At 43.7% G+C, this 56,115-nt stretch overlaps 1 long non-coding RNA gene and 1 pseudogene across 1 annotated transcript; one reads left to right on the forward strand and one right to left on the reverse strand.

Annotated features, from left to right (window-relative positions):
* The first annotated feature begins 10,190 nt into the window (after positions 1 to 10,190).
* Positions 10,191 to 12,653, forward strand: LOC136794181 (uncharacterized). The gene is made up of 2 exons (XR_010840564.1): positions 10,191 to 10,440; positions 12,129 to 12,653. It is a non-coding gene; the product is annotated as an uncharacterized lncRNA (long non-coding RNA).
* Positions 12,654 to 27,481: 14,828 nt separating this feature from the next.
* Positions 27,482 to 54,937, reverse strand: LOC136794137 (centrosomal protein of 78 kDa-like; annotated as a pseudogene).
* Between the last annotated feature and the right edge of the window lie 1,178 nt (positions 54,938 to 56,115).

The raw sequence follows: 56,115 nt of genomic DNA on the forward strand, positions 1-56,115 counted from the left end.
TGCCATTTAACTGCAATTTCTGACCTGTGAACTTCGAACCAGGAGGAATCTTTTAGCCTGACGTTGGTTTGTCACTATGAATTTGCCACGTGCAGGCCCAGCCCTGAGCATCTGTCACACATGGACTCTTGAGTTATCCTTCCTCTGTGATGACCCTGTGGTTCACACTGCAGTACTGAACTGATTATGGGTTCAGTCGAGTGACATTACACCTCCAGTTCTGATGCGTAGATTTGACAGCCGTATGCCGCCATAGCCATTTTCACTGCCTCCTGCTACGGACCTGCATAGACCAAAGGCAGCTGCCTTTAAGAGAACCTTGCTTTCTCCAACATAACTGACAAATCCAGTGTCAGCTTGGGTCCACATGTAAAGGGAGTCACTTGAGCCTACGGTAGACCATATGTGTCAATGCCGACAAGTTCTAGAAAACGTTTTCCTTACAATTGAGTCTTTGTCTCAGTCAAGCCTGCTTGGGAAAAACTGTACCTGAAGAGTAAGGCAAGGTGGACGGCTGCCTGAGACTTTCCTACCCTGTGAACTCCTGCACACTCTCAAGTCAAGTGCCAGGTAAAGGCTCTGTATACTAAAGACCCTCCAGGTGCCTTATTCATTCCGCTCCACGTATCGCTTGGTCACCTGCAACTCCCTAACGTCCTTTTCTGTCAGACCTTTACTTAAGTGGCTCGAAAGAAACAGCCACTCTCCCACGCCATAAGCTGCAGCCATCAGCCAAAATCAAAGTATCGTATGGCTGGTGTAGTGGGTTGGATGGTGGCCCCCCAAAGAATATATCCATGTCCTAATCCTTGACTGTTACCTCATTTGAAAATAAAGGTTTTGCAAATGTTATTAAGGACCTTGAGATGGGATTTCCATCCTATATTATCTGGATGGGTCCCAAACAGACTGACAATTGTCCTCATTATACAAGCAGGGCAGAGGGACACGTGAGACAGACAGAAGAGAACATACAGACACAGAACGGGGGATGTGAGGACAGAGACAAACACTGAGTGAGGCAGCCTCAAGCCGAGGAAGCTGGCAACCACCAGAAGCCGAGAGAGGCACGCGACAGAATCTCCCCTAGAGCATCTGTAGGGAGAGCAGCCTTGCTGACACCTTGATATCACACATCTGGCCTCTACAACTGTGAGATAGCAAATTTCTATTGTGTTAAGCCTCCAAGTTTATTAGTCTCCCAGCAAGCACGGGACACTTATACAGCAGGCATTAAACCTTTTCTAGGCTTCAGCAGTTTACTGCACAACCCTAAATATTTTCAAATAGTCAGAGGTCTCAACATCCCACCATACATTAAAGACCAGGGCACTAGACTACCTTCCTTAGCAGTACCAAAATATTTTCCACATGGACACTTTCCTCTCCAAAATGTCTGCTCCTTTCTTTTTATTTCTCAGTGCTCCCAGGTAATGCACCAAATGTTAGGGTCTTCTAATGACCTTCCAGCAAGTACAATGCCTTAATTCCATTTGGTTTGGAATAAATTAAGAAATAAGAGAAAAGAGAAAAGAGGGAGGGCCGGATATTCCTGTTACTGCTGATAACCCTGGCTTGAGAATCCAGTTTGAATGAAACGATCACATAACTGAACCCCAGAATTGGGCAGACTTACTAACTAGTAACACACAGAATGAGAGAAACAGAAGACACTCACTCACACTCTCAAGGGAGACGACAGAATTAGTCAAGGCAAGCATTCTCACTGAATTCTTTTCAAGCTTTCTATATAAGTCACTTGATCATCCTGGGGCAGAGTCAGAAGCAGGGCTGAGATGACCCTAGTAGCTCTCTTGACAGGACTGAAACATCAGGAGCAGGAAAGGAACATTCCCTCACTCCCCACCACCACCACCGCCAGCAGTAAAAAGTGATCATCCACATGGATAATGTAAAAGAAATCAGAAACTACGCTAACTCTGATTCACTCTTCGTATGCCCACAGCTAATCAGAGCCTTGTGCAAAAGCATCTTGAGTAGTTGCTAATAAAACTCTTTAGAAGCAGACCCCTCCGCATGCCTCAAAGGGAAGATGCAGACCTGTATGCTTCAGGATTTTCTCACCAAAACCCCACACAATTTCTGTACTACTCCAGCCACGTATGGCCTAGCCCTACCCTCATACCTGTTTTTCTTGGTTTATTAATAAAGAAACACAGGTGGAAATAAAGAAGAGATATCAGGTAGAAAGCTATAATAGTGGGTAAATAATATAAGTGAAGTCAAATACCACCACCATTTACTAGTAGTGAACTTTCAGCACCAACATTAATATTTTTTCCTGTTCTCTCTGTAAATAATAACTAATATGTATATAACAATTTTCAATTTAATCAAATCTCATTTTTATAACTAACTACTTCCTAACAAGTAACACGCTAAGGCAACATCAATAGATGAAAAAAGGTAGTCCCTGGCCCCAAGGAACGTTGCCCAGGGGAAAACAGAGTTATGTAAAAATACAAATACAATACAGTGTAGCGAGTGCAACAATCAGGCATGCAGGAGTGCAAGGGTAGCAAAAAGGAGCGTGTGGTCACAACACTAAAAAGAAGACTGCACAGAAGACATAATACGTACATTGAGTTTTGAAAAATGAAGTGCGTTTCCCAGGTGCCCCATAGGGAGAAAGGAATTCTTGGAGGAGGGAAAAGGATAAATGAAGGCACTGAATTGTTCATAGAATCGAGAAGTGAAGTAGGCAATGGCAGGAGAAATGATTGGACACAGGCATCATGAATACTAGTGTGTCTGCATTTTAGCAAGTCCATTCTAAAGGAAACCTTGAGGATCAACTCGGGGGTGGGGGGTCGTGGGGGGACAGAACTAGTCACTCCTGCCAGAAACACTGGAACCACTTTCTACCAAGCCACCAAATAAAACGACTTCAAAGGCAACATGGTATCCCAGGAAGGGCTTGATTTTTTGTTTGTTTGTTTTTAGTTCATTAGGCCTCACTTAAAATTCTGATTCCACAATGCACTTGCTTTGGGATCTTGAACAACACTCATAACCTCTGCAAGTTTCAGTACTGTAAGTTTATGTGATTACCTTCATCTGTAATATCCCTGCGCTACAATCTTAATGGAAATTCAAGTTCAGGTCAAAGACAAGTTTCTCTGTGACTTCTCCTCTGAATTGATTCAAAAGCCGTTCTCTCCTGTCCTCATTTGGCTTCTCTAATGGAATCTCATAAGAACTTCTATGACCTCTTTGGTTTTTTGTTGTTGTGGTTGTCTGTTGGTTGTTTTTTAATTGAAGTATGGTTGATTTACAACGTTGGGTTACTTTCAGGTGTACAGCACAGTGATTCCCTTTACACATTCTTTTCCCTTCTAAGTTATTACCAAATATTGAGTAGAGTTCGCTGTGCCATAGAGGAGATCCTTGCTGTATCTATTCTATGCCTTCTTTGAATGACATAGTACTTGTTGTCTGTATCATTTGTATGTCTGTGGTTGCTTTGTGACTGAAAATGAAATTTTTCTATTTGTTCATGTCCTGGCCCTTCCTTAAAAATATGTTCAATTATCTATTTCATATTCATTGACTGCATCTTAGACACGGTGTTAACTTCTGCTTCTAGATGTTAGTAAAATATACACCTTCCTGCTCAAAAGGTCACAGTATTTGTGGGAAAACAAAAAAATGCACAACCTATGTCTCAAAGAGCTTTGTACTTCCCAAAGACAACACACCTAGTAGGTACAATAAATACACGTATCATACGTAAATGTATAAATAGTTAATGGGATTAAAAACTAGAGATAACTGCTTTTCGATTCTGAGGAAATGATGATTATATTTCACCAGGAGCTCAATACCACTCTGAGAATGAGGGCTTAACCCCCGTCCTGACTCAATGCATCGCTTTCCTATATAAAAATACACAAGTCTGTACATACGCTCTAGCAAAAGGCTTATCTGGCATGAATTTCAGATAGCAAGAAGAAAAATTCAAGAGGTTCAGAGAAGCATCCAGAAGCTCACATGATTACCTGGCACTAATGCAACTTGCTTGACAGGAAAATAGAGCTGGAAATCTCACAAAATTAGATGATCTTTGAAGAATTTCAAAACCTCTTGCTATTCACTGGAAATCCTAGAAGAACAGCTTCTTTTAAATGTACTGATAATATGCTTTACAGCTTAATATTCACCAGCCTATATTTTGGCTAAGTCAGCTTCAGGAAAGAAGGAAACTTGTCGTTTAGCTCCATTTACTTTGGAACCTCTGGTTCCAAACATCTACTTCTGTGCTCAGTCATCATCTGTAAAATGGAAGCAACTCTAAAAAAACATAGTTACAGAGATGTTGCACAGTTTCATGTGTCATTGTCTTCATTTGTTTCACAATACCAATAACATCTAAGCTACTACTGAAAGAGTGCTATGTTATTTGGGGTCATCTAGTGCAGCTCTGTCAAAGTAAAGCAAAGGAAAGGGGTCTAGAATAACTATAATTTTCCCAAGGGGACACAATTATTTTACGGTAAATCTGGGACAAGAACCCTGATCTCTTTGATCCCATTCCATTGTTCTTTCATTGGGTTCTGAACAAGCCAGAGAAATCAAGAGAAATAAAACTCCTATGGGCTATGTCACTGGGACAGGACTTGGCAAGATTGGAATTGGAGCACTACATATTAAGAGGTATCTGGGAAATTCTTCCAACTAATTGAGATATACAGACCAGGTACATAGAAAACAGTACATTTTCTGAAGATGATTCTGTGGCATGAACAGAACTGGTAACCGAAGGGGTGTGTGTGCTGGAGTTCCAAACAGGATGGGTGAATTCTTGTTTTCTGGCACCTTGAAGACTCCACCCCAATATGCACATTAAAATAAAATTAACATTTGAACTGTATCATATTTAATCCTGCATGCTCGTGTAAGTCAACAAAATATTCTATATATCACTTAAGTTGTCACTTACTTTTTAACTAGATTTTTAACTTCTAAAAGTCTTTTCAAACACAAAACAGAGGTTGCAAAATGGTATATGGGAAGCTGCAGAGATGAAATAAACGTATTTCATTCAGCATAAAGATGAATATCCAAACAACTTCTTCAGAGCCGAAAGTATCCAAATCCACTGTCTTCAGTTTGTAGTCAAGGCTTCCGAAAAAATATGCGAATGGATTCCTAATTACCCAAATGCCCCGTATCTGTTTCACTAAGTATCATTATATATCATGGAAAGTTTTCTCAGTGACAGAGAAAGACATCCTGGCTGAACATCCCCCTGCCCGTGACTCAGAGATGATGGTCTTCAAGCTACCTTGAAGGCGTTGGAGCCCACTTTATCCATTACTAATAGTAATGGAGGAAAACACTTAATATTCTGTTTGCTCTGTAGTTGTTAAATCACTTCTTCCCTTCATTAAAATGGATGGCCCATGGGCTTCCCTGGTGGCGCAGTGGTTGCGAGTCCGCCTGCCGATGCAGGGGACGCAGGTTCGTGCCCCGGTCCGGGAGGATCCCACATGCCGCGGAGAGGCTGGGCCCGTGGGCTGTGGCCGCTGAATCTGCGCGTCCGGAGCCTGTGCTCCGCAAAGGGAGAGGCCACAACAGTGAGAGGCCCAAGGATGGCCCATAATTGAGTCAGTTTCCATAATTGGAAACTGAACAAATTTTGTTGGTTTTATTAATGTCATAGGTTTCTAGGGAGGGTCTACTCAATAACTAAGTCTAGTTTCAGTTACAAATAAATTATAATGTAACTTTGAATAAATTAAGCTCATCATAAAGGAAGGATACTGATAGTTGCTACTACCCCTTCACTGAGGGGCTCTTGTAAAACACTAAATAAAGTAACAGAGGTGTATATGCGTGCATATATTTTCAATGATATTTGTACACATTTTAAAAGACCTCTACAGAATGCATTCTAAAACTCTTGAAGCTGTGTGTCCCTAGTTCCCAGGTCTCTCATTAAAACTACTTACATGAACAAAATCGTATCTATTAGGAGAGCTATCAGAGTGCTCCAAATACTACTTCTTGCACTACCTGTCCCAACCCGTTGCCTTCCTCTTCACATTAGTCCTCAATTTAGAAACCCCGGAAATGTGTTCATTAATTTATGAACATATTTCTTCATTCAGCCAAGAAAACTGATTGATCCCTTCCCAAATTGCAGGCACTATTCTTCAGTATGTTTCATAGGCATGTTCAGGAAACACAGCAGTGATGAACACAGATGAATAAACCCTCTCGAGCTGAGGGGGGAGACAAAAGTCAAGAAGCCAATATAAAATCATAAGTATACATATGTAAATAGAAATGAAATAAATGGATAGAATAACTAGTATATCAGGGAAGTGCTGGAGAAAAACAGCAAGCAGGGAAGGGAGATGGAGATTGTTAGCTGGTAGGAGGAGGCTGCGATCTGAAACGAAGTGATCCATGAGGGCTTTCTGGGGAAGATAAAATGTAAGCGGGAACTTCAGTTTGTGAGAGGGGGCAAGGAGCGCATGCACCTGGGAAGTGAAGAGTCCAAGCAGAGGGAACAGGCAGACGGAAAGGCAATGAGGAAAGGGTGGGCTTGGAGGATCCAAGCAGCAGAAAGGATGTCAGAGTGTGGAAAACACAGCGAGCAAAGTGGAGAGGAGAAGGAAATAGTCAGAGAGCAAACAGAGGTCCAGATTTCTAGGGCTGTGGAGGCACTTTGAGGACTTTGCTTTTTCTGTGAAGAAGCCATTGAAGAGATGTGAGTGACATGAACTGACTTATGTTTTAACAGGATCTCTCTGGATGCCATGTTGATTAGAGACTGTAGGAGAATAAGGACCAGCCCCAGAAGACCAATAGTTGGATCAAAGAAGTGATTACTCAAAAATGCGCTTCCTCCTCAGTGAGGATGCAGAGCAGGGATCTGCACATAATGGCCACAAATCACATCAGGCGCTCAGCCTGGATCTGTGGGACTGTGAGCTAATAATGGTTCTCACGCTTAGAAAGGTTGTTGAAGAAGAAAGAGGACGAGAAGTTACAGAAACTGTATATGGCTCACAAAGCCTAAGATATTTAAAATCCAGAAAATGCTTTCCAACACCTGATGTAAAGCATGTGGCTGGTAGGAGGCGCTCAACAAAATTCGGAAGAGGAATACATGAGTCAATTAGTGCCTGAAAACATTGTAAAGTGATAGGTGTCAAGAAACATTTATGCCTTCAACATTAACCTTCACAAATGATGCCATTTCCATTGAGCTTTTGAAAAATATATTCTGGCTTTCAAAACAATAAACCAGAAGGCATTTCCTCACATAAGCAAGGTCATAAACAATTGTCACGTAAAGTTGAAATAGCAACAAATCAAATAATAAGAAAAATATTTTTATACATTTTTAAACCTTACAAAGGTTTATTTCATGTTCATTATCTAATTTAATCCTCAAATCAACGCCATGAGATAGTTATTACTTTCCCATTAGAAACAACCACATAGTAAATCCTTAGTGATTGCTCAAGAAAAGCTGAAATCTGGAGTGTTACATCTATTAATGCCCAGGTTGGGTTTTTCCCATGGGAACATTGGATTCTAAAATCAACAGGGATTTTCAGATCCAGATGGCAGGCTAGGAAACATCTTTACTTTCTGTTCCTCCTGAAACCATATTGAAATAAAACTGTAGAAATACCAAAATTAATCAACCAATAAAAGCCAAGACACTTTGGAAGTCATCAACCACAGAAAGATGTCAACACACTTCGAGAAGGCAAACAGTGAAATGGAGGAGCCATGAATAAAATAATGAAGAAAAGACTACCCTAAGTAAGGTCTGCACAAAGCCAGTCAGCTTTTGCTGAGCTCTGGTTATAGTAAAGGGCAGAGGAAAGAAGAGGGGCTGAAAACAAGGAGAAAAAAGTCATTTTAGGAAAAAAAGTTCATTTAATGAGCTCCAGGCAACACTCAGCCTGCTGCCATACTAACTCGTGAATTACAATGCATTGTTGGTAAGCAAGACAAGAAAACAGGGAACAAACAAAACAAACAAAAATCAAGACACTGTTTCTTACTGAACTCTTCCCAAATGAGATCAAGGAATGATGGTTCAATGCCACAGCTGTAAATCATTTCTGCTCTTGGGGAGCTTAGAAAGGGCTTAGAATATTTACCCTTTCTTTTCAGACAGAATTTAGGTCTGAGCAAAAGCTTTTGTGGCCTCCAACCCCACAGTTTATTGGGGATGGAAGTCCAAATTTGCTGTGACATACCATAAAAAGAATCTCATCAACAGAGGGTCACACTAATTTTGGAATATATGAATTATGCCCAGTGTTACTTTAAATAGATTTTAAACAAAAATATATAAATACATTTTTGCTCATCTATATGATTCTGGGTTCTGAAACTTCTACATGTCACATGTGTGATATATAACACACAATGTCAGCCCCAGGAGGCAGAAAACACTCCAGTGAAGCAAGGCAAAGAAATGAGTTTTAAACAAGGTAAAGTGCTGTGTAGACCAGGATTGTTCAATTCTTTCCTGTCATGCTGAAGCTTCCAGCTCCTGAATAACAACACATGTTTCCCTTGTCCTAGACACCCAAGAGTACGTCTCCTCTCTTGGGCATAAGAATTTCTAGAGTTACATATGTGTAGTCAAGGGTGGACCCAGCTGGCAGACTCACAATGACCAAATTGTGTTGATCATACTTTAAACTTTCATAGCTCGACGCTCAAGTTGCAATAAATGATATATTTGCTTTCTAGACATGAATGAGATGCCTTACTGGATATACTCCAGGAAGGCCAGAGAAACTGGTTTCTAATCCAAACGGAAAAATTCACTGGTGAATTTCTTTCAGGATAGCCCATGATTTATCTAGAATATAATCTTTACATATCTGGATCCTTCAAACTAGACAAAGGGAAAATCCTAGCTTCAATCCTCACTTAGAAATGTGGAATGGTGCTATGCTCACAACTGGTGGTCCCTGACCTGTATCTTCTGAGATTAGAACCCAGTGTGATGGATAACCAAGTCATGCATTGAACAAAAGAAGACCTCCTACAGGGCAGTGTAGCTGTTCCTTACAGGTATGGCACTTAGGGCTAAGTACCATAAGGACTACAAGAAAAAAAGGAAAACAAGTAACACATGAAGCATATATGATAAGGAGGCACCACAGTCCAGAGCACGAGCTCTGGAATCACACAGGCTTGGTTCGAATCCCGGCTAAGCCACTACCATCTGTATACCCTGAAGAACAGTCGAAGGTTTAAATGTTGTTTTACCAAATGTCAAAAAAGAAGTGAAGAAAGAACCTATCTGCCAGGAAGGGACATCGTGGGGTGCAGCATGCAGTCAGGTCAGGCTCTGCATCCCCTGCTCAGAAACCTTCACCGCCTGGCTCATGGTGATGCTGCCAGCTGAGCAGCCCTGGAGGAGGTGCTCCAGTCTCCAGGCCTCATAGAGCAGCTGGGGAGGTCCCCGGAGGAGGCTAGCCACACCCTGGCAACTCTGGGTGCCTCCTGCCCTCAGCTCTGAGCAGGCTCTACTCTCTGGCCCCGTGGTGGGGAACGGCTGGCCGATACATACGCAGGGCTGAGGGGCCTGCAGATCTGGTGCCCAGGCAGGGTGAGCTCTGGACGAGAAGGCTTCCACAGTCCCGAACAATCTCCGCACGGTGGCCCGTCCGGTGCTAAACACCTGCCACCCACAGCGAGAAGTCCCAGACGCTAGAAAGTCCAGAAGGGGACCCTCCCTTTGCCCTTGGGCCGGGGTTTCTCCAGGGGCTGGGTTTGCATGTGCTCCCCCACCCCTGCCTCACCCCCTGCCCCGCCCACCCTTTCTCTGTGATGCGTACAATGGACATGTCACAGAGCCAGGCTGAGCCTTCCAGTGTCCAGTGCGTGCTGGATCTTGAGAAGAGTTAGAAGCTAGGGAGAAGCTCTTCCACTTTTACTCTCTGCTCTCAGATCAGGCAGGCAGCAGCTCTGATATGGAAGCGATGGACACCACACCTCCTTCCCAGGCTATTATTTTCCATTCCGCTCCTGTTTTCCCCAGCACCCCATTTACGGCTTTGGCGGGCACCGATGCCTCAGCAGGCAGCACCTCTGACCCCGAACCTATGGACACCACACCTCCTTCCCAGGCTTTCATTTTCCATTCCACTCCTGTTTTCCCCAGCACCCCATTTACGGCTTAGGCCGGCACCGGTGCCTCAGCAGGCAGCACCTCTGACAGCAAAGCTATGGGCACCACACCTCCTTCCCAGGCTGTCATTTGCCAGTCTGCCCCGTCTCCAAGGAGAACCACTACCCATTTCACACCGCTGTTCCAAGATATGAGAACACACCACCCAGTGGTAGCAATGCCTCAGCCCATGCCTCGACTCATTTACCTGCAACACCGGACAACAGATAGACCAACACTTCAAAGTTATGACAGAAAGTTGAGTAAGTTATACACTTGCAACTTCATTGATTATTATTAACGAGCACAACTGTAGTGCTTAGACTGTAACAAGTACTATTCTAAGTGCTTAGCAAATATTAACTCACTTGCCTCATAATGGCAACCTTATAGGTAGGTACTATTCATAATGTTCACCTTTTTGGGGGGAAACTGAGGCCCAGAGAGGTTGAATAGCTTGCTTAATGCCACACAGTAAGTTGGTGGCAAAAACCCAGGATTAAAACCAGACCGTCTAGACTTTCATCACTTTGCGGTGTCCCCTTCTTTTAAGTTGTGGTTAGGGAAGGGACTAAATTGACAAGACTCTGAACTAAAAGGAGAAGGGAGAAATGAGAAAGTGAGTGATCCTAGAAACTAGAGAAGATTTAGCCTCAACGGTATTTAGTTCAATGGTATTATTCAGTCTACTACAAGGGAGATACTATTATCTTTCTCAGATGCAGGAAATGAAGTTTAAGGCAGAATTTATCTTAGGTCTACAACTGCCAGAGTAGAGATTTAAATTCTGCCAGTGAGACTTTAGGACACACTCTAAACAACTTTAATCTGTGTCCTTAACTACTGCATAATCCTTGGTTAAGAGTCACACTTAGGTATCAAGACCCAATTGAATACAACACTATGTACTGTCTCCTCTTTCACTTTATTTGCCTGGTGTGTTCATGAATCTTGCCAGGAGCAGAAGAGTTCAGAAAATGGTTATGCACGTTTGCTAACAGAAAGCATTTACTGTTTGATGTGCACGGAGTAACAGAAGGCTTTTTAAAATTAAATATGCCACCAAGTAGTCAAGTGTCACAACAGAGCTAGCCCCGTGGGAGTCATGAGGAGACTAAAATTATCTCCAGTTGTGCAGGTAAGAAAAGTTTAACTAAAGGCAGGTGTAGTTGAGCCAAGCCCTACAGCACAGAAGTAGGAATTTGGATATGCACGAATGGGACAAAAGACATTTGAGGCATGGGAAACAGTTTAATGCAGAATGGATGAGAAATATGCATTAGACCTATTCTACATCAACTGGCTTATTAACTCAGTAAATCAGATTTAGTCAGTCAAAGTAGCTTGAGCTGATTACTTATCCAGGGGATAGCTGTTCAGAGTAATTTTTGTCATAGAACAGGAAATAAAATTGTTGAACTACAGCTTTAGGCTTGCTAAGTGAAATAGATTGCTCTAGATGATTTTCAAGTGACTTACTTGGTACTATTCACAAAATTGGGGGTTAACAATTGCTTAAGAAAACAAAGAGAATTGATTTGAAATAGTACTTGAAGGAGTTACTGTGTAAAGTATCTGTTCAGTAGCTCATGGTAAATGGATGTTTATAATCTCCATTGGACAACCAACTACCTTTTTGCAAGTGGTAATGTGAATTGCTGTTGCATACACTATAGTAATGACCACCTATCTAATTTGCTGTCCAAACCAGAAATCTTCTAACAATACTGGTCTCCTAATAAAAATAAGCACGGAGGTAACACACACTGGGTGTCTCCCATGTGCCTGTGCATGCATCTATATCTCACTGAACAGACCCCAAGAGAGGGACTCCGAGTGTCCCCGTGCTGCTGGTGGAGAAACAGGCACAGGAAGGTTCAATAGTCTATCTAGCTGAGATCACACAGAGGGTGGGAGAGCCCGTTTTTAAACCATCTGCCTCCAATTCCAGGTGCCAGGAGCCAGACTCAGCCTACAGCTCTCTTCTGCTCGTCTGGAGGTGAAACCATGTGTCATGATTAGTCAAATCCTGTCTTCACTCATCAAAGGAGCTTGAACACTTGCACGTCCTCCAAGTAGCATGTAGCATAAGCAATAAGATGTTTGCCCCAGTATTGTCCAGGAACTTGGAATCAGCTCTGCCTAGTTAGGCTGAGCCTGTTAAGACTGGAGAGGACCACCGATCTTCCCCCTGGGCAAGTGCCTTTTGACCTCCTGCCATCAGAGGGCCGAAAACTCCAGCCAGAGAATGTGCTGAGCCCTGTTGCCTAGTTACGCCAGCTCAGAACGATGATGAGCACACCTTTTTCCAATCACCTTTCCTCATGCTCCCCATGCCTCATGCTGCCCTGCCTCTTTATTCTTTGTCCCATAGATACCCCAAGCCCCTTGCCTTTGGGGAGGCGGATTTGAGACCTATTCTCACGTCACTTCCTCACTTGGCTGCCTCGTGAATAAAGCTCCTCTTTGCTGCAAACCTCAGCATCTCAGTATTTTGGCTTGCTGTGCCTCAGACAAAATGGTTGGGAGCAGTGGTAAAGGTCCCTTGCCTGCGAAGGAAACTGGTTACTAGTGGTCACGTTGCCGATGTTTTCTCCTCCCGGGGGGGCAGACGTCCTGCTATTCCGGAAAGGGGGGAAGGCAGGAGCTGGACCCTTGCTCTCAGTGTCACCTTCACGTAGGAGCTCGTTAGAAGCACAGAATCCAGGCCCCACCCAGAACTACTGAATAACAGCCTGTATTTAACAAAATCCGCGAGAGGCATACCCATATTCAAGTTGGAGAGGCTCCAAAGCTGGAGTCCAAGGAGCTCACCCCTAGGGTCATCCCCTCCTCTGCAGCCAATGAAAACCAAGCAGAGATTCATCCCGAGTGTACTCTGCCTCAGTCACTTGGATATCACGTGAGCTCATTTAATCCTCCCCAGAACCTGCAAATGAGACTGAGGGTCAGAGTGGTCAAGCACCCAAGGTTCCATAAAAGAACATGACCAAGGCTCACTGGAGCCCAGACCTACAAAGAAGAAGGCCCTTGGGCACAGCATGGCACCACAGCAGCCCAAACCGTGGGCCTGGAGGGTAGGCCATGGTCCCCATGCACAGTTCACACCATTCGACAGATGCCCACAGCAGACCACAAGGCAATATGAGAAGTAAGTTCTGATTGTGGAATGTCTGAATTTTGAGATTTAAAGAAAATCTCTGTTTTGGGGGGCTGGTTAAAACAGTTCTACAAAGGAGTAAAGAGAAGGAATCTCAAGGCCCCTTCTGGACTTAGAATTTAATGCCTATTTATTGAGAACCTCTCCGTGCATTTGCTCAGTCCTATGTCAAGACGAACGTCTCTGAGCCCTAGAAGCTTAGGTTCTAAAAAGGCCACAGAAATGGGTGAGACCTAAAAAAATGCGAGAACAATGCAATGGCCTTAATCAGACTGTCTTTGCTTTGCTTTGCTTATAAGTCACTGACTTTAAACTGAATATGGTGTCATGTCTTTATTTTTCTTGAAGTGTTTTTTTAAAGATTTTCTTCCATGGTAAGACTTTTATATTGTATTTTTCTTAAAGTGGAGTGTGGTACATTTACCCTCCAACAGATGATTGCTTATAACTCACCTCGCTTTATTAAGTATACCGCTAGAAGCTTCTATGCCCCTACTAAGAAAAATGCATTTTCAGGCCCATTCAAACCAATGAAAATCCAAGTTTTCAGAGCACAAGGTAATGAAAATTCTCTCCATCGGCATCTTTTACTACTTTTAATCTGTTGACAGACCCTAAGTGTCTCAGAGGAAAGGTACTGTAGCGGGAATTGTCATCGTTAAGAGCATTGCATACAGGTAACTCTTGATTGTTCCAATTTCCCCCAAATTTGGACACATTTACTCCCTCTATAACATCTCTAGGGTGTGCAAAAGAAAAAAAAGAGGCCTGTACAATTTATGTCTCAAAATATACACATAAATATTTTGCACATACAAACAGGGAAACCTTATAAATAATGGATGGGGAGCAATGTAATGTCGATAACGGAACTACTCATTTCGAAAGAGAACACTGTCACCAAGTGTCCCCTCACCAAAACTGACTGGGAATTTTTAGGGGCCGCCAAAGCAGAGGTGGAGATTTATAGGAACCTGGGATGTTTGAAAAATGGTTTTGTACGACCTCCTTGAGTAAGGCACCAAGCACCATCCAAAATTGCAAAAATGGCTCCAGGTTGACTCCTTGTGTCCTCACTCTTTGCAATGTGACATTCCAACTTCTCCCATCAAGAGGCAGAGTTGATTTCCCCACCCTTGAAGTTAGGTGATGTGCCATGGCCAATAGAAAGCAGCAGAAACAATGGTGGACCAGTTCAGAGCCAGGTCCCTCTGGGCTTCTACTCTCCCTCTCGGAGCCCTGCTGCCCCCGTGAGTACAAGCCCCAGTTACTAGCTGGGGCCTAAGAGGCATGTGGCCCAGTCAGGCCCCAGCTGCCTCCACAGATGTGGCAGCAATTCCAGCCATGATAAGCAGGGTTATGAAGAAGAATTAAGACCATAAGCCTATGCTATCATCTATAAACCACTCTGTCAACCTACGACATTATTTTTCAAAAGCATTTTCGTTATTTTGAATCCCTGCCTGGACATATTGAAAACAGCACTTCAATGACTGTTGGAGAGCAAAGGATGCAACCTGAAATTGAGAGTCAAAGATATTAGTTTATCCAGATTCACAAATTTGTATAAATTAGTAGAAAATCATCTGAAGAAAAATAGACACGAATGAAAAAAACAGTCCAAAGAACACGGGTGAAGAAACATGTGCATTTAACACCAACTAGTACATCAAAGATGTAATGGAAAGTATATGTTTGGTTCTCTGTATAATGCTGTATAATTTTCATCACAAAAGCATTACTTGATTTGTACATACTTGGAAGCAAACAAAGCATTAAGATTATCTGCTGGGGTGCAAACTGGCCCCTATACACAGAGGACAACGAGAGACTGAAGAAAGAGGTAGCCCACTCCAGACTAGTCAGTGGCAGTTTCAAAAAGCAAGGGAACCTGCTTACAAAGCTTGCCTTGGTCAGCTGAAAGGCAAACAGCTCTCAGCACCCACGCGCCAGAATCTTGAGTTTACACAGAGACCTTAACAGGGTTCAGTCACATATACTGTCCACATGGTCTCAAGAACACGTTCCGCTTTCAAGGCTGAGTTTTTGAAAAGGGTTCCCACTGTAGGAACGGTGGGCAGAATGCATATTCCAAGGTCGGGGGAGGGGGTGAGGAGTCTCTGCCCGGGTCCAGCTCTCGGGTCAACCGGCGGTTATGCCCTCTCAGTGGCGTCCTCTGACATTTCAGCAAGGAAGGACGCCAGAAAAAGAGAGGCTAGGGCAGAAACCACTCAACTTCTTGTCACGAATGCCAGGGCAACCCAAGCAAGTGGATATACAAGCCTACGTAGGGCCTGGAAGTAGGAAGCATTGGGGGACTACACCTGGGCCGGTACTGACCTCCCTCCCCAAAGGGACAAGGAGAGCAGAAACCTGGATGGAGTCAAGAGAGAGAACCAAGAAAGGCAAGGCTGGATATGGAGCAACATGTGGATTCAGGAGCATGTGTCTCACAACTGCCGGGGCTCTGCAGACCAGCTGCATCCCCGTTCTCCTTGACCCTCATTGGTATAGTTAACTCAGGGTGGGCTCATTCCGGCTGCCAAGTCACTTCCACCTGTCCATGGAGTTGACAGTTACTTGCTCACAGTGAACCAACCTCCCTGGACCTAACAGCTACCGCAGGAGGCGGTAGTGGAGAGCAAGGTGACGACAACGACCAGATGTGAAGGAGGAAGAGACGCTCAGTGGACCGACTGGGGGGGTTGATGGTGTGGGGTTACGTCTGCAGAGCTAAAGGGGCCAGATGTAGAAAAGGGAAGGGGAATTGTGAGGATATAGTCAAGCCCCATCGTATGGATATTTCATCCATATGTTGTATACAAATTCCATTAAATTTGCTCTGAATGAAAAAGAGAGAAGAAAGTTATCCTTTCAACCGTGTCAGTGACTTCATTTACCATCTCATTGGATGAGCTCAGAGCCCAGGGTCAGAGGGAAATGGGAGCTGTGAGTCTGCCATCTCTCAGGAAGTCTCAGGCCTCAGAGCCAAACTACCTCACCTTTCGCACTTTGCAAGCAACGTTACTCCTAAGTGCGAGTCACCCTCTTCATCGGGTTCTCCAAGAAACAGCAATCTCTCCCAATGAGAGAGGAAAAATGGGCTACTTTGGCTTTTTGAGGCACAATATGTAGTTCTCCAAAATGGTACCTGCCTGGGGGGGTTTTCAAGAAAATTAACCGTCAGTAGTGATTTGTTTGTCTTCACATAACGTATGACCCAGATGTGCTGAAAAAGAAGAAAGGACGAACGAATCAAGGGCAGCTGATCCAAGGAGGCAAGGGGCAACTTCCACAGCCTACGTGGAAAGCTAGAGAAAGGGAACGTCCAGCTGGTGGGAGCTGAAGACAGAGGCCAGTCCTCCTTGGGCTCGGGATGTCACCCTCTCTTCCTACATCTTCACGCTCTCCTTCTCTGTTGGCCCCTCCCAGCCAGAGTTAAAGAGCCACAAGGAAATGCCCTCCTCCACTCTATTCTCCTGTCCTTCTATCCACCCCTCCCTTCTTTCCCTTTGTCATCAATTTCTTGACTTGCCCCCCATTGCTCCCCTCCCATCTACACTGCGATCTGGTTTCTGCCCCACTACTCTCATGAAACGGATCTCCTTGAAGCCCCCAATGATTTCTCCATTGACAAGTCCAGGGGACTACTTCTCAATCCTTATCTATGTGACCGCCAAGCCGAGTTATATCTTTATTTTATTCTATTCTATTTTATTTTATTTTTTTGCGGTACGCGGGCCCCTCACTGCTGCGCCCTCTCCCGTTGTGGAGCACAGGCTCCGGACGCGCAGGCTCAGCAGCCATGGCTCCCGGGTCCAGTCCCTCTGCGGCATGTGGGATCTTCCCGGACCGGGGCACGAACCCGTGTCCCCTGCATCGGCAGGCGGACTCTCAACCACTGCGCTGCCAGGGAAGCCCCCGACTTATATGTTAAACAACGTCTCTGTCTTGAAAATCTCTTCCCTTGGCTTCTGCGCCATCCAACCCTCCTGACCGTTTTCTGTCTCTTGGCACCCTCCCAGTCTCTTGTTGAGCTGATCTTCCTTGGGGTATTTCTCAGGGCTCTGTATTAGGCTCTCTGCTCTTCATCCTCTATGCCATCTCCCTCAAGGACCTCATCCTCTCCCCTAGTTTCCATCACCAGCTAAGTCTGTCTCCATCCAAGACCACTCTCTGCACCTTTCAATCTATATATGACTTCCTGTTAAACGTCTCCATTTAAATGTCTCATAAGGCACCTCAAATCCAACACGTCCATATTACTGAATGTCCACTCAGAAAAACAGCCCGTGACAGGTAGTTCAATACGACAAATTTCACATGGTGATGAAAAAGCTAAAAGGCCAAATGGGGGCTTCCCTGGTAGTGCAGTGGTTGAGAGTCCGCCTGCCAGTGCAGGGCACACGGGTTCGTGCCCCGGTTCGGGAGGATCCCACATGCCGCGGATCAGCTGGGCCCGTGAGCCTGCGCGTCCGGAGCCTGTGCTCCGCCACGGGAGAAGCCACGATAGTGAGGCCCACCTACGGCAAGAAAAATAAAAAAAATAAATAAATAAAAGGCCAGATGGGATGGTGAGACATCCCAGAGTCACAGCAGAGGAAACCACGCCCACCCCACTGCTGGGCTGGGGGGCAAAGAAGGAAGTGGTGTTGCCACAGCTGCCAGGCAGGAGCTGGCAGCCCAGAGGGAGGGGCTGCCTGGTGGGGCAGCCACTCAGAGCACAGCGGCCACCAGCCCTGCTGCGGCTGCCCCAACAGAGAGCGGAGGGCGGAGGGCGAGGGAAAATACGTTGGCTTCTCCCATTGCCCTGCCCTCCAACCTCCGGCCAATGCTCTCCATTGGCTGAACCTACTTGGAAAAGAGCTGGTGAGGAAATCTGGGCGATGGGGTTTGCAGGATCAGCCCTGTGACACGGAGCAGAGCAGTGGACAGGCAGGGAGCCGGCCTGAGGCAAACAGGTAAAGGGCAGCGCAGTGCCCACTTCTCCTACGTCTCCTGTCCCACTGAGGGAAACCACCTTCATACGCGACCTTTCTCTTCCCTCATCTCCCGCATCTACCCATCCCTCCTCTAAGTAGCGCATCCATTCCTCTCTCTCCCTCACAGCCACGGCCATCACTCACTCTCGTTACTGCAGCAGGGCACCGCTCTGCCTTCTCCTGTCTCCAGCCCCCCTCTTCGAATCAGTCACTACACTCCAGCCACAAGGAGTTTTCTCCAATGCGTATCTGACGTCACTGCCGCTTCAAGTCCTACAATGGCTGGCCCCTTGTGCTTAGGATCCAGTCCACATTCCATGGCAGGACTTCATCGCGTCTCCAGTCTCCCCTCCCCTGACATACTCCTCCACCCTCCATATTCCCACATCCTGAACCTCAGGCCCCTGAATTTCCTGGGGCACCTATCAAGTCAGGGCCTTCACACGTGCTATTCTGTCTTCACAGAGCCCTCCCCTATCCTCCACCTCTGCTGGCTTAACCCCTCTCGTGTTGGCCTCAATGGCAGTGCTTCTACGAAGACTTCCCTGGTCCTCCTCACCTGTGTTCCCTTGCACCCAACACTTTCCCCGGTGCTAGGGTTATCAGATTTAACAAATACACCGTGCAAGTTTAACCGGGTGTCCTGTATTTTATCTGCAACCCTACCTGATAGGCACTTGTCCCAGAGTATGACAACTGCATGTTGGCATTTTAATTTCCCTACTAGGCTCCAAATCGCTTAAGGACAATGATCTTGCCAATACGATTCCCCATTTCGCTAACTAACTAGGTAAGGTTGGATGAATGGATCAGTGACTTGCGGATGGGAGTTTTTACTTGAAATCTTATACAACTAGACTTCAGCCCTAAACAGGAGAGATGCTTAAGAGACTAAAAGGAGGCTAACGACAATGACTCACCCAAGTGGCGGCTCCTCGGTTAGTTCTGGGCCAGCCTCTCAGGGTGTAAGAGAAGAACCTGGAGGTGGAAACGGTATACTAAAGGGAAATGACCAGAAGGTATGACTGGAAATGCTTACTTAAAGCTTTCAGCCTGCACAAAGCTAACAGACTAACTTCAGCTGGTTTGGGGATGGCTCTAGCTCAGTTCTGAGTCCTTCACACAGCTGGAAAGTTTATGCTCCTGCTGCTGGGGTTAAAACAGTGGAGAAGGCCAGAAGCATGGTTTCCAGGATCATCGTCCTCGTTTTACCTTGCAATGGTTTTCCAATAGAAAGCTCAAATCTCGCTATTTTCAGAACCGGGACCCAAGGGCAAGTAAGGAACAAATATGAAAACGGTGAGAAAGGTGGAAGAAAAGCAAATTAGAGCACACCATCTAAAGAGGCGGCCTCTACTGGCTGCAGACAAACCTCCATGCTGAAATGCAGGCCCACATTTTCTCCCCCTTCAAGAAAAGACAGGAATCAAGATGTTAACGCTTCACCTCATGATTTTTGTTTTAACGTGCCCATTAAGTCAATAAGTATTACATGGTTCAAAAAGAGCACAACTATATGTTTATTACTCCGTGTGGGCTTCCAACACTGTACCGTGGAATCAACATGTGTCTCCAGGCTGAGATTCCCCTCAACCTGCAAACCTCAGGCAGATACTGATTCAAATCCCAGAAGCCTCGAGTTGAAAATCACCATCTGAGATGCTCTGCGGAATCTAGGGAAGCATTTGCTAATTTGCTCTGGGGCGAAATCTTCTATCAATATCAATCAGGCATGAATGCAGATAATTTTCCCATGCTATCAATATAGCCATCTATATGTTTAGTCAACATTTATTGAATATCGCATAGGGACGGTTTGGTGGTCAGTAAGTAGTGGAAAGAGGCCTGGAAAAAAAGGGGGTACACTCAGACTTGAAATCCAGCAGGTACATGCCTCTGCTGCCATACCAGTTATTGATATACTTATCTACGACTTCCATCCTAGTTGGTTAACAGTCTCTGCCCCAGCCCTAACCCTGTGGGCCTCAGACCCCAGCAGTGGGCCACTCATCTGTGGCCACCTACAGCGAGCTGCTGCTTTCCTGCAGTCATCCTCTTTTGGCCACTTGTAATTTTGCCCTCTTTAGGGGACCATACTAGTTGTTCAATATTTTGAGCATCACACACCAACTCTCCTAAGAGAGAGTAAAGTGATAAATGTTCCCCCAAATGCTCACGTGGCCTTTGTCTCTCCCTAACCTCTTTTCTTGATTAACTCCTGCTCAACCATTCAGATCTCAACTCAAATGTCACTTCCCATTCCGCTGTCTGGACTGTGTCTCCCTGACATTTACTCTCACAGCTCTGTTCTTTCACTTCGTATCTTGTATCCATTTGCTTATTTGTTTGTCTGCCTCCCTGATGAAGCTGTAAGCTCCATAAAGGCAACAAAAAGCAGAACTTATTTGGCAAGCTGCACAGGCTCCTATATGGTTTAGGTGGGACTGGCCAGCTACCCAGCTCCAAGGATGGGTCCTGTTGTATTCCAGCCAGTTAGCATGTCCCTTCCTCCGGGTCCTACTCATGGGCACAGGGACGAGCACCTGACCTAAGGCAGCCCAAGCAGACTGAGGCTGGACACTCTGGTGAGGAAAGCAGAGCTACAGACCTGTTCTGAAGAGGCAATGTCACCAATGTGGTTATCCTGAAGCATGACACGAAGGAGGACAAAGACGCCGAGTCCTAGAAAGGAGGCTCCAAAGAATACACACCATGGGCCTCTGGAGTAAACCAGATCTGGGCTGGCCCTTGTCTTTGGACTGTTCAGTTACATCAACCAATAATTTTTGTTTGTTTGTTTGTTCACTTTAGCCAGTTGGGACCAAGGTTTCTATCTATTGTGACCAACAAACTCCTAACTGATATGTCTTGCCCCTGTATGCACAAGAACCTTGCTCATGGAAGACACCATATCTTGAACAATATGACATTGGGAGAACTGGAGATGGCTTAATGGGGGAGGCGACTGGGTAACATCAGCTGGAGCCTTAATTTGAACATAGTTCTTTAGAAAATATGTTAGACTGCCTAGATTTAAATCCATTCGAAATTCAGAAGTATTTTCCCCAGTGTGTTTTACAGCAGAATTGCTCCTATCCGAGGTTATTAACCTGTTCACCTGTCATTTCCTAAGAACTCCTAAAGATTTCTGCTTCAACCCCTGGACTTTCAACCTAAAGAACCTATGGTTTTAAACTGGAGGAAGGGAACAGGAAAGAATGAGTCAGCCTCTAGCTGCTTTTTATTCTGCTGGATAAGATCATTATTTTTTTTTCCCCCAGAATGACTTGTAACTTCCTACATTTCTTACGTCTCAACTTCAAGTTTCATTTCTTGGGATGCCTACAGCTTTTCACCTGGCTAGATGGAAGCCAAGATTTTACTTTTCTCTTGGGGCCTATTCTGCTGGGCTAGAGTCATTAGAAGCAACTTTCACTTTAGATTGTTATAGATATATATCACATCTTTTAAAGCATCATCAGGCTATGTGGTTCACGATCTGGTTATTAGATTAAAGGTCTGTGTGGCCAAAGGGCTGTCCTTCTACAACTCTTGAGAAATCAACAACCTTGACTAGACAGGGAAGGAAAAGTCTGCAAGTTGGTCCCTATATCCCGATCAGGGGATTCTTTTCCTCCTTCCCTGATTCACCAAAAAGCACACTTGCCCCTACTGTTCACATTCTCAAAATATGTTTGTTACTCTCAGAGCTCCTGGAATATATGTCCTCCAACAGTTGCCTTTTGTCAATGAACTGTGCTGCACACCTCTGCTGCTTATATTTTAGGATTTTTTTTTCCTTCGGGAGAAAGAAGAGTGGCTTGTTAAAACTACTAGTGGGAAGTAAGCATTAAGAATCACTTCACCTTCTTCATCAAATAAATCCACCTGAATTACTGGTTCTATGAACCAGACATGTAAGTCAAAAGTTTGATGAAGAACAGAATACTTTGAGTCTCAAACTATCTCTCCATAAATTACTTATTAACTACAAAGGGACAAATAATAACTTGACAGTGGAGAAAGTTCGTGGGCACCACCTTAACCAAGATGCTAATGAGACAGAGGGCCATCAGGTGGCTCCTGTAAGGATGCACAGAGAGACACACTGTCACCTCTGTGGACCCCCATCCAAAGCACATCACATGAAACATCCATGAGGAAACAGTGGACAAACCCAGACCAAGGATCATTCTACACAACAACCAGCCTATACTCGTCACAAACTCTCAATAATAGGAAGAACAAAGAGGCTGAAGAATTACTTCATACTTAGACCAAAGTGACATGAGAACTAAGTGCAGCGCATGATTGTAGACTGGTTCCTGGCCTGAAAAAATTAGCCATTAAGGGTGTTACTGGAATAAGTGGCAAAATTTGAATATGGACGGTACATCAGTCAACAGTATTAATGTTAAATTTCTGACTTAGACCACTGTGCTGTGGTTTGGTAAGAAAATTTTGTTTCATTTAGGAAGTAATCACTATTTCCAGGGAAAAGGGCACAATGTCTCCTTACCCTTAAGGGGTTCAGGAGAAAAAAAAAACATGTATATATGGAGAGACAGTGAATGCCAAAGCAAATAAAGCTAAATAGTAATAATTGGTGAATCTAGGTAAAGCACATACAACAGTTCTTTGTACTAATCTTGCAACTTTTCTTTAAGTTTGAAAATATATCTATAAGTATATATCTACATCTATATAGATACATAAAATCAACACACACCATTCAAAATAAAATGCGTCAACCTAAAATCCAGCCTATTCTTCAGGGATTGTTGGCAATCGGAAGAGAAACAAAGGCTAGGATACCAAAAGGGATTGGGTCAGTAGATTCATTCATTAGGAGGACCCTGAGTACATTTCTACTAACTTAAATTATGCTTTCATTTGAATAAAACATTTTGGACTGCCTTCAACTTAGTGCCAATTACTTACACATTTAAACACTCAAAGTGTGAACTCCATACTTTTCCCCAGTGAGGCGCAAGGCTGTCAGTATTCTCGTGTGCTAACAATTAAGCAAGGCCAATTTCTATAACCTAACTATAGGACTTCTGGGTACGTAAACTTTTCTCAGATGCCCAGTTCCCTATTTTCTTAGAAAATCCAATTTGCTCGGGGATTTCAAACACCACAGGCTCTTGTTTTTGTCACAACAAATGAACTATTTTATTCTTTAGATTCTTAAAAAGAAATGCAATGAATCTTTGCTCACTGCTAGTTTTTCTAGCTCTCTCCCAATATCTCTTTGATCAAGCTTTTCCACCCACTGGAATAATCCAGGGGTAATTAGAACTTCTTACCTCCTTTAGCCCAAAAGGAGCCAATTCATCACAAACTGTCATGGATTCTGATTCTAAGTTACCAAGAGCACAATTTCTAACAGAGGCAGGGAATCTTCTTTGCAATTAAAGTGATTGATTTCTTTGCAGACACAGTAGCATTTCACTTTTTAGTTCTGTTCATTCGGATCAAATGTGAGAAAATTCTTCCTCATTTTATTTTCCTTCCAAAGAACACGATACAACAAACATTAATCCCAGAGTGATACAAGGCCAGACCTGCAAGGGACTTAGGCAGAGCTGGACAACTATCAATGGGTCTTGTCCATTTTACGGGGTCTCAGTGGCTCCTTAAGCTCTAAAGGGGAAAAAAGGGACTAATTATTTGTTACATCACATAGTTCACCTAAGGGCTTGCCAAACCTTCCAGCATCTGCTAAGTTGTGACGAGACAGCATTAGATGTTTAGGTAAACATAGACTAGCACGGAACAGAACAATTTTGTTTCTTGTGCAGGCAAAGAACAGAGCCACAGTGCTGGGGATGAAGCGGTGTGTGGAGGTAAACATAAGCAACGTGGGAACAAATCTGTTCTTTCTCACTTTAGGTGGTAGGAAAATGATTATGTGCTGTCACATTGTGAAAGACAAAAATAGTCAAAAGCAGTTTGGGAGAAGGAGGAGGACACTGCGGAGGCTCTAAAGGAACGTGAGGCCACCAAGGCATACACAGATCTCCCAAGGCCGGAAAGACCCCTGTCTGTCCACTTTGCTTTTACTCTTAAAGACTGGCCAGGGCTTCCCTGGTGGCGCAGTGGTTGAGAATCCGCCTGCCGATGTAGGGGACACGGGTTCGTGCCCCGGTCCGGGAAGATCCCACATGCCGCGGAGTGGCTGGGCCCGTGAGCCATGGCCGCTGAGCCTGCGCGTCCGGAGCCTCTGCTCCGCAACGAAAGAAGCCACAACAGTGAGATGCCCGCGTACCACACACACACACACACACACACACACACACACAAAAAAAAGATTGGCCAGTTGTGGCTCCCGTAGCCTGTTGACCTGGGGCCTGCATCCTTATCTCCCCTTCCCCTCTCTCCACGTGGTCAGCAGACTGGCGTCCGTTCACTCACTTGAGACATACAAAGGTCAAGGTTTTCGCTCCATGAGTACCTCCCAGCTATCCGTGCTCCAGACAACAGTGACTATCCTTTGTCCTGGTGTGAATGCAGTGGCTCACCGTTTTCCAAACACTTTCGCACATATGTAAAGAAGAGTCTGGGAGCCCTCCAAGATTTCAAATTTTAGTAAAACATGAAATTACATAGTAAGTTTTTGAAAAATTAAAACATCCACGTATGTGAGATTGTACCTCTGCCTTTACTGCAGGCTGTTTGTGAAATTCAGGAAGCCCTGCCTTTCCATTCATTAAACAGACAGTAGTTGAGCACCTTCTAAGGGCAAGGCAGGGTGCCAGGTGATAGAGGTGGAGAAACAGGGCTTAGTCCTTGCTCTGATGGGGAAGGCACGTAAGCAGACACCCTCGGCACAGGAAAACACAGAAAAAAGGTGCTGTGATGAGATAAACGGGTCACGCTTATAAGAACAAAGGAAAAGAGCATCCTTCCAATGCAGGAGACACAAACAAGGTCAGGAGGTTGGCAGGTGTCTTGAAGGAACGTCAGTCTTGCTGAGTCGGGGCAGGAACTCCAGGCTTACCCGACGTAGCATGGGCATATATGCACGCCACATTCCAAGAACCAGAAACACAAGAAAGAAGAAGCCAGACCAGACACCACAAAGCTGTGACTGTTAGGCTCAGAAGTCTGGGGTTTTTTACGCACCAAGGAGGAGCACGAAGGGGAAGTGACCGTCCAACGGGCTGTGCTGGTCGGGGCAGGGAGGGCCAGAGGAGGCTGCTGACATGATCCGCGGAGCGCTGACAGAGCTGGCTGTGGCAACGGGAATGGAAATAAGCGGAGATTCAAGAGACTTGGGGCCGGTACAAACCACAGGGACTTGTGACCATCAGATGAATGGATGAGGAAGGAGGCAAAATAGACTCTGAGCACTATTATATGTGAACACTTGGATGGCGTCCATGGACTGTCCGGCTTTTGCTGTTGAAACATTTACTGTGTTTAAACAGTCACATCCTGCACTGAGCCCTTGTTTTCAGCTTTCAAACATCCCCGAGATAAGTCAGGGAGTTATTTCAATCCTCCTTTTTAGAGATGAGAGAACCAAGACTGGCAAGGTTGAGCCCTAAGCAGGAAACCCAACTAACCCAACCAATTGGTGCAGAGCTCGGACGAAAGATCAGTATAGTCCTCATTACACAATACAACGAAACACGAAGACAGCTCAAAACTGTCCTAGCGGCATGTTTCCAGCCTAAGTGGGACAAAGTTCATACAACTTTATACTGTGAGCTGTGTTGTAAGGTGGTTTGTAGACAATGTCCATTCCAAAAGACAATGGAAAGCTACCAACCAGTATGCTAAATCTTTAAAAACATGGATATACAGGATTCAAGTCTTACACCTTTCTGAACAAAATACCCTTCACAGACGCTATTTTTAGACTCAAGTTTTCCCAACCTAAAGTTCGTAAGAGAACAATCTGTCTAAAAAGCATGTAAAGAAATTCATTCAAAAAGGTTTAGATGTTTTAGGACTTTAATGTCCTTCACAGGGTCAACATAAAACACTGACAATGGATGAACAATAGGGGAAAAGACTCTTCAGCAAAGATCTTCCCGAACTCAGGGCATCACTGGTCAAACACAAGAAAGAGAACAGTCACATAAACAAACAGTAAGGGAGTTTAACAGAGATTTTTAGTTTAACAGCATAGCTGAAAAATGAAGAACCAACCAACCAACCAACCAACCGTTCTTCTACCCACTGAAAGGAAAGTAAAGGCGAATCAGGGAGCTTCCAAATCTGGTGAAGCAGGTTAAAACGCGAGAGGGGAGGGGGAAGGGGAGGCACACGACTGTTGAGAACATAACACTCTAATGCACAAGGTCAAGGATCCTGACAAATTCTCAAAGTCTCAACATATACCAACAATAACCGTATTATTAGAAATATAAAGGCACAGAGATATAAATGCATAGAGATATAAACTACATGGTATGAAAAACAGACCTTGCTATATAAACATATAGTAAGTCACTTTTATCGCTCTATGAGCATAACCATATAAGGAAAGAAACCAGAAGACCCCACTGCTGTCATCTTGCAAAGGATCAGAATTCAGCACCTAGAAGGCCCAACCCACCCTCCATGCTGTGTGTCTGTATGTCTCTATAAACAATAACCTGCAATTTGCATATAATTAAACCCACAGGCGGCTATGAATATGAGACCTACGCAGAAAAAGTAGAAGCAAAGACAACAGGAGCTAGAATTTGGTAGAAAAGCAAGAAAAGATTTTTTTTTTTTTTTTTTTTTTGCGATACGTGGCCCTCTCACTGTTGTGGCCTCTCCCACTGCGGAGCACCGGCCCCGACGTGCAGGCTCAGCGGCCATGGCCCACAGGCCTAGCCGCTCCGTGACATATGGGATCCCCGGACCGGGGCACGAACCCGTGCCCCCTGAATCGGCAGGCAGACTCCCAACCGCTGCGCCACCAGGGAAGCCCCAAGAGAAGTTTTTTTAAAAGCTTCCAGTTCAAGTCATAATTAAGGTTAAGTTTCAACAGCTTGGCATAGCTGTGGATGTTTTGCTGTTCTCTGAAAAACGAAGAAAATCTATCATAAGCATGTTCATTCGAGAAAAATACTGTGTGTGTTTAGGTTTTTTAGCCATGCCCAAGTGACTTTCAATTTTGTACACTGTTCAAGGGCAGAGTGTATATTGGTTAGCATGTGCTCATAGCTGGTGCATCTCCAAAAAATGCTTCACAAAGGCTGCCAGCTTCTGGACATCTTCGATGGTGACAGCGTTATGCAGAGAGGCCCGAATGCCTCCCACGGACCCAGAAGAACCACCGATGCAGCCGTTAAGAGCAGGAGCACCGGGTTGAGCATCACGACGACCCTCCTTCCCGTCAACAGCTCCTGCGAGGGTCGCAGCACCTGACACCACCGTGTCCAACCTCCCACCTGAAAGCCAACGCAGGTGGCCAGGAGCATCACACATCTCAGTCATTAGAAAATTCCTTCCTAACGCTCACAGGTAACCTAGGTTAGCTCAAGCCTTCGATGAGCCTGCCGTGCAGGGGGCAGGGAGCGGGCAGCTATTCTCATGCGTGAGAACATACATCTTCCATGGAGCTTACAGAATTAACTACTCTCTCTGATGTTCAGGGGAGCAACAGTGTCTATTCTTACACTGAACAGGCTTGTGCCAGCTGCACCAGAGATGGGATGGCACCCTTTGTGCTGTCAGAGCAGAGATTTTCAAAGGTAATTCTGACCAAAGCTCCTAGAAAGTGTGGCCCCCCCATGCTCTCGGCCATGGAACTGTATTAAGGGGTCTGTAAGCAGCAGCAGGAGAACCCCCGTAACAAATGGTCTTTCCCAACGAGTTACAGTACCTGCTACTCCAGGATGGGAAGCCTCCTACATGTGTTTCCTTCAGCGTCTGAAAACTAAACCAGTTCTCTGACAAGCTTCTGGATGGGAGGTGTACTCACCAACTATGCCCTTTCAGGGAGATCATATTGAGTTCAAGAGCTTTGTCGAGAAATCTTTTTTCTAAAGAATCATCTCGTTTGGTGTTGCCAATGCGGAATGGAATATTCATCTTGCTTCTATTCTGGGGCACCACTGGACATCTGGAAAACATGTTTTTTGTTCCAGCTTTTTTTCTGTAATGTGCAACTGCCATTAACAAAGCGACAGAAAAGTTTAAAAAACCATTTTTCAGATGCAAACAAGAGATTAAAAAACAGATCTGTGCCAAGACATTTATAATTTACATAGGGAGACCATTCTTGCATATGGAACAGTGAGCTAACAGTCTCTTATTCGACTCATACTTAATTTCCAAGAGCCTCAGTTTCCTCATCTGAATATTGGGAATAATAATAATATCTCCATTTCATACTAGTTATGACAATTCAATGCTACAACATATATGAAGCTTCCAACCCATGGCAGTCACACAGCAATGTGAATGACCCTTTCTCTACAAGGCTGCAGAGAAAAACAATAAGTTGGTCCGCATAGTGGCTGTAAAATTTAAAAATAATGAGCAGCAGCTTTCAAAGCACTTAAAACACTGTAATGTCCCGAGCTGTGTGACCTTGAACAGGTGACTCAATCTCTCTGTTGTGCCTCTCTGATGTGAGGACTAAATGGCCACAAATTCTCTGCAGCCCTCCCAGCAAGAGGTGGGGCCTAGTGCTCCACACCTTTTGAATCTGGGCTGGCCTTGCAGACTTGCCTTGACCAAGAGACTGCAACAGGAGTGATGCTGTGCAACTTCCAAGCTGAGGCCTCAAGGGGCGTGCAGCTCCTCTACCTGCCCTCTGAAAATATCACTGCCATGTAAGCAAGCCCGAGCTAGCCTGCTGGAAGTAACAGGCCCAGCCCACAGCCAGCACCAGCTGCCAGACAGATGACGGGGGGTGGGGGGCATTTAGACTCTAGGTGGATCACCAGATGACTTTGGTTGAATAAGTGATCTCAGATGAGACCAGCAGCAGAAACCACCCCACTAAGCCCAGCCCCACCTGCTGACTGAAAACAATCCTGAGCACAAGAAATGGCTGTGGTTTTCAGTCACTGTCTTGAAGTGTTCTGTGATGCAAAAGTAGATAACTGATAGAATTTAGAACAGTGTCTGGAACACATTCAATGCTATGTATGTATCTATTGAAGCCAATAAATCTGTCTCTTTATTCTCCACACCTTGGAAAGGCTTCATACAGACTCTCAAAAATGAATGGGTCACGTTTCACCTAGGGTATGTTTGTATTGGACTTCAGATTCTCATTTGGAAAGTCAGCAAGCCAAAATTATCTTCCACTGACAACCAAAGGAGACAAACAGAAGAAGAGCTGGCATGCTATTCTGGATTACAGGGAAAATATGTAATAACTCTCTCCATTTTCTCAAACACATCCTGTCATTCTTCCACTTCTACAGGGTGGATTCATTAAAAATAAACAAGACAGAAAAGCAGTGTGAGGAAGCCCCCATTCAAAGCTATGCTCACCCCTCACGGCACACACATAATTCCTGTGAAAGTTAATAAGAGTCAAGTGCACGGCGACAGACAGAAGATACGCAAGCAGGGAAACCAACTATCTGCTAATAGGCTTTGAGCCGGAATTCTGGGCCCCCCGTTGCACAGCTAGTAGGTATCCGGGTTGACATTTACATTAAAAATGTAGGTCCACCCTCTTTGATATTCTGCTGCCTCAGGCTCCCCAGGTGACAGTCCAATGATAGAGCTGGAGCAGCTAAAACGACACGTGATTTAAGGGGAAAACATATTACAAGGGGGAAGAATTAGGAACCTGCATTTACAAAGAATCTGTTTTTACAGTCATTCCCCACACATTTACCCATCCTACTGTGAACGTAGGTGGTACCATGACAGCAACAATGTCATAACAACTAGAAATTGAAGATTAAATTTGCACGGTGCCCGAGAGCATCCCTGGTGTGGGGCTGAGGGAAGAAAACGATGAGGGGAATCAGCTGCTTGCAACCTGGCAAAACGGCTGTGGAGGGAATTCAAAGGCCACACGACAAGCGCTGTGGAAGCACAGAGCTGAGCAAGTAACTCTGCCAGACAGAAGGCTGAAGGTTTCAGAGGAAGGGAGGTGGGAGGGGCAGGACAGGGGGAGACGAAGGAAGGGCATCTGGCAGAGAGCTGTCTCTGCCAAGGCACTGGGGACCCCAGCAAGTTCTCTGCAGCACCTGGGGTGCTGGGTGCCTGGCTGGGGGCAGGACTGCAGACCGCAGAGGGCCCTGCAGACACGCTCTCCTGGGAACTGGATCGATCGGATCAACGAGGAGCATGCAGGTCTGCACAACAAGGAGCTCTGTGTTTTCGAAAAAGCACTATGCCCGACATAGGGGCTGGAGGTGGGGACCCTGGGGGAGAGGCCTGCTAGAAAGCTCCCACAAAGAACTTCTAGGTCCACAGAATCAGGGCTCCTGACCAAGACAGGGACGCTGGGGAGTTTCAAGCATGGGCAGTAAATGCAAATGTCAATAGGGACCCAAGGTTCATAGAAATGAGTATAACAGGCCCAACACGACAGACTCAGCACAAACTCCCTATGTTACCTGTTAACTGTGAGGGCCCTTTCTTTACTCCCACAGAGAAACAGAGTCTCCCTTTTACTTAAAACATATGGCCCTCCCAGTGTGTTTTTCCCACTTTCAGAGACACGGGGATTATGAAATAAGACACCTGCAGTTAAGTCATCATCCCATTTTCCACTAAGGGGTCCAATTGTGTGTATTAAACCCTGTGAGCCACACGGAGCACTGCCGTGGGCTGTGCTGGGCCACCGATCCTAGGTGTTATCACCAAATCCCAGAGCGGGGGCAGGGCCTGCGGCCTGAATGAGTTGGGGGCAGGGAGAAGGTGCCAGGCTGACAGAGCGCCAGCACGGGGCCGGGTGGGCATGGAAGCAGCGGGTAATCCTGGGACTATAAAGCTTCCAGGACAGAGTCTGAGCAGCGCTGCCCAGGGAGTCTATGATGGAAGCTGATGAGGATGGTTGTGACCGAAAAAGCAGTACCACAGTCAGTCTCAGAAATTTAGAAAATCCTGAATTAACAGGCCTACAAGGGTTTCTTGACTCAACTTCCTAGAGCGTCTCAAGAGCTCTGGTGAATCGTGAACTCTCAAGAGGATAATTCATATAGGAACACAGTTTTCCCCAAATGCATGTGGCTGAAAAACCCACTGCATCTCTGGGATGAGTATTCTAGAATGCCCACTGAGAAACCCCGGGACTTCCCAAGGTACCAGAGGGGTGTGTGTGAGGGGAAAGGCTTCACCTCAGCAGGAAACAGCAGCTCACAAAGGTGGTGAGGGTTTAGAGGGCGCAAGAAAACCGCAGGCGGTTGGCAAGGGATGACAAGACGCTCCTTTCAGTGGTGTCTGCTGCAAAAGACAAACCAGAAACAAGAAAGGGTGTGAAGAGTGCATCCTGAGGTGAGAGAAGCCCACAAAAGAGTCACCAGGCCTCTCCTGACTGCCTAATTTTTTAAATAAAAAATTAAGTCTAAATTTGCACACGAGTAGGAAAACTAGACTAAAAATACAAAGATCTATTCCCTTCCATTGAGGTGGTTGCCATTAACAGTCTTTTGTGCATTTTCAGGATCAGATACACAAATGTGTACACATGTATATATGCGTGTTTCAATATGTACATATATACATATATAGTATTTACAAATACAAACACTGTGGGTTTCTAAGTGGAATAATAGACATGTCCTTTTCTACACCTGCTCTTTTCCCTTTGGACCTGATGACGTATCAGGCCATCTTCCCAGTCTGCTCACAGGCCTTCCCCGAGCTCCACACACACGTTCCTCCCTACCACGGATGGATCCTCATTTCCTTCATCAGACCCCTCCCGAAGGACATCCAGGTTGTCGCTAGAGTTTCCCCATTACGTAAGTCTCCCACATCGGACTTGCGGGTGCCTGTTTGATGCACGCTCTGTGCAAGGCAGAGTACTGGCAGAGGGCAGGTTCCTAGAAGTAAAAGTCTTTGGTCAAAGAGCAAGAGAGTTTTGAACTTTGATGGATGCTGCAAGCCTCGCTCCAAATTTGAACACATTTGTTATACTTAACATACTCAAAGTGTGTTTGGTCCCTTGTCTACACCAGATGTTATCAGTCTTTAGAATTTCTGCCCATCAGAGGGGAAGAAAATCCCATGGTTTTAACCTGCATTTCCTAAAGAAGTTGGCCCCTCTTCATCTGTCTAGTAGCCAGCTGTGTTTCTTCTGAGTTGTTTGCTCATACAGTTAGAAACCACCCACTGCCTTTATAAAATTTGGTTATCCTTTTTCATTTATTGGTGGGTTCTTCTCTGTATCAACAGTCACCTTTATATGTTAATACACTACCAAACTTTTGTGTCTGTCATTTTGTTTTTTTTATGTCTTGAACTGTAGAAAAGTTTTAAATTTTCATGTAATTAAATATCTTTCAGTTTATGGCCTCTGAGTTTTATGGCTTCCTTAGGAAGGCTTCTGTACTCCCTACAGTTACACAGAAATTCTCTCCTGTATTGTGTATTTGCTTCTTGCATTTAGCTGCATTTGCATCTTTTCGACTGACTAGAATTTGTGTATGCTGTGATGCCAATATCTAATTTCTGTTTAAATGAATTAGCAATGCTTCATTCAGTCAATTAGACAAAAAGTCAAGTTAGACTTTAAAATTGTCTAAGTTAAAATACAATTCTCAAGTAAACAGGGACCAGTTTCTGGACTTTTCCACCGATCTGTCTTTCCCTCTGCCAGTGCCAGTGGCTTTATATGTTGATGGATCATATGTTAACATTATATTTTATTAATGTTAACATGTATGTTTAAAATATTTCATCTATCCTTTTGCACTGACTTTTTCAGGTGAACACTGAACTGACTTCTAGATATTTACTAATTTTTGTGACTATTATGAATCGGATCTTTCCTTGTTTTCTATTGTTATTTCTGGCTTACGGGAAAGTAACTGACTTTTACATATTTAGACACAACTGATCACAATTCTGAACATGATCATTTCTAGTTTTTCCACTGATTCGTATATTTGGAAAAAAAAAACCATCATTATCATCTGTGATTTTTGTTGTTTCTTTAGTAAATAAAGCCTCTGGAACCAGCCCCCGCCAACTCTCCGCATGTTCTTATCCTGCCTGATCCACTTCCCCGCTGTACCTGACCCTAATCTGCCTGTGCTGCTGTACAACACTGTCTGTTCACAGGGCTCTGATGACAAGAAAAGCTATTCATATCTGTAAAGCGCCAAGGGCTCTGCCTGCTTTATTTTATTTTGGGGTTGTCACTAGGCACATCACATGCTTCCCTCTCTTTCCCAAGGCCTGCACCCCACGTGAAAGGGAGAAAAGGTGACCTCATATCTGGATATGGATTTTGTCACTTCACGAGCTTTATCATAGTAAAATTAATATCTAATACATATTAAACACTATGTGTCAGGAACCTCCTAGGTCCATTCCATAAGAACCACAAATAATACTGACAGCTAACCATTCAGGAAATAATTAAACGTTGAGGCATAACAATTAAGGCTGTTTTAATTTTAGCCCACCGGACATATAAGGGGTATAAGTTCTAGTAGCATTAAAAAAAAAGAAAGAGTTGCCAATTCTAAGAGTAGCTTTTCCTTTTCGACCACTTCCCAAAATTATAGTTCTCTTTTTCTGTCTAGCAGCTTTGGATGGTTCCTTCACCGATGGAGAACTTATCCACTGGTACTGAGAGAGAAATGATAAATATGCCATTTAAGTTACAGGTAATTGAGGAGGGTTTGATCTTCACTGCAAATTAAGATATTTTAAGTTAATAAAAGGTCTTCAATCTGCATTTCTGGGAAGCTAAATTAAAGCATCACACACCATTTTCAAAAACAGAAAAGCCATTTCATTTGAATAAAAACTTAGTTTTAAGATGGCAGATCCACCAGCCGTGGTGCACTAAAGACCACCTAGAGGGGTGGGAGGGAGGGTGACACAAGAGGGAAGAGATATGGGAACATATGTATATGTATAACTGATTCACTTTGTTGTAAAGGAGAAACGAACACACTATTGTAAAACAGTTATACTCAAATAAAGATGTTATTAAAAATAAAAAAAAATAAAAACATAAGATGGCAGAAAGTACCTTGATAATTTTCTTTTAAGAAGGAAAGAAAAACAAGCCATTAAAGAGAAATTCTTGGGCTCCCCTGGTGGCACAGTGGTTGAGAGTCCGCCTGCCAATGCACGGGACACGGGCTCGTGCCCCGGTCCAGGAAGATCCCACATGCCACGGAGCAGCTAGGCCCATGGCCCATGGCCACTGAGCCTGTGCGTCCAGAGCCGGTGCTCTGCAATGGGAGATGCCACAACAGTGAGAGGCCAGCGTATCGCAAAAAATAAAATAAAATAAAATAAAACCAACAAAGAGAAATTCTTCTGAGAGAATTAAAACATGTTATATAGCTCTGACTTGGCACTCCTTCCATTCTGCAGACCTTTTTTCATAACTGCTTTCATCACAGAATGATTTAAAGTCAAATAAATTGAAATTAGAGTAATTATTTCCCAATGAGTGGCTATTTCCATTTAAAACCAAAAGCCAACTAATTATTGCTTTTCCCATAAAATTAAATATGAAATCTACATTATGCACTTGTACACTTATTTCCTCCTTTGTGTATGCTAGTTTCTTCCTCAGAAACCTAAGATGACATACTGCAGACTGCCCACAGTGGGTAAGATTTTGGCAGCAGCAAAGGTCAACTTTAAACATTTTGCATCTAAAGTGGCTTTGGATACCTTTGGATAGAAAGTAGAGTCTGAGCACTGTCCAGACACTTAGATACCTAAAGGGCATCTAAGAGAGCAAACCAAAGTTCTGATATTCCCGCAAAAGCTGCTCCTCCCATCGGCCCCCTTCTTCTAAGTGATACCACCCAGTTGCACACATAATCATCAATGACTTGTCTCCGTGTTACTATTTCCTTCATACCCCACATCCAATCTATCGGCAAGCCTTGTTAGCTATACCCTCAAAACACAACCTGAATTCAAGCGCTTTTCACTTGCTCCAAACTTTCAACCGAAGCTAAGCCAGAAACATCTCTTATTTGGACCACTGTGATAGTCTCCCAACTGGTCTCCCTGTTTCTCTTCTTTATCCCCCCAAGTCCATTCTCTCTACCAGCTCACCTTATTCAGATACTATTTGGATCATGCCTTTTTCCAGTTCAATACCCACTACTCATTTAGAATAATCCAAATCTGTACTCTGGCCTTCGAGACGTTATAAGATCAGACCCCTGGCTAGCACCCTGACCTCATGTCATACCACACTCTACTTCACTCAGTCCTCTGGCCATGTCGGCCTCCTTGCTTCTCCTGAAATACTCCACCCACCTACATGTCTGCACACTCACGGCCTCCTTGTCCTGGAATGTGCTTACACCGGATCTTCCGTGGCTTGCTCCTCTCTTCATTCAGGTCTCCATGCAAATGCCACTTGTACAGTGACGCTGTCCCCTAACAAACCTATCCAATGGAGTCCTACCCGCCCCCCCTCACTCTCCTTACATTAAGATATTTCTGCACTTCCTACTATCTCAAATTATGTTACTTATCTGTTTATTCATTGCCATCTGAGCTCCTTCACTAGGATGTAAGCTCCATGAGGGCAAGACTTTTGTCTGTCTGGTTCACTGCTTTAGCCCTAGTGCCTAAACCTGTATCTGGCACACAGAAGATATTAAAAAAAATTACCTGTGAATCTGACAAATGAATAAAGTACTCCTTGCAAGAATTCAGAGGTTGCACAGGAAAGAAATAATGCTCTTGGTGGAAGCAGGCTTAGTATCTAGGGTCACTTCTATTCAGAGTAGAGATAAGAATTTACAAGTATAATTCACTTTAATTACAACATCATCTGCTAAAAACATAAGGGAAGTGCAACACTAGAAAAGTACAGTTGAAACTTGAACAACATGGGTTTGTACCTCGCGGGTCCATTGACACATGGATGTTTTTTTCAATAAATATGTACTATCGTCCTTCACGATCCAAGGTTGGTTGAATCCACAGATGCGGAACCACTGACTATAAACTTCTACCCAGATTTTCAACTGCGTAGGGGTCGGCACCCCTAACCCCATGTTGTTCAAGGGCCAACTGTATATGATGAGGAAAGTTGAACACAGTAAGTTTTAAAAACTGTCAATACGTGAACAAATTCTTTTTGTTTTGCTATGTGTTAATCAATTTTAAAAAGTGACCACATACCAACCGGTGGATCTTTTCTTATTACCAGAACGAGCAGAGTTCTGTTGGTTTCAAGGGCCTTTAGTAAAGCCTTTGCTCCTTCACTGGTGAGGCCACAGTGCTGCAGGTCAAGTGCTTTTGATGAAAGACAAAAGGTCACTGGCTAACTCTACAGATTTAACATATAGACAACTCTCAGTTTCTCACGTGTGGAAGAGTCCTGCACAACACAAGTCATGGCAGGCTTGTAATTTGGGGTATGGAAAAACAACAGAAACCTATACGCACACACATAATGCATAATCCAATTTAAAAACCTCTTCTTGGATGTGCAATGATAACCCTGGCTTTAGTACCAATAAATCACCCAACATAGTTTACAATTACAGAACTGTATAACTGTATACAGAAGAAGAACTGTATATAACCTATGAGCAAAAAGCATCACAAAATGAATCTCAGTTCATAATTAGCAAGGGCGGCAGTGGCATGTAAACCTCACGAGCAAAAACTGGTGGAGGTCAGAGATGCACGGCATTCTTTGGATCATGATCTTCAGCTCTAAATCACACTTGAAACTACTTAAAAGGAGAAAACAAAATAGAAGAAATGTAATAAGTGTTAGTTTTAGAGCAAAAAAGACAAGTCTAAGAGGATACAAATAATAACAAATTCAAACAATGTGTGAACAGACAATACATACCAAAAACCTATCATGAAAGCATGATGGTCAAGAACTCTCTCCATAAAAAGTCAGACAAAACCGAGATAAACTGATCATGAATTCCAGTCGTTCTGGGGCTGAACAAACTACTCATTTAAACCAAAGGTATCATCACCAAAGCACAGGTATTTAAAACTATTCCATGAAAGGAAACTATGGTGAGTCTTTTTTTAAGTGTTGTGCGGACCATCACGTTAAAGTAACTGGAGTCTTTCAACACCCCCATGACACACAGAAATAGCAAGTCAGACATACGGATCTGACAGGATATGATACAAGCCTTACAAGCTCTCACTACAGAAGAATGGACACACGCTCTAATTAACCAAATAGCCAGATTAATACAAACAGCCAGTAAACCTCACCAGTAAATCAAATGAATACAAAATAAAACAAAATGTGGTTATTCTCCTATCAGATTAAGCCAAGATTCTGTAGGAAGAGCCTTTAAATCATGTCTATACCCTTTTGATCCAACAGCTCTCTTTCTACGAATTTAACCAAAAGAAATAGTCAGAGATATAGGTAAGGATATATATCAGAGTACTATTTGTAAGTGAGAAACTCGACAAAGCTTATATACAAGAATGGATAAGCTATGTGCACTGTGGCATACTCACATAATGGAATACTGAACAATCACAAAAAACGATGCAGGAGATGCAAATTTACTGACTTGCCAAAATGCTCATACTAAATTAACTGAAAAAAGTTATAAAATTGGGAGTAATCCTACTGGCACAGAAAATGGAGAGGTACTCACTTTTGTAGTTTTACATTTTTTTACAAGTGCTACAAGCCAGTGTTTGTGAGAGGCAGGCTTCACGTCCACTGTTGGGGTGGACTACAAACTGGCATAGCATTTCTGGATGGTAACTCGGCGATGTGTATCAAAAGTCTTACAAGTATGTCACACTCAGGTCATTCCACTTCTAGTTCCTTACTCTACAGAAGTAATCCCAATGGACACAGAGACGTATATACAACGTATTCACAATGTTTCTGACAGGGAAAAGCAAACTGTCTAAATCTAATGGCAAAGAACTGATTAAACTATTGGACATCAATAAGATGGAATACTACATGATACATCATTAAATGAAAAAAGCAGGAATATGAAATAGCAAGTATATTACAATTTTATTTTTGTTATCCCCAAGTGGACAAAATATATTCATAGAAAAAAAAAGACTGAAAGTATACACACGAAGATGAACAGTGATTATGTCTGCGTATTAAGATTATAGGTAATTGTTCTCTTGTAACTCTGCATTTTCTATAAAGAATATATGCAGGGCTTCCCTGGTGGCGCAGTGGTTGAGAATCCGCCTGCCGATTCAGGGGACACGGGTTCGTTCCCCGGTCCGGGAAGATCCCACGTGCCGCGGAGCAGCTGGGCGCATGAGCCATGGCCTCTGAGCCTGCGCGTCCGGAGCCTGTGCTCCGCAACGGGAGAGGCCACAACAGTGAGAGGCCCGCGTACCACAAAAAAAAGAAAAAAAAAGAATATATGCAACTCGTAGAGAAAGTTTACGAGCAAAATAAAACCTATCAGAAAAATAAGGCTTTAAAAAAATCCTATCACAACAGTATCATGCCAAAAGCTAAGCATATATCATATTAAAAATTCAATAGTTTCAATTTTAGAATTGACCTCCAAGCCACAAATCCTCACTAAGAGATTCCACAAAAGCACTTGCACCCAGGTCACCAATGAGCGTGTTGTAGTTCAGAGTGATGCTCCTCAAACCAGCCATACAGTCAAGATCAGATCTCCTGGAAGGAAGACTCTCAGCCCAGGTGTCTGCATGCCTTCTGGTGGTCTGATACTTCACAGATTTCACGGGATGAAATTAAGATGCTTGAATAAGGAAACAGGGTGTGCCTACTGAGTATGGCTTATTACATCAGAGATTCACTCACACACACATATCAAGCATATATGGCAGGGGAATCAAGCTGAGAAATTAAACAGTCATTCTGGTTTACGAGTCCAGTGACCCAGATCCTAGTCCGTCACTGATTAGATGCCAGCCACTGGATGACCTGTTTCTGAACAGTTCTGTAAAGTTGGACAACTCAATGACAGTCTATGAATTATTTTCCTTAGCTTCTAAGTCAGGGAATTGGTCCTAAATTCTATGATTGCTGAGGCTCTAAATGTCATCATTCTGTCCTCCAATGGTCTCCAAACACCTGACTGGGTAGGGTAACCCATAAGAAAACTTTTTAAGATGCATCTTATTTATTAACAAATTATATACACAAAGTTCTATACATATAATGTATGTACATTATACTCCACACAGATAGTTTTAAAATGATACAAAGGCAAATAGGTTCTAATATTTTCTTTTCCTAAATCCAAGGCATTATTTTATTATTATTTTAAAATATTTATTTATTTATTTGGCTGTGCCGGATCTTCAGTTGCGACATGCCAGATCTTTTAGTTGTGGCATGTGGGCTCTTAGTTACGGCATGTGTGTGGGATCCAGTTCCTTGAGCAGGGATCGAACCTGGGCCCCCTGCATTGGGAGCGCAGTGTCTTAACTGTTGGACCGCTAGGGAAGTCCAAGGCATTATTTTAAAAAGTGTATTATAAAATGGATCTCACGTGCTACCTAGGGTATGCACACAGACTTTAGAGGCCTGGACTATGCACAGCAAGTTTGATGTGCCTTGGGAAAATAATGATTTCACATTTCACCACAAGTCTTGTCTTAAAGACATTCAATTCTTTATATTCATAAAATAAATTTTGGTAATAGGGTACAGTGACTTTAAATGAAAAAAGTCTTATTACATTCTTGAAAAAATAAAGGACTCAAAGTGCCTTTGACACTCTAAGACGAAAATCATGAGTGTCATTTTTCTATTAATAATAACTTCTAAAAGCTCCAAGCAAAAATAACAGCAATCACTTACAAATTAGTGATTGCTAATAACAGCAATCAATTACAAACTATTTATACAAATTAGTTCATTTAAACCTCATAATGAGGCACAGAGGTTAAGTGATTGATTCATGGTCACTAGCTATGAAATGGAAGAAAGGGAATTGGAACCTAGGCCATTTGCCTTCGGCACCCGTGTTCTTGACTGTTTTCAATCCCAGGGGTCAATGGACTTGCCCTCTATAGGATCAAAGAATTTTTCAATTTTTAAAATCTAAATTTAAACATGTCCAGCTTTGTGGGCTATACAGTTTCTGTTGCAACTACTCAACCCCACTGGCATAGGGTGAAAGTAGCCATAGCTACCATGTAAACAATGGGTGCAACTATGTTCCAAAAACACTTTCTAAACAATGGATGCGACTACGTTCCAAAAACACTTTCTCTACCAGGCGACGGGCTGGATCTGGCCCACCAGCCATACTTTGCCCATCCCTGATCTGCACCATCAAACTATTAAAAAGGCTTCGTGTCAAATTATTAAATAACTTTAGGCCTAAATACAGTCATTATAACCACTGTAAAGTTGTTAAGGCATTATTTTTAAAACTATATTTACAAATTGCTGATGTAGTGATTTTTATTAGCTTATAAACTACAGCAGCTGGTAAACACTTGATTCATTTAAGTCTTGAAGACTAGAATGGCATAATTCTTCACAGTATCACAATCAACGTTTTCAGTAAATAAAAATACATAAAAATATTATGAGGTATTATATATTAAATCTCTTATTTCTAAAATTAAGTGGACTATCTTTACTAAATGGTAGAATCCCAAACTGAAAACTGGTCATATTCTTTCAACAAAATGAAAGCTGCACTCACATGTGTCAAAAGACAAAAATTAACGGCCATCTGTATCAATATATTAATGTGCGTCAATCACATATGTTTTCATGAAAGTTCAAACATAAAAAAAATCACCTTTAAGATCTTGGCCATGTGATCTGCTCCCTGCCATGTCACATTACACCCCATGAAGTTTACTGTCTTCAGAGAGATGGAGTTCTTTACACCTTGCCAAATAACTAAAAGGGAAAAACACACACACACACACAATATACATTTGTCAATCTTGACTCATTTGCTTTTCTTGAGTCAATTGGAGGTTTATAGCCACATTCTTAAAATCATTAACTACAGTCTTCCCAAACAGGTAACTGATGAACAGATGCATTCTAAAACTTGTCAGTAACAAAGTGTTATTCCAGTTAACAGCAGCAGTTTAATTGTATTTAGATACTAAAACTGAATACACTGAATACTGCAAACTGTATTCCCAACCACTCAGTAAAATACTACATACCTTTTGAGACATAGGAAAAAAAAGAAAAACCTAAAAATCTTAAGACTCTTCCTATTTTCATTTCCAATGATACTTCCCAATCTTGATGATCAATCAGCGATTTAAATGTCAATTATAAAGCCAGTATTTTATTAGCTGCTATGCAGTATACTAGAGCCATAGAAGAGAGAGGACCTCAAACCCTCTGCTCCCTCAAATTGAAAGGCAGGCTTCCTGACCCCTCCAGACCACTACTGGACACAGGGAACACACACTAATGTTTCAGGACTCCAACTAACAGTCACCTGCTTTGTGATTACTTCCATGACACACCCCCACTAACATCACTGAGTTTGTTGCTCTTATGGGACGTGACATATATTTCCTATTTTAACACATACCACAGTGCGTTATAATCATGATTGCAGATACATGTTCTAACAATTTAAAGATCACGATGACTTTTTTGCTCTTTACATCTTGCTATTTCCCTTCCCATAATATTTCTTGAAGAGAAACATTAAAATACAGACAAACAGGGCTTCCCTGGTGGCGCAGTGGTTGAGAATCCGCCTGCCGATGCAGGGGGCACAGGTTCGTGTCCCGGTCCGGGAAGATCCCACATGCCGCGGAGCGGCTGGGCCCGTGAGCCATGGTCACTAAGCCTGCGCGTCCAGAGTCTGTGCTCCGCAACGGGAGAGGCCACAACAGTGAGAGGCCCGCGTACCGAAAAACAAAACAAAACAAACAAACAAAAAATACAGACAAACACATAAAACAGAAAATATACAAAATGTGTGGTTTGTGGCTTAACAAGAAACTTAAGTAAAATCAGTTCTGACAGTAGCCAGCATGACAAACTTCCACGATACAAAGGAGAATGGATCAAGATTTGAGCAGGCACAGGAGACACTCCAGGCATGAACAACACCAAGAAAAGGTACACAGGAAGTAACGTGGTGTGTAGGAAATCACGAGGCCAGTCTAATGAGAAGGGACTTAAACAAGACTGAAACTCACTTTCTAAACCTCCATCTCGGAGATGGCTTAAAGATGGCGGAAGAGTAAGACGCGGCGATCTCCTTCCTCCTCACAGAGACAACAGAAATACATCTACACGTGGAACTTCTCCTATAGAACACCCACTGAACACTGGCAGAAGACCTCAGACCTCCCAAAAGGCAAGAAACTCCCCACCTACCTGGGTAGGGCAAAAGAAAAAGGAATAAACAGAGACAAAGAATAGGCACGGGACCTACACCAGTGGGAGGGAGCCATGAAGGAGGAAAGATTCCCACACACTAGAAGCCCCTTTGTGGGCGGAGACTGCGGGTGGCGGAGGGGGAAGCTCCGGGGCCGCGGAGGAGAGCGCAGCCACAGGGTGCGGAGGGCAAAGCGGGGAGATTACCGCAGCAGATCGGTGCTGACGGGCACTCACCAGCCCGAGAGGCTTGTCTGCTACCCCGCCGGAGCGGGCAGGGGCTGGGAGCTGAGGCTCGGGCTTCAGTCGGATCCCAGGGAAAGGTCTGGAGTTGGCAGAGTGAAAACAGCCTGAAGGGGTTAGTGCGCCACGGCTGGCCGGGAGGGAGTCCGGTTGAAGTGTGGAGCTTCTGAAGAGGCAAGAGACCTTTTCTTCCCTCTTTGCTTCCTGGGCGCGAGGAGAGGGGATTAAGCGCCCCGCTTAAAGAAGCCCCAGAAAAGGGCGTGGAGCTGCCGAAGAAACAAGAGACTATTTCTTGCCTCTTTGCTTCCTCGGGTGTGAGGAGAGGGGATTAAGAGCACCATGTAAAGGAGCTCCAGAAACGGGCACGAGCCGCGGCTGTCAGCACGGACAGTAGAGACGGGTGTGGGACGCTAAGGTTGCTGCTCCCGCCAACAAGAGGCCTGTGTGTGAGCACAGGTCACTCTCCACACCGCCCCTCCCGGGAGCCCGTGCAGCCCGCCACTTCCGGGGTCGCGGAATCCAGGGACAGCTTCCCCAGGAGAACGCACGGCGGGCCTCGGGCCGGTGCAGCGTCACGCCGGCCTCTGACGTCACAGGCTCGCCCCGCATCTGTGCCCCTCCCTCCCCCCTGCCTGAGTGAGCCGGAGCCCCCCAATCAGCTGCTCCTTTAACCCCGTCCTGTCTGAGCAAAGGGCAGATGCCCTCGGACGACCTACACGCAGAGGCGGGGCCAAGTCCAAAGCTGAACCCCAGGAGCTGTGTGAACAAAGAGGAGAGGGGGAGGTCTCTCCCAGCAGCCTCAGAAGCAGCGGATTAAAGCTCCACAATCAACTTGAAGTGCCCTGCATCTGTGGAAAACCTGAATAGACAACGAATCATCCCAAGTTGAGGAGGTGGACTTTGGGAGCAAGATATACTATTATTTTACCCTTTTTTCTTTCTGTGAGTGTGTATGGGTGTGCTGCTGTGTGGGATTTTGTCTGTATAGCTTTGCTTTCACCATTTGTCCTAGGGTTAGACTGACCCGTTTTTCTGAGTTTTTTTAATAGAAATTTTTCTTCTTAATAATTATTTTTTATTTTAATAACTATACTTTATCCTACTTTATTTTGTCTTCTCCCTTTCTTTCTTCCTTCCATCCCTCCTTCCCTTTCTTCCTTCCTTCCTCCCTTCCTTCCTTTCTTCCTTCCTCCCTTTCTTCCTCTCCTCCTTCCTTCCTTCCTTTCTTGCTTTCTTCCTTCATTATTACCTTACTTCCTTCCTCCCTTCCTTTCTTCCTTCCTCCCTTCCCTCCCTCCCTCCCTCCTTCCTTCCTTCCTTCTTTCCTTTCTATTTTTTCTCCCTTTTATTTTGAGCCATGTGGATTAAAGGCTCTTTGTGCCCCAGCCAGGCACCAGGGCTGTGTCTCTGAGGTGGGAGAACCAACTTCAGGACACTGGTCCCCAAGAGACCTCCCAGTTCCACGCAATGTCAAACGGCGAAAATCTCCCAGAGACCTCCATCTCAACACCAAGACCAAGCTTCACTCAAGGACCAGCAATGAACACTGCTGGGCACCCTATCCCCAACAAAGAGCAAGACAGGTCTACAGCCCCATCCCTTAGCAGAGAGGCTGCCTAAAATCATAATAAGGCTACCAACATCCCCAAACACACCACCAGACGTGGACCTGCCCACCAAAAAGACAAGATCCAGGCTCATTCACCAGAACAGAGCCACTAGTCCCCCCAACCAGGAAACCTACTCAACCCACTGAACCAACCTTAGCCACTGGGGACAGCCACCAAAAACAACGGGAACTATGAACCTGCAGTCTGCAAAAAGGAGACCCCAAACACAGTAAGATAAGCAAAATGAGAAGACAGAAAAACACACAGCAGATGAAGGAGCAAGATAAAAACCCACCAGTCCTAACAAATGCAGAGGAAATAGGCAGTCTACCTGAAAAAGAATTCAGAATAATGATAGTAAAAATGATTCAAAATCGTGGAAATAGAATAGACAAATTTCAAGAAACAGTTAACAAGGACCTAGATGAAATAAAGAGGAAGCAAGCAATGATGAGCAACACAATAAATGAAATGAAAAATACTCTAGATGGGATCAATAACAGAATAACTGAGGCAGAAGGACGGATAAATGACTTGGAAGATAAAATAGTGGAAATAACTACTGCATGGCAGAGTAAAGAAAAAAGAATGAAAAGAACTGAGGAGAGTCTCAGAGACCTCTGGGACAACATTAAACGCACCAACATTCGAATTATAGGGGTCCCAGAAGAAGAAGAGAGAAAGAAAGGGACTGAGAAAATATTTGAAGAGATTAGAGTTGAAAACTTCCCTAATATAGGAAAGGAAATAGTCAATCAAGTCCAGGAAGCACAGAGAGTCCCATACAGGATAAACCCAAGGATAAACACGCCAAGACACATAATAATCAAACTGTCAAAAATTAAATACAAAGAAAACATATTAAAAGCAGCAAGGGAAAAACAACAAATAACACACAAGGGAATCCCCAAAAGGTTAACTTCTGATCTTTCAGCAGAAACCCTACAAGCCAGAAGGGAGTGGCAGGACATATTTAAAGTGATGAAGGAGAAAAACCTACAAGCAAGATTACTCTACCCAGCAAGGATCTCATTCAGATTTGATGGAGAAATTAAAACCTTTACAGATAAGCAAAAGCTGAGAGAGTTCAGCACCACCAAACCAGCTCTACAACAAATGCTAAAGGAACTTCTCTAGGCAAGAAACACAAGAGAAGGGAAAGACCTACAAGAACAACCCGAAACAATTAAGTAAATGGTGATAGGAACATACATATCGATAACTACCTTAAATGTAAATGGATTAAATGCTCCCACCAAAAGACACAGACTGGATGAATGGATACAAAAACAAGACCCATATATATGCTGTCTACAAGAGACCCACTTCAAACCTAGGGACACATACAGACTGAAAGTAAGGGGATGGAAAAAAATATTCCATGCAAATGGAAATCAGAAGAAAGCTGGAGTAGCAATTCTCATATCAGACAAAATAGACTTTAAAATAAAAACTATTACAAGAGACAAAGAAGGACACTACATAATGATCAAGGGATCGATCCATGAAGAAGATATAACAATTGTAAATATTTATGCACCCAACATAGGAGCACCTCAATACATAAGGCAAATACTAACAACCTTAAAAGGGGAAATCGACAGTAACACAATCATAGTAGGGGACTTTAACACCCCACTTTCACCAATGGACAGATCATCCAAAATGAAAATAAATAAGGAAACACAAGCTTTAAATGATACATTACACAAGATGGACCTAATTAATATTTATAGGACATTCCATCCAAAAACAACAGAATACACATTTCTCTCAAGTGCTCATGGAACATTCTCCAGGATAGATCATATATTGGGTCACAAATCTAGCCATGGCAAATTTAAGAAAGTTGAAATCATATCAAATATCTTTTCCGACCACAATGCTATGAGACTAGATATCAATTACAGGAAAAGATCTGTAAAAAATACAAAGACATGGAGGCTAAACAATACACTACTTAATAACGAAGTGATCACTGAAGAAATCAAAGAGGAAATCAAAAAATACTTAGAAACAAATGACAATGGAGACACGACAACCCAAAACCTATGGGATACAGCAAAAGCAGTTCTAACAGGGAAGTTTATGCAATACAATCATACCTTAAGAAAAAGGAAACATCTCGAATAAACAACCTAAGTTTGCACTAAAAGAATTAGAGAAAGAAGAACAAAAAACCCCCAAATTTAGCAGAAGGAAAAAAATCATAAAGATCAGATCAGAAATAAATGAAAAAGAAATGAAGGACACATTAGCAAAGATCAATAAAAGTAAAAGCTGGTTCTTAGAGAAGAAAAATAAAATCGATAAACCATTAGCCAGACTCATCAAGAATAAAAGGGAGAAGACTCAAATCAATAAAATTAGAAATGGAAAAGGAGATGTAACAACTGACACTGCAGAAATACAAAAGAGTATTAGAGATTACTACAAGCAACCGTATGCCAATAAAATAGACAACCTGGAAGAAATGGACAAATTCTTAGAAATGCACAACCTGCCGAGACTGAACCAGGAAGAAATAGAAAATATGAACAGACCAATCACAAGAACTGAAATTGAAATTGTAATTAAAAATCTTCCAACAAACAAAAGCCCAGGACCAGATGGCTTCACAGGCGAATTCTATCAAACATTTAGAGAAGAGCTAACACCTATCCTTCTCAAACTCTTCCAAAAGATAGCAGAGGAAGGAACACTCACAAACTCATTCTATAAGGCCACCATCACCCTGATACCAAAACCAGACAAACACGTCACAAAGAAAGAAAACTACAGGCCAATATCACTGATGAACATAGATCCAAATATCCTCAACAAAATATTAGCAAACAGAATCCAACAGCACATTAAAAGGATCATACACCATGATCAAGTGGGGTTTATTCCAGGAATGCAAGGATTCTTCAATATACGCAAATCAATCAATGTGATAGACCATATCAACAAACTGAAGGAGAAAAACCATATGATCATTTCAATAGATGCAGAGAAAGCTTCTGACAAAATTCAACACTCATTTATGATAAAAAACCCTGCAGAAAGTAGGCATAGAGGGAACTTTCCTCAACATAATAAAGGCCATATATGACAAACCCACAGTCAGCATTGTTCTCAATGGTGAAAAACTGAAACCATTTCCACTAAGATCAGGAACAAGACAAGGTTGCCCACTCTCACCACTCTTATTCAACCTAGTTTTGCAAGTTCTAGCCACAGCAATCAGAGAAGAAAAAGAAATAAAAGGAATCCAAATAGGAAAAGAAGAAGTAAAGCTGTCACTGTTTGCAGATACCATGATACTATACATAGAGAATCCTAAGGATGCTACCAGAAAACTACTAGAGCTAAACAATGAATTTGGTAAAGTTGCAGGATACAAAATTAATGCACAGAAATCTCTGGCATTCTTATACGCTAATGATGAAAAATCTGAGAGTGAAATTAAGAAAACACTCCCATTTACCATTGCAAGAAAAAGAATAAAATATCTAGGAATAAACCTACCTAAGGAGACAAAAGACTTGTATGCAGAAAACTATAAGACACTGATGAAAGAAATTAAAGATGATACAAACAGGTGGAGAAATATACCATGTTCTTGGATTGGAAGAATGAACATTGTGAAAATGACTGTACTACCCAAAGCAATCTACAGATTCAATGCAATCCGTATCAAATTACCACTGGCATTCTTTACAGAACTAGAACAAAAAATTTCACAGTTTGTATGGAAACACAAAAGACCCCGAATAGGCAAAGCAATCTTGAGAACGAAAAATGGAGCTGGAGGAATCAGGCTCCCTGACTTCAGACTAGACTACAAGGCCACAGTAATCAAGACAGTATGGTACTGCCACAAAAACAGAGATATAGATCAATGGAACAGGACAGAAAGCCCAGAGATAAACCCACACACGTATGGTCACCTTATCTTTGATAAAGGAGGGAAGGATATACAGTGGAGAAAAGACGGCCTCTTCAATAAGTGGTGCTGGGAAAACTGGACAGCTACCTGTAAAAGTATGAAATTAGAACACTCCCTAACACCACACACAAAAATAAACTCAAAATGGGTTAAAGACCTAAATGTAAGGCCAGACACTATCAAACTCTTAGAGGAAAACATAGGCAGAACACTCTATGACATAAATCACAGCAAGATCCTTTTTGACCCATCTCCTAGAGAAATGGAAATAAAAACAAAAATAAACAAACGGCACCTAATGAAACTTAAAACCTTTTGCACAGCAAAAGATACCATAAACAAGACCAAAAGACAACCCTCAGAATGGGAGAAAATATTTGCAAATGAAGCAACGGACAAAGGACTAATATCCAAAATTTATAAGCAACTCATGCAGCTCAATAACAAAAAAACAAACAACCCAATCCAAAAATGGGCAGAACTAAATAGACATTTCTCCGAAGAAGATATACAGATTGCCAACAAACACATGAAAGAATGCTCAACATCATTAATCATTAGAGAAATGCAAATCAAAACTACAATGAGATATCACCTCACTCCGGTCAGATTGGCCATCATCAAAAACTCTAGAAACAATAAATGCTGGAGAGGGTGTGGAGAAAAGGGAACACTCTTGCACTGCTGGTGGGAATGTAAATTGATACAGCCACTATGGAGAACAGTATGGAGGTTCCTTAAAAAACTACAAATACAACTACCATATGACCCCACCATCCCACTACTAGGCATATACCCTGAGAAAACCATAATTCAAAAAGAGTCATGTACCAAAATGTTCATTGCAGCTCTATTTACGATAGCCAGGACATGGAAGCAACCTAAGTTTCCATCAACAGATGAATGGATAAAGAAGATGTGACACATATATACAATGGAATATTACTCAGCCATAAAAAGAAATGAAACTGAATTATTTGTAATGAGGTGGACAGACCTGGAGTCTGTCATACAGAGTGAAGTAAGTCAGAAGGAGAAAAACAAATACCGTATGCTAACACATATATGTGGAATCTAAGAAAAAATATGTCATGGAGAGATTAGTGGTAGGACGGGAATAAAACATAGACCTACTACAGCATGGACTTGAGGATATGGGGAGGGGGAAGGGTAAGCTGTGACGATGTGAGAGAGTGGCAGGGACATATACACACTGCCAAATGTAAATTAGATAGCTGGTGGGAAGCTGCCGCATAGCACAAGGAGATCACCTCTGTGTTTTGTGACCACCTAGAGGGGTGGGATAGGGAGGGTGGGAGGGAGGGTGATGCAAGAGGGAAGAGATATGGGAACATATGTATATGTATAACTGATTCACTTTGTTGCAAAGGAAAAACTACCACACTATTGTAAAACAGTTATACTCCAATAAAGATGTTTAAAAAAAAAACTCTCCATCTCCAAGTGGACGATTCGAAGGACACGTGTGCACCAAAGTGGCCGATTTATTCAATCCCTTTAATGGGGAGAACAAGGTTAAAATTGTATTGCTATAGTTTGCCCCAAAAGCAACTATCAAACGTTGGCAGGACACAATGAAGGCTTACCTTTGTTAACATAGTTAAGTCTCTCTCTCTCACAACTAGCCCATTTAGCTCCACGTTCCTTAGCGCACCGACGCACTTACTCAGCATTTAAGAGCTTTACACAACTAGAAGGTCACATCTTTATTTCTTATCGCAGGAACATGACTTCTGTAAACTTTATTTCTGTCACAACCTAAACCAAAATTATTGTAAAATGAGTGATTTAAACCATATATTTTATCATCATTAAAAAGCATCTAAATTAAAAAGAAGCATCTGCTCTGTGCTAAGGATTGGAAACGACTCCTGTCCTTAAAGCCTTCATTAAGGAGGGAGATGTATAAACTCAAAATTCAATCACATGAGATAAAGAAACATAACCTTTATGCACAGAGGTTCCTATGGAGGCAAAAAGTTATATCTAAGTGACGGCTTCATGATAACCCCGAAGTACAATGTAGAAAGATGAGACCATGCAGAGTTGGAGTACAAAGTGCATTAACTGCTCAGGGAGCATCTGTGCAAAGACACTCAAGGCTGACACCTGCTGGGCACAGTAAATACTGCAGGTGGCGATGACTTGAAGGCCAGGGGTCCAACTGTGAGAACAGACAGAAAGGCAAATAGAGATGCTGGCCTAAACAAGCCTGGGAGAGAGCATGGACTGTGTCTCACAGGTGATGAGGACTGGGGCTACCAATGGCTGAGTAAGGGTGCCTCCGCTGATTAGAAAAAGGCACCCCACTGCTGAAGGACTGATTAGATAAAGGGAGTGATCACAAAAAGCTCCCCTTCCTCAGGGCAAAGAGCCCTATGAGGCTTGGCCGAACACAGTTCAGACTACACGCCTCTGTGCAGAGCACACGCTGGGCGGCTAGTATGCACTAACTCTGTGGGCGAGCCATTTGCAGCATTATTTTAGGCATATCTTTTTATCTTAGGATTTTACTTAACTCGAGTAGGCAGATGAACTTAGAGGAACTGAGCCCAGGGGCCACGAAACCACCCAGGAGTTTCGGCCATAGTCTGGGCAAAATGTAATATGGATGAAGAAACAAATTTAGGAGGAGGCCAAATTTTACAAGATAGACCCACTGGATGCAAGACAAAAAGAAACTTCAGTGAAGGAACTCTGAAGAGAATGGGCTCTACAATAAATATTTCTTACAGTCAATGCAAAATATTAGGCAAAATTAAGTACAGTGGCCTTTAAGGTCCCTTCCAGATCTAATTTCTTTTGATTTCTAACTTATTACCCTGGTTAGGTAAAGTCCCTTCAGAGGTACAGAACAGTTCTTACACCTGAATGGGATGCAAAGAATAATCTGACTTCTCTTCACCAGGGGATGAATTGAACTGTCCTGGCAGCAGAGATAACAGATGGTGTGAACCCCAGATCCTAGAAAAGGGCAAGGCACACGATAAGTATTCAGATTTTTGAAAACAAATGAATAATCATGTCCTCTCCTAGATCTTCACACCCTTTCTCTGCTGGCTACTTTCTGTCAGCTTATAAACATCCTCAAATATACCCACTTAAATAACTCTCAGGCCTATATTTCTTTGGATCTTCTTGTGGATAAACTAAGTCTCTAGCATGCCTTCAAACACCTGTCCTCCCAGAAAGCCCTGATCTGTACCTTGGGCCCAGACCTGTCTACCAGGCCCCTCTAAAGCACTGAAGATGAAGTAAGATCCTCACGCCACCCCAACTCCTTTCTACTGTGCTCTGTATCTCTCAAAAAGATGCAGCAGTAAACTGTCACCCATGCTTGCTGCCCTCCCTGTTCTAACTGGTCACCAGACCTCACCCATTCTCTCTCAGATCTGCAAAATCCAGTCCCACCTGTTATAACTTAAGTGGGACCCTTGGATTACAATTCACCCAGCACCCCATCAACAGCCTTCCACATGGAGGTTCAAGTGAGCCTCTAAGCCAGAATTCCATTTCACTGTTCTTTGGTGTTTCCCACAGCTTTCAGCATAAACATCCAAACTTCTGACAGGACAAACAAGGCCCCTTTGTGTTGGGCCCCACTACGTTTCCAGGATCAACTCTCATTTCTTTCCCAAACCCTGCATTTCAGTCCTGTACATTAGTTTTCCCACATTTGCTTATATTTCTGAAACTTTAACACACACTGCTCTCTCCTGCCACCCCAGGAGCTTCTACATATCCTTAGAAAGGATGGCACCTCCTTCAAGAAACCTACCCTGAACTTTCCCTTCCAAGAGTCTGTGCTCTGCAAAGGGGAAAGATGGGGGGGATAAATTAGGAGTTTGGCATTAACATATATACATGACTACATATAAAATAGATAATCAACAAGGACCTACTTCATAGCACAGGGAACTCTACTCCATATCCTGTAACAAACTGTATGGGAAAAAGAGTCTGAAAAGAAATAGATACATGTATAACTGAATCACTTTGCTGTACACCTGAAACTAATACAATATTGTCAATCAAGTATACTCCAATATAAAATAAAAATTAAATTAAAGAAAAAAGAGACTCTGTGCTCTGTAGCACCAGAACTCACTTCTTCCAGAGCACGGACTACTGTGATTGTGTTTACCTGCCACCCAGTAGAAGGGAAGTAGAAGGGAAGATTACCTAGGGCAGAAGCATCGCCTCCAGCAGCCCTTGGTTCTGACAACTCATTCAAGTGCCAGAATACTTTACAAACATAACCTGCTTAATTAACTCTAAGAACCCACAGAAAGAGTGCTTATTAATATCATTTTACAAGTGTGGGGATTGTAGTGCAAAAGAAACCTGCCCACGCCACAGATAGCATAAGCCCTGGAATTCAAACCCTAAGCTGCCTTCACACCGGTTCTCTTTGCACTATATGATACAACTATTGAAAAAAGACTTTTTTTCCCTAAGCCCTGTTTTAATGGAAAGGAAATGGAGCTGGGATATGTCCATTTCCTAATCGCTTTGGTGTGTACCAGGCAAAATCATTCAACAGACCAGGTAACATCTGTGCCACAATGAACGATGCTCCAAACTGTGCTAAGTGTTCTACATTGTACAGTCTAGAAGCATGAACACAGTGCATCCCTGTAACCGCCACAGAGACTGGGTCCTGTTAAGCCCATGCTACAGATGAGAACACTGAGACCTAGAAGCCTTAAGGCACTAGGCCGGGGTCACCTAGCTGGCAGGAGTCCTAAACCGAACGCACCGTCTAGTGCACGCACACCCGGGCACTAGGCACCAGTTCGAGTGCCCACTCTCTATCTGGTACCATCTAAAACACCAATTCGCAGCGCCCACACGAAGGCCCCTGGAAGCGGGAAGTACAAACCTGTCTCGCCAAGCCGTGGCAGTAAGAAGCTCTGGATACAGATCAGGGGCAGAGGGTGCTCAGGAGCGGCGCCCAGTCCACCCCGTGGAGGTGGTCGGCGTTAACTGCAGCAGGCCCTCCTGCAGGGAAGCGCGCAAGGCGGGCAGAGGCGATTCCTGCAGCGCACACAGGTCCTCACAGAGCGAGAAGAGGTTGGCCGCGCTGTCCCAGCGCGGCTTCACCTAGTGATCATGGCCCGAGCGCGGCCTCGGGGACGCTGGCTACGGACACGATGCCCACACCTGCCTGGGGGCCCCGACTCGCCTACCGGTCCCTCGTGCGCCCACCTCCCGGCGGCTGCAGCCCCACAGCGTGCGCAGGACCCGCGTCGCAGCCAGAAGGCATAGGGCCACGGACCCCAGCTAGGCCGGCCCCTCCATGCCGCGCTCCCGCGACCCCGCGTGGCCTACTGTTGGCGCCGACATCAACGACCTCCGCGCCGCGTGGCGGGGCTTTAAGCCAGCGTGCTCGAGGACGTCTGTCCGCTCGCCGTGCGTCCGTACGCAGCCCCGCCTCCCACGGTGACTCGGACTGAGGAGCAGGTGCGGTATTTTCGAGACTAGGGCAGCGCGAAAGGACGGAGGTGTGGAGAATTTGGGGTTTCCAAAAAGCGTTTGCTGACTCATCCACACAAAAGTGAGACCTGGTTGTATCAACGCATTTGAAAAGTAAACTCCCGGTAAGTGTCTGTGCTCGCCCCGCCCAGGAGAGAACTTGCACTCCGGGAGGGACACAGGAAAGGCTGAGTGAACGTCTGCCTGTGGTCCGTTACCTGGTGCAAGGCTGCGTGAGTTTCTGCGGCGAGCTCTTAATTTCTGTAGTTTCTGCTGACTTGAGACGGTGGTTGGCAAATGGTGACGTGTTTCCTGCATTCAGGACATGATCGTGGTTACTAATAATCACTTGGTTTTCTACTGACACCTCCACAGATAATTTACTACTGAATATCCACTTTACAGAAGAGAAACTGAGGCGTAGGAAGTGCAGTGACTGAGTAAGAGGAAGGACTGAGACAATTGGTGTTAGTAAATTAACCCTGCAAGGAGGCCCTTAGCCTGTGGCGGCTCTAGTGATGCGGCCGCCTAGGTAAACCAACCAACATCTAAGGCTGTCAACGCCTCAGGGTGACGATCACCGCTGAGGACAACCAGTCACAAACCACCAACTAGGCTTTAAAGCTATAGCAAGTCAGTCATTTCCTTGCTTTGCTTCTGCGCTTTTAAAAGAAAAATGCCTGCAGCTCCTGTGGCTGGAGAGCTCCTCACCACTTCTGCTTTGGTGATGCCTGAATTGAATCTATTTTTATGCACATAAAGTGTTAAAATTTAAAATATGCCTCAGTTTGTCTTTTAACATTGGCCGAAGAAGTTGGATTTGTGTCCAGTTTCTAGAACAGTGGTCATCCTCTGGTCAGGCCTTAGGCGTTACGTGTACAACGTTCCTCTTCTACCACCACCTTCTGGATGCCTCCACCCACTACCATCTCCTGCACATCAGATCCCCTAGATGTGGTCAGCAATGGCTTTTACATGCAGCATGCTCACATTATCACATTGCAGACACTCCTCCGTCCTCCAGCCAGGGTGTGAAGTGAACCATTACCATTCCTGTTGAACAGCCTGCTGTACCCACTTTCCCAAACACAGCCACTCCCCAGCTGACCCTGGGCAACCACTCTTCTGAACTTGGTCTCCATCACTGCCATGGATGTCTTTCTATTTAGGCTACATGTTTAAGTATTCTTAAACCACATATAGTATTCTATGTTTTCTCTTGTTACTTGCTTTTTTAGTGTTATGTTTGCTAGGTTCATCCATGCTGACACGTAAAGGTCTGTCTAGTTCATGTACTTTCCTCACTATGTAGGATTCCCATGTAGGGAAATACAATAATTTATATGTGCATTTTCCTGTTGATGGACATTTAAATTGTTTCCAATTTTCAATATGATTTCTTTTTAAAAAATATTTTATATACTTTTAAAAGGTTATTTTATATTTATAGTTATTACAAAATTTTGGCTCTATTCCCTGTGTTGTACAATACATCGTTGAGCCTATCGTACACCCAGTAGTTTACATCTCTCACTTCCCCACCCCTGTATTGCCCCCTCCTCCCCCTCCGCACTGGCAACCATTAGTTTGTTCTCTGTGTCTGTGACTCTCCTTTTTTGTTATATTCGGTAGATTGTTGTATTTTTTAGATTCCATATATAGGTGATATCCTACAGTGTTTGGTTTTTTTTGACTCATTTAACTTACCAGAATGCCCTCCAAGTCCATCTATGTCGCTGCAAATGGCAAAATTTCGTTCTTTGTTAAGGCTGAGTAGTATGCCATTGGTTATATGTACTGCATCTTCTTTATCCATTCATCTCTTGATGACACTTAGGTTGCTTCCATATCCTGGTAATTGTAAATGCTGAGGATCTGAACATTGGAGTGCATGTATCTTTTCAAATACATGTTTTTGAAAACACGTGTTTTTGTTCTTTTTGGATTTATACCCAGGAGTGGAGTTGCGAGGTCATGTGCTAGTTCTATTTTTAGTTTTTTAGGAACCCTCCATACTGTTTTCCACAGCAGCTGCACCAGTTTACATTCCTACCAACAGTGTACCAGGGTTCCCTTTTCTCTAAAAATTGTAAATTTTCTTCCTAGG

This window comes from Kogia breviceps, chromosome 4, assembly GCF_026419965.1.
Source record: "Kogia breviceps isolate mKogBre1 chromosome 4, mKogBre1 haplotype 1, whole genome shotgun sequence".
Classification (NCBI taxonomy): domain Eukaryota; kingdom Metazoa; phylum Chordata; class Mammalia; order Artiodactyla; family Physeteridae; genus Kogia; species Kogia breviceps.